This window comes from Pristiophorus japonicus, chromosome 8 (assembly GCF_044704955.1).
Source record: "Pristiophorus japonicus isolate sPriJap1 chromosome 8, sPriJap1.hap1, whole genome shotgun sequence".
In the NCBI taxonomy this organism is placed as follows: domain Eukaryota; kingdom Metazoa; phylum Chordata; class Chondrichthyes; family Pristiophoridae; genus Pristiophorus; species Pristiophorus japonicus.
Window position 1 is genome coordinate 122686106 of NC_091984.1, and position 72089 is coordinate 122758194.

General features: G+C 46.1%; 1 protein-coding gene across 1 annotated transcript; it reads left to right on the forward strand.

Moving 5' to 3' along the window:
* Positions 1 to 5490: 5490 nt before the first annotated feature.
* Positions 5491 to 54815, forward strand: prdx6 (peroxiredoxin 6). Its single transcript, XM_070886212.1, has 5 exons — positions 5491 to 5672; positions 17866 to 18022; positions 35471 to 35617; positions 43593 to 43739; positions 54511 to 54815. Exons 1-5 carry the CDS (start codon positions 5584 to 5586, stop codon positions 54637 to 54639), a joined length of 669 nt encoding a protein of 222 aa, XP_070742313.1. The 5' UTR covers positions 5491 to 5583; the 3' UTR covers positions 54640 to 54815.
* The last annotated feature ends 17274 nt before the right edge of the window (positions 54816 to 72089 follow it).

Genomic DNA, 72089 nt, shown 5'->3' on the forward strand with positions numbered 1-72089 from the left:
CATCATGGGCAAAAGGACTTTCGAAAGGTTGTGGTGCAACAAGGCCTCAAGGCCAGTCTTAACTCCAATTCCCACGAGATTAAGAACTTACCTTGAAAGAACTGATTTCTGTAATCGGCAATGCTACCATAAAGGTCTCCTACGATGGAGCGGTGCACAAGCTACCACTCTGGGTGGTACCGGGTGATGGTCCCACGCAATCGGCAGGAGCTGGCTGGGAAAGATACGCTGGAACTGGGACGACGTCCGAGCGCTTTCGCTCGCTGACGACACTTCGTGTGCCCAGGTCTTAAACAAATTTCCTTCGCTGTTCGAACCAGGCATCGGGAAATTCCAAGGAGCAAAAGTGCAGATCCACCTAATTCCGGGGACGCGACCCATCCATCACAAGGCGAGAGCAGTACTGTACATGATGAGCGAAAGGGTAGGGATGGAACTAGACCGGCTGCAACGAGAGGGCATCATTTCACCGATCGAGTTCAGCAAGTGGGCCAGTCCTATTGTCCCAGTTGTCAAGGGAGACGGCACCATCAGAATCTGTAGCGATTACAAAGTAACTATCAATCGTTTCTCCCTGCAGGACCAATACCCACTACCAAAAGCCGACGACCTCTTTGCAACGCTGGCTTGAGGAAAGACATTCACGAAACTGGATCTGACTTCAGCCTACATGAAGCAGGAACTGGAGGAATCATCAAAGGCCCTCACCTGCATCAACACGCACAAAGGTTTTTTTGTTTATAACAGATGCCCGTTTGGAATCCGATCGGCGGCGGCAATATTCCAGAGAAACATGGAAAGCTTACTGAAGTCGGTCCCGCACACCGTGGTCTTCCAGGATGACACCTTGGTCACAGGTCGGAACACAGTCGAGCACCTGCAGAACCTGGAGGAGGTTCTTAGTCGACTCAACCGCGTGGGGCTCAGGTTAAAACGGTCAAAGTGCATTTTCCTGGCGTCTGAAGTGGAGTTCCTGGGAAGGAGGATTGTGGTGGACGGCATCAGGCCCACCAACGTGAAGAGGGAGGCAATCAATGCACCGAGGCCACAGAACGTGACAGAGCTGCGGTTGTTTCTTGAATTACTTTGATAACTTCTTACAGGATCTCAGCACCCTTCTAGAACCACTACATGTCTTACTACGAAAAGTAAGACATGTAGTGGTTCTAGAAGGGTGCTGAGAACCCATGTAAGCGTTTGGTACTAGCATGTGATGCATCGCCATATGGCATCGGGTGTGTATTGCAACAAGCTAATGATTTCAGGAAACTGCAACCGGTTGCTTATGCATCCAGGAGTTTGTCTAAGGCCGAGAGAGCCTATAGCATGATTGAAAAAGAAGCATTAGCGTGTGTCTGTGGGATAAAGAAAATGCATCAATACCTGTTCGGGCTAAAATTCGAATTGGAAACTGACCATAAGCCACTTACATCCCTGTTTTCTGAGAGTAAAGGGATAAATACCAATGCATCGGCCCGCATCCAGAGATGGGTGCTCACGTTGTCCACATAGAACTACACCATCTGCCACAGGCCAGGCACAGAAACCTGCGCCAATGCTCTCAGTAGGCTGCCATTGCCCACCACTGGGGGGGGGGGGGGGAAATGGCGCAGCCCGCAGATCTGACCATGGTTATGGAAGCATTTGAGAGTGAGCAATCACCCATCACTACCCGGCAGATCAAAACCTGGACAAGCCAGGACTCCTTATTATCTCTAGTCAAAAACTGTGTGCTTCAAGGGAGCTGGTCCAGTGTCCCAGTGGAAATGCAGGCAGAGATAAAGCCATTCCAGCAGTACAAAGATGAAATGTCTATACAGGCAGACTGCCTTCTGTGGGGCAATCAAGTAGTGGTCCCCAAGGAGGAGAGAGACACCTTCATTAATGACCTCCACAGTCATCGTAGTGATGAAAGTGATTGCCAGATGCCACGTGTGGTGGCCCGGTATCGATGCGGTCTTAGAGTCCTGCGTTCACAGATGGAATACATGCTTGCAGTTAAGCAATGTACCCAGGGACGCGCCACTAAGTTTATGGTCTTGGCCATCCAAACCGTGGTCTAGGGTACACGTCGACTATGCAGGCCCGTTCTTGATAAAATGTTCCTTGTGGTTGTAGGCGTGTACTCCAAGAGGATTGAATGTGAGATAATGGTCGGCTAGCACATCCGCTGTCACCACTGAAAGCCTGCTGGCCATATTTTCACACATGGCTTACCCGATGTCCAGGTGAGCGACAATGGGCCATGTTTTACTAGTGCTGAGTTCAAAGAATTCATGACCCGTAACGGGATCAAACATGTCACATCTGTCCCATTTAAACCAGCGTCCAATGGTCAGGCAGAGAAAGCAGTGCAAACCATCAAGCAAGGCTTGAAGAGGGTAACTGAAGCCTCACTGCAGACTCGCCTATCCCGAGTCCTGCTTAGCTACCGCACGAGACCCCACTCACTCACTGGGATCCCACCTGCTGAACTGCTCATGAAAAGAGCACTGAAGACAAGGCTCTCGTTAGTTCACCCTGATCTACATGAACAGGTAGAGAGCAGGCGGCTTCAACAAAGTGCATACCATGATAGCGCAAATGTGTCACGCGAGATTGAAGTCAATGATCCTGTATTTGTATTAAATTATGGACAAGGTCCCAAGTCGTGGCCAAAGAGGGGAGCAGGGTGTTTCGGTTCAAACTTTCAAATGGACTCATTCACCGGAAACACTTGGACCAAATCAAACTCAGATTCATGGACTACCCTGAGCAACCCACCTTGGACCCTACCTTTTTTGATCCCCCAACACACACACCAGTGACAACCGACACCACGTTGACCACGAAGCAGAACCCATCATCCACAGCAGCCCTGCAGGGCCCAACACACCAGCCAACACACCAGCAAGGCCAGCTGCACAGCTGCCCAGCTGTGGCCCAACAAATGATTCAACAGCACCAGCTTTCACACCGAGACGATCAACCAGGGCAAGAAGGGCCCCAGATTGACTCACATTGTAAATAGTTACAATATTGACTTTGGCGGGGGATGTTGTTATACATGTGGACTTGTATATGCTCTGTACATCCACCAGAGGGCACATTCCCCAGAGTCCCAAGGGATCCCATAATCCTTGGGAGACCTGCAATAAAAGACTAAGGTCACACTTTACTTTGAGCTCACAGTGTTCAGTCCGACTCTTTCTCCATACACAATACTTCTGAACTCCAGTGAGTTTCAGCCCAACCTACTCAACTTATCTTCAAAAGTCAATCTGCTCATCTCCGGAATCAACCTAGTGAACCTTCTCTGAACAGCCTCCAATGCAAGTATATCCTTCTTTAAATACGGAGACCAAAACTGTACACAGTACTCCAGCTGTGGCCTTACCAATACCCTGTACAGTTAAATACTGTTTTATACTCTATCCCCCTTGCAATAAAGGCGAACATTCCATTTGCCTTCCTGATTACTTGCTATACCTGCATACTAACTTTTTGTGTTTCATGCACAAAGACTCCGAAATCCCTCTGTACTGCAGCACTTTGCAATTTTTCTCCATTTAAATTATAATTTGCTTTTCTATTATTTCTGCCAAAGTGGATAACATCACATTTTCCCACATTATACTCCATCTGCCAAATTTTTGCCCAGTCAGGTAGCCTGTCTATCTCCCTTTGCAGATTTTTGTGTCCTCCTCACAATTTGCTTTCCCACCCATCTTTGTATCATCAGCAAACTTGGCTACATCACACTCGGTCCCTTCATCCAAGTCATTAATATAGATTGTAAATAGTTGAGGACCCAGCACCGATCCCTGCAACACCCCATTAGTTACTGTTTACTAACTGGAAAATGAACCATTTATCACAACTCTCTGTTTTCTGTTAGTTAGCCAATTCTCTATCTATGTTCATATATTACCCCCAACCCCATGAACTTTTATCTTGTACAGGCAGCTTATCAAATGCCTTCTGGAAATCCAAATACACCCCATCCACTGGTTCCCCCTTATCCACCCAGCTCGTTACATCCTCAAAGAACTCTAGCAAATTTGTCAAACATGATTTCCCTTTCATAAAACCATGCTGACTCTGCTTGATTGAATCATGCTGTTCCAAATATCCCGCTACTGCTTCCTTAATAATGGACTCCAGCATTTTCCCAACGACAGATGTTAGGTGAACTGGTCTATAGTTTCCTGCATTTTGTCTGCCTCCTTTTTTAAATAGGGGTGTTACAGTTGCGGTTTTCCAATCCGCTGGGACCGCCCTAGAATCCAGGGAATTTTGGTAGATTACAACCAATGCATCCACTATCTCTGCAACCACTTCTTTTAAGACCCTAGGATGTAAGCCATCAGTCCAGGGACTTGTCTGCTTTTAGTCCCATTATTTTACCAAATAATACTTCATTAGTGATAGTGATTGTATTAAGTTCCTCCTTCTCTATAGTTCCTTGATTATCCACTATTGGGATGTTTTTAGTGTCTTCGACTGTGAAGACCGATACAAAATATTTGTTCAATGTCTCTGCCATTTCCGTTCTCCATTATTAATTCCCCAGTCTCATCCTCGAGTGGACCAACATTTACTTTAGCCACTCTTTTCCTTTTTATGTACCTGTAGAAACTGTAGATTGATTCCTGGGATGAGAGGGTGGTCCTATGAGGAGAGATTGAGTTGAATAGGCCTATATTCTCTGGAGTATTGCAGTTTTCGTCAACATAATTGGACGGAATTGCAGAACGCAATGCCCCCGCCCCACCATTCCAGAATTACCAGAAAGTCCCATGTAACTGAAACAGAATTTGACTTGTCCAGTCAGCGTCAGAGGTTCTGCGAACATAAACTAAGACGGGTTGTCCCACCTTAGTGCAGAGAAGGTTAAGGGGAGATTTAATAGAGGGGTTCAAAATTATGAGGGGTTTTGGCTGAGTAAATAAGGAGAAACTGTTTTCCCTGGAGGGTGGGTTGGTAAACAGAGGACACAGATTTAACATAATTGGCAAAAGAACCAGAAGGGAGATGAGGAGAAATCTATCTTACTCAGCAAGATGTGAGCTGGAATGCACTGCCTGATGGGGTGGTGCAAGCAGATTCAGTAATAACTTTCAAAAGGAATTCGGATAATTCCTGAAGGGGAGGGGGGGGGGGGGGGAATTGCAGGGCTGTGGGGAAAGAACGGAGTGTGGGATTGGATAGGTCTCTCAAACAGCCGGCCACGCTTTCCTGCCAATCAACGTGGCGTTAATAATACTGCAAAGCCCTGAATAATTTTAATGCATGCCTCTTGCCAATCTAGCTGCAAACGAGCTTGGTGACATATTTAAAAATGTCTAGCTGCAATCGAGCTTGACATATTAAAAAATTTTACACCGTGACATATTTTACATTTGTTACATCGCTAACCTACTATTTTGCCTCGACTGCTGGGGGTTTTGCAGGCAACGTCAAACTGCGATCAGGAACACGTGTTCCCACTTAACCTATTGGTGCAGACTCCGCATTCTCCGCCCCCTTTTGTGTGCAGTATCTGTCTGCCCGTTGCGCTACTGATCTGTACTCTTTGCAAAAGCAAATCCATATTAAACAGCGATGGGAATCAATCTCGGCGACACCTTCCCAAATTTTGTAGCGGACACAACGGAGGGAACGATAAAATTCCACGATTGGCTGGGAGACTCGTAAGTTGTGAAACTGAATGCGTCCGTCAGCTTGTGAGTTTCAGGCGTGTAGAACGCGGCGACATGCTACGCCTGCGCAGAACCCGCAGTGTTGCAACATGCATGCTTTCGATAAATAATGTAGCAAACTCCCTCGGCAGGATCCTTTCTCTGTTTTAAACTGCAATTTTTTTTTGTGGAGGAGCGTCTATCTAATCTCCTTTCAGGAGGCTTAGAAATGTTGCTAGCACGGTCCTGGATTTTAATAAACAAGCACAGAAAGACAACCTGGACAAACCATGCTCGTGTGTGTGTGTGTGTGTGTGTGTGTGTGATTATGTGACATTATTCAATGACCAACGTAAATGAAAATGTAATAGTTTAGAAAATACAGTGTCAGACTGTTGGAACGGAGACTTGGTGCGCTGTGCTGGGAAAGTTGGCACACTGTGCCGTTGCAATGACCTTGTTTGTATTGGTGTGCGTGGTTATGGAGAGGTAAAGTTTTCGAAATGTGGGTTGAAAAGAAAACGACAGGATTCGAGCTGGGAATCTGTTTTACACGTAACCCAGTACTCCGGCGTGGATCCCGAGTCTCCAGAGATCTTTTAGCTCTGTGTCAGATTGTGCGCCGTCACTCCACTCCCTGAGAGAACAAAGGTCAAGATGACTTGGCCATTTCCCTTCCAACCTCTGTACCCTGATTAAATTAGGAAAAAAAATGAAAGATTTGCATTTGTATAGCGTCTTTCACGACCTCGGGAGTTCCCAGAGCGCTTTACAGCCAGTGAAGTACTTTTGGACTGTTATCATCATAGGCAGTCCCTCGGAAGACTTGCTTCCACTCTAAAAATGAGTCCTTAGGTGGCTGAACAGTCCAATACGAGAGCCACAGTCTCTGTCACAGGTGGGACAGATAGTTGTTGAGGGAAAGGGTGGGTTGAGTAAGTTTGCCGCGCGCTCTTTCCGCTGCCTGCATTTGATTTCTGCATGCTCTCAGCGTTGAGACTTGAGGTGCTCAGCGCCCTCCCGGATGCACTTCCTCCACTTAGGGCGGTCTTTGGCCAGGGATTCCCAGGTGTCAGTGGGGATGTCCCACTTTTTCAGGGAGGCTTTGAGAGTGTCCCTGTAACGTTCCGGTGTCCCTGACGACTACGTGTGCGGGAAGTGTATCCGCCTCCAGCTCCTGACGGTCCGCGTTGCAGAATTGGAGCTGAGGGTGGATTCACTCTGGAGCATCCACAATGCTGAGAATGACGTGAGTAGCAGGTGTAGCGAGTTGGTCTTACTGCAGGTGAAGGGTCCACAGCCAGATAGGGAATGGAAGACCAGCAGGAAGAACAGTGCAAGGAAAGTAGTGCAGGGGTCCCCTGCGGTCATCCCCCTGCAAAACAGATACACTGCTTTGAGTACTGTTGAGGGGATGACTCATCAGGGGAGGGCAGCAGCAGCCAAGTTCATGGCACCGTGGCTGGCTCTGCTGCACAGGAGGGCAGGAAAAAGAGTGGGAGAGCGATAGTGATAGGGGATTCAGTTGTAAGGGGAATAGATAGACGTTTCTGCGGCTGCAACCGAGACTTCTCGGAATGAGTGATCACAGTATTGTTGAATTTGTAATACAGATTGAGGATGAGGAAGTAGTGTCTCAAACGAGTGTACTATGCTTAAACAAAGGAGACTACAGTGGGATGAGGGCAGAGTTGGCTAAAGTAGACTGGAAACACAGACTAAACAGTGGCACAATTGAGGAACAGTGGAGGACATTTAAGGAGCTGTTTCATAGTGCTCAACAAAAATATATTCCAGTGAAAAAGAAGGGCAGTAAGAGAAGGGATAACCAGCCGTGGATAAACCAGGATATAAAGGAGAGTATCAAATTAAAAACCAATGTGTATAAGGTGGCCAAGGTTAGTGGGGAAACTAGAAGATTGGGAAAATTTTAAACGACAGCAAAGAATGACTAAGAAAGCAATAAAGAAAGGAAAGATAGATTACGAAAGTAAACTTGCACAAAACATAAAAACACATAGTAAAAGCTTTTACCGATTATTTCAAACAGAAAAGAGTGACTAAAGTAAATGTTGGTCCCTTAGAAGATGAGAAGGGGGATTTAATAATGGGAAATGTAGAAATGGCTGAGAGCTTAAACAATTATTTTGCTTCGGTCTTCACAGTGGAAAACACACAAACCATGCCAAAAATTGCTGGTCACGGGAATGTGGGAAGGGAGGACCTTGAGATAATCACTATCACTAGGGGGGTAGTGCTGGACAGGCTAATGGGACTCAAGGTAGACAAGTCCCCTGATCCTGATGAAATGCATCCCAGGGTATTAAAAGAGATGGTGGAAGTTATAGCAGATGCATTCGTTATAATCTACCACTTTGGCAGAAATAATAGAAAAGCAAATTATAATTTAAATGGAGAAAAATTGCAAAGTGCTGCAGTACAGAGGTCTTTGTGCATGAAACACAAAAAGTTAGTATGCAGGTACAGCAAGTAATCAGGAAGGCAAATGGAATGTTGGCTTTTATTGCAAGGGGGATAGAGTATAAAAGCAGAGAAGTCCTGCTACAACTGTACAGGGTATTGGCGAGGCCACACCTGGAGTACTGCGTGGAGTTTTAGTCTCCGTATTTAAGGAAGGATATACTTGTATTGGAGGCTGTTCAGAGAAGTTTCACAAGGTTGATTCCAGAGATGAATGGGTTGACTGAAAAGGATAGATCGAGTAGGTTGGGCCGACTCATTTGCCGTGAAGGAGTGCCGAGTAGCACCCTTGCTTTGGCAGTCTTGTGTCTGGCATGCGAACGATGTGGCCCGCCCAACGGAGCTGATCAAGTGTGGTCAGTGCTTCAATGCTGGGGATGTTGGCTTGATCGAGGATGCTAATGTTGGTGCGTATGTCCTCCCAGGGGATTTGTAGCACCTTGCGGAGGCATTGTTGGTGGTATTTCTCCAGCAACTTGAGGTGTCTACTGTACATGGTCCATGCCTCTGAGTTATACAGGAGGGCGATTATTACTATAGCCCGGTAGACCATGAGCTTGGTGGCAGTTTTCAGGGCCTTGTCTTCAAACACTCTTCCTCAGGCGGCCGAAGGCTGCACTGGGGCACTGGAGGCAGTGTTGAATCTCTTCCATCAATATCTGCTCTTGTTGATCAAAGGCTCCCAAGGTATGGGAAATGGTCCATGTTGTCGAGGGCCGCGCCATGGATCTTGATGACTGGGGGCAGTGCTGTGCGGCGAGGACAGGCTGGTGGAGCACCTTTGTCTTACGGATGTTTGGCGTAAGGCCTATGCTTTCGTACCCCTCAGTAAATACATCGAATGTGTCCTGGAGTTCAGCCTCTTTATGACTCTCTTGTAATGCAGGAAACACGGCAGCCAATTTGCGCACAAGCAAACTCCCACAAACAACAATCTGTTACTTGTTAATTGAAAACGGGAGCACCTCCCAGGTTGGCTGCAGTACTTAAGGTTGTTCATGAAAACTTCAAACAATTTCTTGAAACCGTTTAGCAACCCTTTGAAAACAAACGTACCTCCTTCTCCTCTTCCGCAACCCCTCCTGAAAACATTGGAATGCTGGGTTAACATTAGCACCTGAAAGTGCACAATGTGATGAGTTAAGCCATCACAGTATCTTGCTTCTGTATTAGCCTTATTTAAATTGACATTTCTGGAAGATACCAGCTTCCAGCGTTTACACGACCAAATCCAGCTCTCCTGTCCTGGTGGCAGAGTAGATCCCAGAACATCTTGGTCTGTTAAAGCTGTATTTTGCAGTGTAAATGGGGAGAGGTGCCAGTCTCCCAAAATCTAAATTTAAACAAGGCCAATGTAAAAGCAGCTTACACATAAGCAGAATACCAAGGATGCTGGAATCTGAAATAAAAACAAAAAATGCTGGAAATCTCAGCAGGTCAGGCAGCATCTGTGGAGAGAAACAGAGTTAACGTTTGAGGTCTGTGACCCTTCGTCAGAACTGGATAAGTTAGAGATGGAACAGGATCTTAAGGAAGTGCAGGGGCAAGGAAAGTGGGAGGGGAGAAAAAAACAAAAGGGAAGGTCAGTGATGGGGTGGAAGGCAGGAGAGATTAAGAAACAAAAGGGATGTGACTCAGTTGGTAACACACTCACTTCTGAGCCAGAAGGTTCTGGGTTCAAGTTCCACTCCAAGACTTCAGCACAAAATCTAGGCTGACACTTCAATGCTGCGGTGTTGGAGGTGCCGTCTTTTGGATGAGATATTACACCGAGGCCCCGTCTGCCCCCTCAGGTCGATGTAAAAGATCCGACAGCACTGTTTGAAGGAGAGCCGGGGAATTTTCCCAGTGTCTTGGCCAATATTTATCCCTTCAACCAACATCACTAAAACAGATGATCTGATTGTTGTCTGTGGGATCTTGTTACGTGCAAATTGACGGCTGTGTTTCCCTACATTGCAACAGCTTCCAAGGCTGTGAATTGTTTAGGATGCTCTGAGGTTGTGAAAAGTGCTATCAAATTCTTGCTTAAACGATGTGATGGTGTTTACAGTCTTTCTTCAACTAATGTACCAAGGTTGGATGGGAAAGCAAAGTGTGAGGAGGAGCCAAAAATCTGCAAAGGGACATAGACAGTCTCAGTGAGTGGGCAAAAATTTGGTAGATGGAGTATAATGTTGGAAAATGTGAGGTTATCCACTTTGGCAGAAATAATAGAAAAGCAAATTATAATTTAAATGGAGAAAAATTGCAAAGTGCTGCAGTACAGAGGTCTTTGTGCATGAAACACAAAAAGTTAGTATGCAGGTACAGCAAGTAATCAGGAAGGCAAATGGAATGTTGGCTTTTATTGCAAGGGGGATAGAGTATAAAAGCAGAGAAGTCCTGCTACAACTGTACAGTGTATTGGCGAGGCCACACCTTGAGTACTGCGTGGAGTTTTAGTCTCCGTATTTAAGGAAGGATATACTTGCATTGGAGGCTGTTCAGAGAAGTTTCACAAGGTTGATTCCAGAGATGAATGGGTTGACTGAAAAGGATAGATCGAGTAGGTTGGGCCGACTCAATCTAAGCTGGTTTTCAACGCACAATGCGCATGCGCTGAAAACCGACTTATCTGATTTGTCAAGCTCCAGCTTAACAGACCCGCCGCGTCGCAGGAGCCAGGACATTTGCAAGGGCAAGATTGTGGTATTTACCCGCTTCTTGCCCCGCGGAAGTCCTGAAAACTTTTGCGCCTGATAGAGTTTTAAAACACACAAAAACATAATAAAATAATATTTTAAAAACACATTTTATTGTTTAAAAACCCTGCCCACTATGGTAAGTTTATTTTAAACCATAATTTAAAAAACTTTTTTAAAAATTAGGTTTTTTTTCTTAGGCATTTATTAATTTTAATTTCAATTCATTTTAATTGTGAGGTTTTTTATTTTTTTATTATGGTGTTTAGTGTGTTTTTTTTCCCATTGATAGCAATGAGAACTCGTAGATATGGAGTTCTCATTGCTATTAATGAGAAAGCTGTGGCATAGGTTGCATCTTCTGAGTCTGAACCTCGAGGATGGGATCGCACTTCGCAGTGCGGGAAGAGAAGGCCTCCCCACTGCAATCGCAGGCTCCTCTGGGACCACCAGGTAAATTCGTAAAAATTCTCCGGTCGGAGGCGTTCGTCCAAAAGAAGCCCTCAACTGAAACTTCAGGGCCATTATATGATAAAAGAAGTTTAAATGATTAAAATGATGCGTCATGCTCTTCCTGCTATCACCAGAAAGTTTTTCAACATCCAATCTGAACATGCTATTTGCCCTTCAAATATTATGTTGCAGTACTTGAGATCTTTGTATGTATCTGCTTTAAGTTTTATCTTTCGAGCTAGCTGTGCAAATAATGAATATTTGCAATAATGGTAGCAAAATTTGTTGCATATCACATGACTAGATAATAAACCATGACACGCTTTTTCAGCTTGTTCAGAACAGTAGAAGCAGAGAACAAGGTCTGCACTTGAAGGAAGGTAAATTCAAAACTAATATGCGGAAATATTATTTCCTTTAGCGAGTGGTTAATCTATGGAACAGGCTTCCTCATCATCATCATAGGCGGTCCCTCGAACGAGGATGACTTGCATCCACGTGGGTTCACAGATGTTTCAATGAAGGACCCGATATTCCAGTCCTGAACTCCAATCGAAGGGGTGGGAGATGCCTGTGCATGGATTTTTGAACATTTGGTGACCGTTACACATCAGCCACCACACGGGCTTGACCGAGCTAGGCCTTTATCCAGTGGCAAAGGTTAACCAGGCCTGCTCTGCTGTACGGAACTAGTGCGCACACATATCGTGGTGTGGGCAGCACGGGCCCTCGGCTCTTCTGGGCCCCGTACCCTCATTTGCTGCACCTCCGCCACATCTCTTATTAGTGGTTAGATCAATAGCAGAAGGTCTGGAACCAGAATGTTCATCTGTCTAGCTGCTTACTTGTCTGTCTGCTGTCTACCCTGCCTGTCTGGCTGCTTTCCAGTCTGTCGATTTGCCTTCCTGTCTGTAAATCAACAGGCTCCCTAGGGAGATGGTGAAAGCAGAACAGTATTGATTAATTGAAATGTAAATTAGAGAGATTTCTTTCAGAAAATAACATTTTGGGATACACTGAATGAGTAATTTGAAATATGACATATGGTAAATGTAACGTGCTTGGGAGGAACGGGTGATATTGAACCTTTGGTTTACAAAGCTCTCCACGAGTGGGGTTTCTCATTTCGTGTCTGAGTCTGCTGCAGACTAATTGATAAAGGTTGGTTGCTGTGATAGGTCAATAACTCCATTATCATTGTATCATGTGACTACTGGGATGGTAGTTGGTGAACTAGATGGACCGTGGGTCTTTTTTGTCCAGCAATTCCTATGTTCCAGGTTAAATAATGATAGTGAGGTAATGGTAGCATAGTGGTAATATTACTGTACTAGTAATTCAGAGGCTGGATTAATGATCTGGAGACAAGAGTTCAAATCCAAGCACGGCAGTTGGGGAATTTAAATTTAGTTAAATAAATCATGAATAAAAAGCTAGTATGTAACCATGAAACTAGTTGTAAGAACCCACCTGGTTCACTCATGTCCTTTAGGGAAGGAAATCTTCTGCCCTTACCCAGTTTGGCCTATATGTGACTCCAGACCTACAGCAATGTGGTTGACTCTTAACTGCCCTCTGAAATGGCCTAGCAAGCCACGCACGTCCTTACTGTCTGAGAACTAGCCATTTTTCAACTGCATTTTACCAAGAATTATATATTTTCTTCCTTTCAACTTACTGTTTTGCTGTGCTTTGAAGCATAATTCTGCACTGAACTTTAGATTCTCACATACAGAAAAAGGGTTGACAAGATTGATGCCCAAAAGCTCAGCAAGTTTATCCAGAAAGTAGGAAGGGAGAGGCACAGCAGGGGATTAGAAAACTGGCCAATGTTTCATTCCTGATTTACTATCCACCATTCTGCTCCCTCCCCAACCAACTTGCTCTGGAAGTGGATGTATATGGATGTCGAGTGACGACACCGTCAGATGTGCTTTTGATGGCCTTTGTTGTTGATTACCCTTCCCAACACTCGCTGCCAAAATTTGCCCCGAATGACTATTGGAGTGAGATGCTGGATGGTGCCTAGCACCTGTAGGACCAATCCCCCAGTAAATAGTAAACATCTTAAGGAGGGAAAAAGATAGCAATGAAATAAGATGGGAGGAGGCTCGTGTAGAACATAAACACCGGCACAGACTAGTTGGGCCGAATGGCCTGTTTCTGTGCTGTAAATTCTATGCAAGCTCTAAAAGGGAAAGTTGTGTGTTTTTGGACAGGTGACAAAGCTTGGAAATAGTATAATTAAATCATCTTCTGCATAAATGCTGATAGAAATAGATGGAATTGTCTTTAATCATTTTTTTTTAGTTTTGAAGAAGCAACACTTGGGCTAATGTTTCAACAGTTGGAATGTTTAAGCAGTAACAATTGGTAGTCTTATTGTGGGTCAAATCTAGTTTAAAAACTATTTTTTTCCCCTCTCCCTCAACTTTATCATCTGTGACTTAGCTGTCAGACTTCATAAGAACATAATAATTAGGAACAGGAGTAGGCCATCTAGCCCCTCGAGCCTGCTCCGCCACTCAAAAAGATCATGGCTGATCTGGCCGTGGACTCAGCTCCACTTACCCGCCCGCTCCCCATAACCCTTAATTCCCCTATTGGTTAAAAATCTATCTATCTGTGACTTGAATACATTCAATGAGCTAGCCTCAACTGCTTCACTGGGCAGAGAATTCCACAGATTCACAACCCTCTGGGAGAAGAAATTCCTTCTCAACTCGGTTTTAAATTGGCTCCCCCGTATTTTGAGGCTGTGCCTCCTAGTTCTAGTCTTCCCGACCTGTGGAAACAACCTCTCAGTCTCTATCTTGTCTATCCCTTTCATTATTTTAAATGTTTCTATAAGATCACCCCTCATCCTTCTGAATTCCAACGAGTAAAGACCCAGTCTACTCAATCTATCATCATAAGGTAACCCCCTCATCTCCGGAATCAGCCTAGTGAATTGTCTCTGTACCCCTTCCAAAGCCAGTATATCCTTCCTTAAGTAAGGTGACCAAAATTGCATGCAATACTGCAGGTGCGGCCTCACCAATACCCTGTACAGTTGCAGCAGGACCTCCTTGCTTTTGTACTCCATCCCTCTCGCAATGAAGGCCAACATTCCATTTGCCTTCCTGATTACCTGCTGCACCTGCAAACTAACTCTCAAACCGTAAACCCATTTTGTCGTGCTACTCTTCCTCACCATCTTCAAATGCCCCTTTAAAACTTTGTACCTCACCAGCATCTTTGGCCAACTTTCCTAAATACCCCCTCCTCCCCCACTTCCTCCTCCCACTCGCTTGCTCAGGCCTCGCCTTGGGAGTAGCCTCAAGACATCGTACTGTGTTAAAGATTCTATATTTGTTGTCGTTGTCATCATTGCCACACTAGAAATACCTTTGTTTAGATTGTTGTAGACGATTATCTTGAGCTGAGTGATGGTGCCTGAACACGTGATAGTGTATGGCCGTGCAGCGCTAGAGATACAGTGGATTTAGTGAGCATAATCTATGCAAAGTCTGCACTGCCCGGTATATCTATTGGTCCACTCTAAATAATCAAAATAACTTGGGAACATAGGAACAGGTGTAGGGCATTCAGCCCCTCAAGCCTGTTCCGCAATTCAATTAGATTATGGCTGATTTGCATCTCAACTCTAATTACCCACCATAATTCTGTATCTCTTGATACCCTTACCTAAAAAATCCACATATCTCCATCTTGCAAGCACCAATTGTCCCGGGATCTACAACCTTTTTAGCATGAAAATTTCAGATTTCTACTATGCTTTGTGTGGAAAAGGTGCTTTCAGATTTCCCTCCTGAATGGCCTGGCTCCAATGTTACGGTTATGTCCCCTCGTTCTGGATTGCCTCATCAGAGGAAATTGTTTCTCTATATCTATCCTATCGAATTCATTTAATATTTTAAACACCTCGATATGATCACCTCTCACTCTTCTTCGCTCAAGGGAAACAAGCCAAGATTATGCAACCTGCCCTCATAATTTAACCCTCTAAGCCCTGGTATCATTCTGGCAAATCTGCGCTGTACTCCCTCCAATGCCAGTATACCCTTCCTGAGATGCAGTGCCCAAAACTGAACGCAGTGCAGGTGGGGTCTGACTGATGCTCCATGCAACAATGCAGGCAGAGAATGCTGACTTGGACCTCCGTTATGGTTCAAAACTCCCTACTATAAATGTCATGAGAATAAAACACTGAATATTCAGTGAGTAATTGGCTTGTTTATAAATATTCTCTGCATTGTACTCCAGGCTGATAGTAAGAAGGTGCTGCACTGTGGGAGGAGCTATTTTTGGATGAGACGTTAAAACTGAGGCCACGTCTGCCCTCTCAGGTGGATGTAAAAAATCTCATGGCACTATTTCAAAGAAAAGCGAGGGTGTTCTCCCCCATGACCCAGCCAATATTTACAGCTGAACCAACATCACTAAAAGCTTTTACTGATATATAAAATGGAAAAGTGACTAAAGTAAATGTTGGTCCCTTAGAAGATGAGAAGGGGGATTTAATCATGGGAAATGTGGAAATGGCTGAGACCGTAAACAATTATTTTGCTTCGGCCTTCACAGTGGAAGACACAAAAACCATGCCAAAAATTGCTGGTCACAGGAATGTGGGAAGGGAGGACCTTGAGATAATCACTATCACTAGAGGGGGTAGTGTTGGACAGGCTAATGGGACTCAAGGTAGATAAGTCCCCCTGGTCCTGCTGAAATGCATCCCAGGGTATTAAAAGAGATGGTGGAAGTTATAGCAGATGAATTCGTTATAATCTACCAAAATTCTCTGGACTCTGGGGAGGTACCAGCCGATTGGAAAGCAGCTAATGTAACGCTTCTGTTTTTTAAAAAAAGGGGGCAGACAAAAGGCAGGTAACTATAGGCCGGTTAGTTTAACATCTGTAGTGGGGAAAATGCTTGAAGCTATCATTAAGGAAGAAATAGCGGGACATCTCGATAGGAATAGTGTAATCAAGCAGACGCAACATGGATTCATGAAGGGGAAATCATGTTTAACTAATTTACTGGAATTCTTTGAGGATATAACGAGCATGGTGGATAGAGGTGTACCAATGGATGTGGTGTATTTAGATTTCCAAAAGGCATTCGATAAGGTGCCACACAAAAGGTTACTGCAGAAGATAAAGGTACGCGGAGTCAGAGGAAATGTATTAGCATGGATCGAGAATTGGCTGGCTAACAGAAAGCAGAGAGTCGGGATAAATTGGGTCCTTTTCGGGTTGGAAATCGGTGGTTAGTGGTGTGCCACAGGGATCGGTGCTGTGACCACAACTGTTTACAATATACATAGATGACCTGAAGAGGGGACAGAGTGTAGTGTAACAAAATTTGCAGATGACACAAAGATTAGTGGGAAAGCGGGTTGTGTAGAGGTCACAGAGAGGCTGCAAAGAGATTTAGATAGGTTAAGCGAATGGGCTAAGGTTTGGCAGATGGAATACAATGTCGGAAAATGTGAGGTCATCCACCTTGGGGGGGAAAAAAAACAGTAAAAGGGAATATTATTTGAATGGGGAGAAATTACAACATGCTGTGGTGCAGAGGGACCTAGGGGTCCTTGTGCATGAATCCCCAAAAGTTAGTTTGCAGGTGCAGCAGGTAATCAGGAAGGCGAATGGAATGTTGGCCTTCATTGCGAGAGGGATGGAGTACAAAAGCAGGGAGGTCCTGCTGCAACTGTACAGGGTATTGGTAAGGCCGCACCTGGAGTACTGCGTGCAGTTTTGGTCACCTTACTTAAGGAACGATATACTAGCTTTGGAGGGGGTACAGAGACGATTCACTAGGCTGATACCGGAGATGAGGGGGTTACCTTATGATGATAGATTGAGTAGACTGGGTCTTTACTTGTTGGAGTTCAGAAGGATGAGGGGTGATCTTATAGAAACATTTAAAATAATGAAAGGGATAGACATGAAAGGGATAGACAAGATAGAGGCAGAGAGGTTGTTTCCACTGGTCGGGGAGACTAGAACGAGGGAGCACAGCCTCAAAATACGGGGGAGCCAATTTAAAACAGAGTTGAGAAGGAATTTCTTCTCCCAGAGGGTTGTGAATCTGTGGAATTCTCTGCCCAGGAAAGCAGTTGAGGCTAGCTCATTGAATGTATTCAAATCACAGATAGATAGATTTTTTAACCAATAAGGGAATTAAGGGTTATGGGGAGCGGGCGGGTAAGTGGAGCTGAGTCCACGGCCAGATCAGCCATAATCTTGTTGAATGGCGGAACAGGCTCGAGGGGCTAGATGGCCTACTCCTGTTCCTAATTCTTATGTTCTTATGTAAAACCCATTGCAGTTTGTGGGAGCTTGCTGTGCGCAAATTGGCTGCTGCGTTTTCTACATTACAGCAGTGACTACTCTTCAAAAGCACTTCATTGACTGTAAAGCGCTTTGTTGCGTCCTGTGTTTGTGAAAGGCTCTGGAGAAATGCAAGTTCGTAATTTCTTTCGATGGGGTAGTTGGACATATGCTTGTCTCTACACCTAATACCTAGTATTTTGTAATGTTTCAAGCTTTGTCAAAATGTGATGGTCCACGTTTGTTCTACAGATGGGGCATCTTATGCTCCCACCCAGCAGACTACACTCCTGTTTGCACCACAGAGCTGGGCTGCATGGCAAAGCTGGTTCCGGAATTTCAAAAGCGCAAAGTGAAAATGATCGCTCTGTCTGTTGACAGTGTTCAGGATCACCATGGATGGTCCCAGGTATGGTCCATTGTATTGAACATAAACCGCTGCCCACTTACTTGCACTGAAATGAATGCTAATTTCATTAGGATCAGTTCAACTTTCTAAGTAGAGGACCATCAGTGAAATGGAAAATTCTTAGTTAGGGCCACGTGTCCTTAGTTTAGAAATGCAAAGTTGTGAAAATAAATTTGTAAGAATGGCAGGCAGTGACTAGTGGGGTGCTGCAGGGCTCAGTGCTGGGACCCCAGCTATTTACAATATACATCAATGATTTAAATTAAGGAATTGAGTGTAATATCTCCAAATTTGCAGATGACACTAAGCTGGGTGGTGGTGTGAGCTGTGAGGAGGATGCTAAGAGGTTGCAGGGTGACTTAGACAGGTTGGGTGAGTGGGCAAATGCATGGCAGATGCAGTATAATGTGGATAAATGTGAGGTTATCCACTTTGGTGGCAAAAACATGAAGGCAGAATATTATCTGAATGGTGGCAGATTAGGAAAAGGGGAGGTGCAATGAGACCTGGATGTCATGGTACATCAGTCATTGAAAGTTGGCATGCAGTTACAGCAGCCGGTGAAGAAGGTAAATGGCACGTTGGCCTTCATAGCTTGGGGATTTGAGTATAGGAGCAGGGAAGTCTTACTGCAGTTGTACAGGGCCTTGGTGAGGCCTCACCTGGAATATTGTGATCAGTTTTGGTCTCCTAATCTGAGAAGGACGTTCTTGTTATTGAGGGAGTGCAGCGAAGATTCACCAGACTGATTCCCGGGATGGCAGGACTGACATATGAGGAGAGACTGGATCGACTGGGCCTTTATTCACTGGAATTTAGAAGAATGAGAGGGAATCTCATAGAAACGTATAAAATTCTGATGGGACTGGACAGGTTAGATGCAGGAAGAATGTTCCCGATGGGGAAGTCCAGAACCAGGGGTCATAGTCTAAGGATAAGGGGTAGGCCATTTAGAATCGAGATGAGGAGAAACTTCTTCACTCAGAGTTGTTAACCTGTGGAATTCTCTACCGCAGAGAGTTGTTGATGCCAGTTTGTTGGATATATTCAAGAGGAAGTTAGATGTGGCCCTTGCGGCTAAAGGGATCAAGGGGTATGGAGAGAAAGCAGGAAAGGGGTACTGAGGTGAATGATCAGCCATGATCTTATTGAATGGTGGTGCAGGCTCGAAGGGCCAAATGGTCTACTCCTGCACCTATTTTCTATGTTTCTATGTAAGGAAGTCACTTATGAGAAATAATTTTGCAATATCGAAGAAATAGTTTCAGTTATATACATATTCTATATTTAATATGGAATGCTGTAGATTATTTATGGGAGGTAAACTTAGCTTCCAAAGTTTGTGTGTGTGTACATTTAAAAGTAGAACAACCGTGTTAGATTTGTTCTTTTGCAACTGCTTAACAGTTGATCATCTATGTAGAGGATGATTTGTTTCCAAAATTTCTGAAAGGAAATGAGCTTCCTGTTTACAATACAGTTTGTGACCAGTAAGTCCACTGCAGTTTATCTAATTGGGTAAAGTGATGTCAACAAATTCAAATGCCAATCCAGTTGCACAATCCACTGCTGGCAGCCATTTTTCCAACCATGAGCAAGATGTGTCTTTCTTTTCCATTGCTGGCCTATATGGTTCTGCACGGACATCAAAGATGGTCATAAGTGTGGCTTTTGATTAATGGCAGATGTGAAGTTCCTGCATGATGTAGCGCTTGGAATTTCTCGCCATTAATAAATATTCTGTTTTTCTATTCTTCCTAACCTCCTGCAGCTCTACAAACCTCCGAGAATTCTGCGTTCTCCAATTCTGGTCTATTGCGCATCCCCGATTTTCTTCCCCCCTCCATTGTTGGCTTTGCCTTCAGCTGCCTCGGCCCTTAACTCTGGAATTCCCTCCAATCTCTCTACTTCTCTGCCCTCCTTAAAATCTACCTCTTTGACCATGTTTTTGGTCACCTGTTCTAATCTAATGTGGCTCGGTGTCAAATTTAGTCTGATAACACTCCTCTGAAGCACCTTGGAACATTTTACTACATTTAAAGGTGCTATATAAATACAAGTTGTTGTTGCTGTCCAACTCCCATTGTCATTCCTAAACTTGTACTGATGCACTCAATGGCATGAGAACGGGACAGACTGAGAATGAATCCAAAATAATAACATTTTAATTGGCTTACTGTCTTAAAACATTTGTATACTAACTTTAACTTGTCATTTGAGCAAATGTGAATTTGGGGTTTTGGTGGCAAGGGATGTCCAGAAGTTTGTTTTTTGAGCATAAAGGACAGCACATCTCCAGCCATCGTGCATGCCGGTTTCAAAATATGGTTGCTACAGTGGCTGTTGTGTAAATTAACAATGGATTCTTGTATGAACCTGTCGGGCTCTGCTAGTGTAATCCCTGCCCTTCCGTTTATAGTCTAAAATATCCAACGTGGATAAAACTTGCTAAATTATTAAATCAACAAAAAATTGTAAAGGGCTTTCAGCGATTATAGCAACTTAAACCCTTTTTATTCTTGTGCGGACATTATAAGCAGCCATTATACCCATTATTACTTCACTTACAATGTGGCATTCTTTAAAGCTGCCTGCTCAGTAGATGCTTTTGTTCACTTTCAGATACATTCCCACTCCCTGACTTAAATAAGATCGTCAAAACGCTGCTGGCAGTGTAACTGAGCTGAAAGTGAAAAAAACAGCCACTGAATAGTTCCTCTGTGTCTGTCCTCTGAAAAGTGCTGGTGTCCAGGTAACTGCAACTGGCCAGTGATCACAGAATGTTTGACTTAACGAAGGGTCATTGACCTGAAACGTTAACTCTGTTTTTCACTCCACTTATGCTGCCTGACCCGCTGAGATATCCAACATTTTCTGTTTTTATTTCGGATTCCAGCATCTGCAATATTTTGCTTTTGCACGTATGTTTGCACTTAATGCTAGATTCACTGAACTTAACGATCAAATTCCCAGGTACACAGTGGCTTTGTAGAACTCCCAGTACCTTACCTTGTTGTGACTGTCCATGTAGTAATAATACATTCATAGAACCATAGAACTGACAGCAGAAAAGATCACCCAGTTGTGTCATTGATCCTGTGCTAGTTTTTTTTTTATTTCAAAATATATTTTATTCATATAAAAATTTGTACAGTACATTCAAAAACAGTTCAGTACATTTAGCTGCGGTCAGCAATCCCATACACTATATTTGGTTGCTGACGGCAGTTCCGTTCGATACATTTCCTTTTCATTTCAAGTACAATTCAGTACAATACGGGATACATTGTAGTACATTCGACAAATTACATTACATGTGTCACTGTACAGTACACGGAATGGGTGACGGTACATTTACACTTTTTTTCTTTTCAATGTGCATTATGAAACAGACCTTGCATTGTACATGGCACTACATAGGTGTTTACAGATCATGGTGCTCCATGTACACAAAAAAGAAGTTACAAGTACGGCCCGAGGGGAGTTTTGTACTGATTCCTGTCCCCGGGTTTACCGTGGCAGAAGGGCTTTAAACTGTGGCCCTTCCCCACGGTGCCTTTGCAGCAGCTGCACCAATTTTAAGTGCGTCCCTCAGCATGTAATCCTGGATCTTGGATTGTGCCAGTCTGCAACACGCAGACGTGGACATCTCCTTGCTCTGGAAGACCAGCAAGTTTCGGCAAGACCAAAGAGCGTCTTTGACCGAGTTGATGGCCCTCCAGCAGCAGGTGATGTCTGTCTCGGTGTGTGTCCCTGGGAACAGCCCGTAGAGCACAGAGTCTTGTGTTACGGAGCTGCTTGGGATGAACCTCGACAGCAACCACTGCATCTCTTTCCAAACCTGCCTTGCGAAGGCGCAATCCTGAAGGAGATGGATGACAGTCTCGTTCACCCCGCAGCCAACTCGGGGGCACTGTGCCGTGCTACTGAGACGTCGGCTGTGCATGAAAGCTCTGACGGGAAAGGCCCTCCTCACCGCCAACCAAGCTACGTCTTGGTGCTTGTGTGACAGCTCTGGCGATGAGATGTTCTGCCAAACGAGTTCGACAGTCTGCTCAGGGAACCACCCGACAGGGTCCACCCTCTCCTTTCGTAGGGCGTCCAGGACCTTACGTGCTGACCACTGTTTTATGGCCTTGTGGTCAAAGGGGTTTTTTGTGAAAAACTTTTCCACGAAGGACAGGTGGGCAGGCATGGTCCAGCTGGTGGGGGCATTTCGCGGCAGCATGGCCAGGCCCATCCTTCACAATACCGGGGACAGGCAGAACCTCAGCACGTAGTGACACTTGGTGTTGGCGTACCGGGGGTCTGTGCACAGCTTGATGCAGCCGCACACAAAGGTGGCCATCAGGATGAGGGCCACGTTCGGAACATCCTTTCCTCCACTATCCAGAGATTTGTACATTGTGTCTCTATGGACACGTTCCATTTTGGACCTCCAGACAAAGTGAAAGACGGCCCGGGTGACTGTCGCGGCACAGGAGCGAGAGATGGGCCAGACCTGTGCCACGTGCAGCAAACCCGAGAGCACCTCACTCCTGATGACCAGGTTCTTTCCTGCCATGGAGAGGAAACGCAGCTTCCACCATCCCAGTTTTTGCTTCACTTTGGCGGTATGCACTTCCCAGTTTTTGGCGCATGCCCCGTCCTCTCCGAACCATATTCCCAACACCTTCAGGTAATCTGGCTTAATGGTGAAGGGAATAAAGGATCAGTCGGCCCAGTTGCCAAAGAACATGGCCTCGCTTTTGCTGCGATTGACCTTCGCTCCTGAGGCCAGTTCAAACTGATCGCAGATTGTGAGCAATCTGCGGACCGACTGCTGATCCGAGCAAAAGATGGCCACATCGTCCACGTACAGGGAGGTCTTGACCCGAGTGCCTCCGCTGCCTGGGATAGTCACCCCTCTAATGCCCACATCCTTCCTGATGGACCCGGCAAAGGGCTCAATACAACACACAAACAAGAGAGACGAGAGAGGACAGCCTTGCCTGACTCCAGATCTGATCGGAAAGCTTTCAGTTTCCCACCCGTTGATTAGAACTGCGCTACAGATGTCTCTGTAGAGCAGTTGGATCCAATTGCGGATACCCTCCCCAAACCTTCCTTGGCCTCCGGAATATATATGAATGACTTGCCACTATTGAAGTTTTTATGCAATGATTAACCTGTTTTAGAAACAACCATTCCTTATCACAATAACGCTAGTTTTTTTTTAAAAAAAGACACAAATTTCTAAATCTGCACTTTTTTAGTATAAAAGCAAAATACTGCAAATGCTGGAGATCTGAAATTACAGAAAATGCTGGAAATACTTATCAGGGCAGGCAGTATCTGTAGAGAGAGAAACAGAGTTAACGTTTCGGGTCAATGACGTTTTGTCAGAATTGGAAAAAGTTAGAGATACAGTAGGTTTTGAGCAAGGACAGAGAAAGGGGGAGGGGAGGGAAGAACAAAAGGGAAGATGGAGGACAGGAGAGATTAAGTGACAAAGGGGATGATTGTACAAAGCAAAAGGAGTTGGTAATGGGACAAGTAAATAAACAGAAGATGAGTCTAGAAGAGGTGAAAATGGGAATACCAGAATCATCAACAGCTGCCGTCCGAAACAGAGATTATGGTCCGAAATTGTTGAACTCGATGTTGAGTTCAGAAGATTGTAAAGTGCCGAATCGAAAGATGAGGTGCTGTTCCTTGAGTTTGCATTGAGCTTCATTGGAACAGTGTAAGAGGACAGAGAGGTCAGAGTGGGAGTGGAGCGGAGAATTAAAGTGACAGGCGACCGGAAGCTCAGGGTCATGCTTACGGACTGAACGAAGGTGTTCTGCAAAGTGGTCACCCAATCTGCTAACTTTGGGGCCAAGTTTTGGCCTGAGTTGCTCCTGTTATTTTGGAGCAACTGGTTTAGAATGGAGTATCTTAGAAATTTGAATTCTCGACATTTAGTTTGCTCCAGTTCTAGTCAGTTAGAACAGTTTCACTTTGGAACAGAATTTTTTTTTCAAAAGGGGGCGTGTCCGGCCACTTACGCCTGTTTGCAAAGTTTAGGCAGTTAAAACTTACTCCAAACTAACTTAGAATGGAGTAAGTGAAGATTTTTGTAAGTTCGAAAAAACCTTGTCTACACTTTAGAAAATCAGGTGTAGGTTACAAATTAGGTGTAGGGAAAGGGGGCGGGGCTAGGGTTTAAAGGGAAGTTTACAAACACTTCAGTTTTACAAATAAAGAGCCATCATCAATAATAAATGATAAATACATCAATAAATCAATCAAAAAAAATTAATAAAAAATAAAATCAATAAATAAAACATTTTCTACTTACCGACTGCAGCACCGGGAGTCCTCCAACAGCATGCTGGGATGGCCCCCCATTGTGTGTCTGTCAGTGTCTCTATCTCGTCGGTCTGTGTGTGTGTCTCTCACTGTCTGTGTTTCTGACAGCGAGGGGGGGGGGGTGGGAGGGGGAGGGGGAGAAGGGGGTGGGAGGGGGAGGGGGAGAAGGGGGGGGTGGGAAGGGGAGAAGGGGGGGTGGGAGGGGGAGGAAGGAAGGAAGACGGGTGGGGTGGGGGTAGAGGGGGGGTGGGGTGGGGGGGTGAGGAGAAGGGGGGTGGGGTGGGGGGTGAGAAGGGGGGTGAGGAGGAGGAGGGAGGTGGGGTGGGGGGTGAGAAGGGGGGTGGGGTGGGGGGTGAGGAGGAGGGGGGGTGGGGGTTAAGGGGAGGGAGGTGGGGGCAGGAGTGAGGAGGGGAGGGCGGGTGGGGTGGGGGGTGAGGAGGGGGGGTGGGGGGTGAGGAGGTGGAGTGGGGGGTGGGGGGGGAGGAGGTGGGGGAGAAAGAGGGAGAAGGGAGTGGGGGGGGAGGGGGGGAAGGAGAGAGGAGGGAGGGGGGGAAAGAGAGAGGAGGGAGGGGGGGAAAGAGAGAGGAGGGAGGGGGGGAAAGAGAGAGGAGGGAGGGGGGGAAAAGAGAGAGGAGGGAGGGGGGGGAAGAGAGAGGAGGGAGGGAGGGAAGGAGGGAAGGAGGCTGAACGGCCGGGCCCAAGGCTTCGGGCTGGATTTACAGGTAGGTGACGTCGGGTCTCGAAGGGGCGTCGCGGAGGTCTGGGGCGGGGGGAGAGTCGCAGAGGTGAGGAGGGAAGGGGGGGGGGGGGGAGGAGAGGTCGGGTGCGAGGAGCCTTATCCACACAGCCCCAGTGAGGCCATTCAGCCAGGGCTAGGGGCTGCGTGCTTCGGGCCCCTCCCATAGTTTTGGGCGCCTGGAGCTACTGCACATGCGCGCTACAGTGGGCGCATGTTTTCAGCGCAGGGACCTGGCTCTGCCCCCTACAGCTCGTGCTGCACCGCGCCCAGCTCCAGAGGACCTGCAGGGAGCTGGAGAATAGGTAAGTTGTTTTTTTAGGCACACTTTCTGGCGCGAAAAACGGGCGTCCAAACGGCGCAGCCCGAAACTTGGGCCCTTTATTAGTATCCCTGTTTTGGACATGTACTGCTGGATCTTTGTGTATCGTCGTCGTCGTCCGCCGCCCCCCCCCCCCCCCCTCGGGATCGAGGAAGACTTGCTTCCACTCTTAGCATGAGTTCTTAGGTGGCTGTACAGTCCAATACAAGAACCACAGTCTCTGTCACAGGTCGGACAAATAGTCGTTGAGGGAAAGGGTGGGCAGGGAGCCTGGTTTGCCGCACGCCCCTTCCACTGCATGCGCTTGATTTCTGCATGCTCTCGGCAACGATACTTGAGGAGCTCAGCGCCCTCCCGAATGCACTTCCTCCACTTAGGGCGGTCTATGGCCAAGGATTCCCAGGTGTCAGTGGGGATGTCGCACTTTATCAGGGAGGCTTTGAGGGTGTCCTTGTAATGTTTCCTCTGCCCGCCTTTGGCTCATTTGCCGTGGACGAGTTCCGAGTAGAGCGCTTGCTTTGGGAGTCACGTGTCTGGCATGCGAACTATGTCGCCTGCCCAGCGGAGCTGATCAAGTGTGGTCAGTGCTTCAATGCTGGGGATGTTGGCCTGGACGAGGACGCTAATGTTTGTGCGTCTGTCCTCCCAGGGGATTTGCAGGATCTTGCGGAGACATCGCTGGTGGTATTTCTCCAACGACTTGAGGTGTCTACTGTACATGGTCCACGTCTCTGAGCCATACAGGAGGACGGGTATTACTACGTCCCTGTCGACCATGAGCTTGGTGACAGTTTTGAGGGACTGATCTTCAAACACTCTTCCTCAGGCGGCCGAAGGCTGCACTAGCGCACTGGAGGAGGTGTTGGATCTCATCATCAATGCCTGCTCTTGTTGATAGGAGGCTCCCGAGATAGGGGAAGTGGTCCACGTTGTCCAGGGCCACATCGTGGATCTTGATGTTTGGGGGGCAGTGCTGTGCGGCGAGGACAGGCTGTTGTAGGACCTTTGTCTTACTAATGTTTAGCGTAAGGCCTATGCTTTCATACACCTGCGTCTGTGCACACAGAGGCTGAACTCCAGGACATAGTCGACGTATTGTGTCTATTATAATATCTCTCACTCTTGCTCTCTGTCTCCCATATTACAGGTTCAACCTCTCTTATCCGGGACTCCCTTATCCGGCACCACCCCTCGTCCGGCACCATTCCCGGCCGTCGGGTTGCGCATGAGCAGACACTTCTTGGGGCCCGCTCGGGCTGCTGACCTCCTCCCCCCCTCACCCTGGGTCGCCTCCCCCTTGAGTCGATGACCTTCCCCCATCCGGCAAAATCCCTCATTCGGCACAGGCCAGGTCTCGAGGGTGCCAGATAAAGGAGGTTCAACCTGTATATCTTTTATTTGGAACTAGCCATTGCAACCCTTCCTAGAAGCCATGGGGTTTAATTTCTGTGGGTTCTTGTAAGAGCACTGGGATTAGTGTGCTGACAAGAGTATTTATCACAGGCAGCAGGCAATTCCTTAAGCCCTACATCGAGACTTCTCATCAGTGACCCATCTGGGGCCCACAACCCAGTTTATGCCCTGATGGAAATTATACTTGAATTTGACTCACTGAACTGTCTTGCACCAATAATTTTGGATTATATTAGCAATTTTACTACCAACCTCCCATCAGAATTCGCACAAGCTACTGACTGCATGAATTCACGCATTCTTACCAAAGAAGTCTGAAAAACAAGTGTCACATTAACAATTATTTATTCACCTTCAAATCAGAGTTAGCAGCACTTAAACATTGAGCAGGCAAATAATTAGCAGATAGGGTTAATTGACGGAATGAGAAAACAAGGTTACAAAGGCAGTTCAGTTACATCACAGTAATTCAGCATCAACTGCTTGCTGATCATAAATTTACTATTGAGATCAGTGTCCGAGATTGATATATATGGTATGATTAGTTTAGAATCGGGTTCCTTAGATAGCTGACAAGCTAACAGAAAAATGCTCAGATCTTAACTTATGGGAGCAACTGAGGCTACTGAACCAGGGAAGTTGTGTATGGCCAATTGAGATTGGTAACAATATATCTGTGGTAACTGTATCTGTGCTGCGCTGTCCGTGCTCCATAACGTCAGGATAGACTGACATTTCCTACAGTATTAAGAATGTCGCCCACCCCTCGGTACTTAAAAATAATCCAAATTAAAAGAAATACAAATCACCTTTTTTTTCCCCCTGCCAATAGTCTGATGCAGAGTGTGCACACATCACATTATGCACACTGTGTACACAGCCTGTGCTGACATCACGCATGCAATGTGTGCATATCTCTAGGCCTGATTCATGATGAGAGAATAAAAGGGAAATTTGGGAAATTTTCTTCAAATTCGGGAACAAATCCATTTTTACCACCACAACTAACAAATTTGGGAACCGTTTGGGTGGAAATCTGATTTTAACGATCCCTAGTTGGTGAACATTTAAATATCTTTGATCGACCACCATCATATCAAAGGGTGGGAAGAATAATTCTATGTTCTATCTGCCTGAGGCTGAACCACACTGTTTGCAACCTAGATGACATATTTGACCCTGAAATGAGCTTCTGGCCTAAAACCACCTATTTCCATCTCCGCAACATCGCCCGTCTCTGCCCCTGTCTCAGCTCATCTGCTGCTGAAACCCTCATCCATGCCTTTGTTATATCTAGACTTGACTATTCCAATACACTCCTGGCTGGCCTCTCGCATTCTACCCTATGTAAACTTGAGGTCATCCAAAACTCAGCAGCTCATGTCCTAACTTGCACCAAGTTTCACTCACCAATCACCCCTGTGCTTGCTGATCCACGTTGGCTCCCGGCTAAGCAACGCTTCGATTTCAAATCCCTCCATGGCCTCGCCTCTCCCTATCTCTGTAATCTCTTTCAGCCCTACAACCCGCCCCCCCCCCCCCCCCCAAGATATCTGCGCTCCTCAAATTCTGCCCTCTTGAGCATCCCTGATTCTAACTGCTCAACCATTGGTGGCCGTGCCTTTAGCTGCCTAGGCCCTAAGCTCTGAAACTCCCTCCCTAAGGGCCCAAGTTTGAACTGGTCATTAGAACGGTGCACCTTTGAGCCTTGCACCTATTATTTAGAATTAAAAATGCGCCTAAAAAGTACCTCGCTATTCTGAAGTGTCTGCAGGCCTCCATTCCAGTCGGCGCAGTGCAGCTTGAGCTCTGGGGGGCGGAGCTATTGACGTGCTGTGTCTACACAGCCGGCATGGGGGCGGGGCTAGGGCCCAGCATGTCTGAGTGCCGGCAGCGTTGTGCATGCGCGTTGGAGCGTGTACGCATGCGCAATAGCACAGAAACATTGGCTGGGTGATCGATTTCCCGCCCCTAGCCCCTGGCCAAACGGTCGAAGATATGCTGCTGCGTGATTTTCTTTGCTGCTGAGTGAACGATTTCCAGCCCTGGCAAATAGGCATTGGGTGCTGCAGTAGGTGAGGTAGGGACTTTTTTTTAATTTAATGATTGATTTTTTTATTTTTTTATTTATTGATTGATTGATTTAATATTGATGATGGTTCTTTATTTTTAAAAGTGAATATGTTTAGTGCGCTCTCTTCCCTTCCCCCCCCTCCCAAAAATCTCATCTCAGGCTAGCTTATTTATAAAGAGAAACAGCTGTCCTCACTCAGCAGATTTAAGGCAAAATATCATCGCAAGAGGTTTTAGGCCATTTTAAATAATGTGTTTAATGCTTTTGTGTTTAATGCTTCCCAGCCCCTGTATCTGGCTGTGCCTGCAATGAACTTAACTCTAGGTAAGGTTTTTCAGAGCTTACAAAAGTGGACACTTACTCCGTTCTAAGTTAGTTTGGAGTAACTTTTCGCAGTTCAAACTCACAAAACAGGCATAAGTGGCTTGACGCATCCCCTTTTGGAAAAAAAACCTCAACTAAAACAAAACAAAACTAACCCACTAGAACTGGAGCAAACTAAATGTGGAGAATTGCAATTTCTAGAATACTCCACCAAAAAAAATAGTTGCCCCCAAAAAAATGGAGCAAATCCAGTTGAAACTTGGGCCCTAAATCTCTCCGCCTCGTTATCTCTCTTTCCTCCTTTAAGATGCTGCTTAAAACCTACCTCTTTGACCAAGCTTCATCTGCTGTCATTTCTTCTTATGTGGCTCGGTGCCAAATTTATTTGTTTTGTCTTATAACACTGCTGTGAAGCACTTTGGGACGTTTTACTACATTAAAGATGCTATATAAATACAAGTTGCTGTTGTAGAAATTAAATTACATTTTTTGTTGTATTCTCCATTCCTTTCCAAAGCTGTGTATCATTGTAATTCAGGACTAGGATAGTTGAAATTTGTAACCTTGTATTCTTGGCAATGCAAAACTGAGACCTATATAGCTTGTCAAAACTAACTGCCATTGATATCTCGACGTAGCATGCTAAAATATTATATGTAGTGACAGAGAATGGAAATCCTGCGCTCTCCCTAATGAGAATAAATGCAGAGCCCTAACTGACTAAACTTCAAGACTGCCTTTAGTTAATCAAATCTATCATGACCGCATTGAAATTGCGAGGATAGCTATTCTCACTTAGTTTTCGGTTTCAATTGGGATTGAGCAACAGCATTTTAGTTCTTGGTTGATTACTCATCCATTTTTAGAATCCCACAGAAGGAGGTAATTCAGGTCATCGTGTCTATGCCGACTCTTTGAAAGAGCTATCCAATTAGTCCCACGCCCCAGCTCTTTCCCCATAGCCCTGCAAATTTCACATTTTCAAGTGTATAATCTAATTCCCTTTCGAAAGTTTGAATCTGCTTCCACCACCCTTTCAAGCACTGCATTCCAGATCACAATGACTCGTGTTTAAAAAGAAATCCTCCTCATTTCACTCTGGATGTTTTTGGCAATTATTTTAAATCTGTGTCCTCTGGTTACTGATCCTCCTGCTAGTGGAAACAGTTTCTCTCTATCTATTCTGCCAAAATCCCTCTTAATTTTTAACATCTCTATTAAATCTCCCCTTAATCTTCTCTGCTCCAAGGAGAACAATCCCAGCTTCTCCAGTCTCGCCACATAACTGAAGTCCCTTATCCCTGATATCATTCTGGTAAATCTCTTCTGTACCCTCCCAAGGTCCTTGACATCTTTTCTAAAGTGAGGGCCCAGAATTGGACTCACTACTCTACCTAAGGCCTAGCCGGTGATTTATAAACTTTTAGCATAATGTCCTTGCTTTTGTACCATATGCCTCTATTAATGAAGCCAAGGATGCTCCTTTTTTTTTAAGCAGTCTTATCAACTTGTCCTGCTACCCTCAACGATTTGTGTATGTGGACCTAGGTCCCTCTGTCCCTGCACCCCCTTTAAAATTGTACAACTGTATTTACATTGCTTCTCCTCATTCTTTCTTCCAATGTGTATCACTTCACACTTGGCACTGTAAGACTTCATACACCCCATTCTCCTCTAGGCTCTAATTTAAAAGTTGTGCATACAAAAATAAAATACAGAATGTTAATGACAAGAGTCCTCCTAAAGCCCTAAAGCAAAATGCAGTCTACAAATCATAGGGGCCGAATTTGGTGCATGTTGTGCCCGCACCCGCCGAGGATCCGCTGGAAATGTATGTATTTAGGGCGATTCCTCTGGAACCGCCCATCTGCCGTCCCGGTTCTGCCTGGCGCGAGATTGGTCGCGGACAGATCCGCCGGTGTGATGTCATGCCGCCCGTCCATGCCGGATTTTGGTGAGGGATGCTGGCCTCAGATCGACCTGCCGCCCACCAGAAGCATCGCTCACAAAAAGCAGGTGTGAGCTGGCCGTGAGTCGGGCGGCAGGGAGAAGGGCTCCGAGTGCTGCAGCGCTGCACATCGCGGCTATGGTGCAGGTGCTGGACCATCCTGACTGGGACTGCTGGGAAAAAGTTAGGTGGATGTTGCTTTATTTTATTGCTGATGGTCAGGTTTAATTTGGATGTGACAAAAGCGACTGAAATGTGTCTAGGCTGATGGAAACTTTCTTCTTTGACTTTGCTGAAAGACCTTCATTGAGAAGCCCAATGGCGAAGGCAAAATAATTATGAATAAGTGAAAAGTCACATTTTCACATTTTGTCCATCCAAGCTGATTAATTAATTCTGTGACACAGTCCTTCAAGAAGTTCTCAGGGAAGCACTACATATCACAGAGAGGGTTAGAATGATCTATTGTAAGCCTGAGACAGCTGCAGACACTTAACAATATTTGCATGGGAGGAAAAGGGTATAAAGTTAGAGCAATTCAACTTTAGGGGCAGCGCGATTACAGACCAAACTGAGGAAGGACTACGGTCAATAGAACACAGCAAGAGACAAGTGCCGTTGTGACTCAGTGGCCTACCGTTGAAGTCTCAACGACTAGACTGTCACTATCGCTTTGTTAATGTGTCTTTCTTTGTACTGCAAGGAAACTACTTCATAAAATCTGTTCTGATTCATCACAAAAGACCTGTACCCAGCGTGCCTTGTGGTGACAGACATAAGTCTATTCTGAGAGATGTAATTAATCTGACACATCGAATAACCCTCACAGCACATAAAGCGTGTTGCGATAGCCAGAGTGCAGTCATATGTGGATGGGAAGATATTCCTGATAAAGCAGATGACCTGAAGGACAGATGTGTGTTTCTCACAAGACACCACACACCGAGAGGGTCAACAATGTGAGTGTATTTACAAGTGCACAATAACAGAGGTTACATAACATTATTACATTTACACCACCAACACCCACCCCTCTACCATGCACCACCATCTCACTTCCCCCCGCCCTTGAAGCGATGCCCAAGCTTCTCTTCCTCGCCCCGCCTAAATCACAGCGTGCCACTCCCCTGCCCCTCACTGCCTCTGGTTGACGAGGTCATGCAGGAGGGCAGCGGGATGTCTGCAGACATGTGCATCTTGGTGAGAAGGCAGGGGGTGTGATCGAAGGCGCCGGGATGTCCTGCTCCTCCAGACCTGTCTGCCTTGAGGGTGTGGGCTCAGGGGCTTGCACTATGCATCCAGAAGCCATCTCTTGCCTCATCGCCTCAATGGTCTCGGTAGTGAGCTCCAACACAGTAATGAGCCGGTCCATCCTGTCATCATGCTGCTGGGTGAAGGTGGCCATGCTGCCAGGGATCCCAGCCATGACCTGGAGCATATTGCGACCTATCTTCACGCTTGTCCATGATAGCTGGACCATCTCCTGAATTGCAGAGAGCCGTGGTGGATCCTCAGGTGGTTGCTCGCCCCTGGTGGGTTCTGGCGCCTTGCTTGCCTTCGCACCACGTCCTCTGCGATTGGTTGAGTTTGCCAGTGTGGAGTCCGTTCCAAACCCCAAGAACTCTGAGCCCGACGCCGAGGTTCTGCTGACACCTGGCTCACATGGCAGGAGGCTGCTGTCATCCTGTTCCTGCTCCTGGAGCTCAAGGGCCACAAAGTCGGGCTCTTCTTCGTGGCTCCAGGTGGCGGAGGTGGGAGCGGTGGTAATGGGTGATCGGGAGGGGGAGGTGGAGGAAGGATCCGCTGTCTTGGGCTGGGGCAACGTTGGGGTGGGAAACATTGGGGCCTGACGGCTTCTCTGAAGGCCAGAGGTTGATGGTGTGTCTTGATCCGTACTGTCCGAGTCATTATCTGCAAGTAGAGGATAACATTTCAGTCTGTGGGGGGTGGGGGGGCAGTGGTGCTGGTCAAGCTGAGATGTGAGCCGTGCCATCTCACATTCTGCCAGCAAGGAGTTCCATCTCTACATGGGCATACCAATATTGGGCAACAAAGTGTGCGGTAAACCGCGAGTGCTTTAACATTGCATGACCTTACATGCCATGAGCGTTGCGCACACTGGAGATTAGTATAACCTTACCATGCTCTAGCACCAGATCTGCATCAACCATTGTGGTTGCAAGGTGGCAGTCACCCACCAATGCCAACACACGCTTCTCCAGTCTGCTCAATTCGACCACCTCTGTTGGTCCCCCTCCAGTCGCACGCAGGCTTGCTGCCTTGGATGCATTTTTCTTCTGCACAAAGAAGCGTTGCAGCCTTTAGCCCCTTTGCTGATGCCCCCCACACACACTCCTACAAACACACACATCTGGCGTACAAACCTTTTGCCGTTGGACAGGAGGGGACGAATACATTTTTACTCACTCTTGCTGCTACCACCAAATCATTACCAACATTTCCAGCATTGCTCCCCATCCCACTCAACATTGCCCATTGCGGACATAATCTCAGCGACCTCCCTCCAAATGCGTCAGTATTGGGGTGGTGGAGGCTTGCCATGACCATCCCGGGTGAGGTCATTGTACCTGCACTCCACCTCCGTCACGAGCTCCTCCAATTCCTGCTCATTAAACCATGGGGCTCTAGGCCTGGTTTTGCCAGTCTTCATTGCTGGTTTCTGACCATTCCTCGTCAATGATGAAACAAATGGATTCTCAATAGTTAGTGTGTCTCAATTTCTCCAACTGCCCACTCTACAACTCAGAATGCCCCCTCTCCGACCTCCAACTGTGTCCTCTCCGACCTCCAACTCGCTCCTCTCCCCTCTCACACTCACAGGTGGTTACAACAATCAGCCTCAAACTGCCCCAAAATGATGACACATGCAAATATGACTAAACATTAGATTGTATCTTTCACCAAAAACAAATTAGAGGAGACGGAGAAAGAAAAGGCACAGACTGCCTTTGAGAGGTAGCAGGATGCAATGTTCAGATGCTGAGCATTGTTCTTTCACGCAAGGCATGTCAGAACTTGGGAGCCGAATTTGGTCGCCGCCCATTTATCAACAACAACAAAAATCGCGAAGTCTCACGCATGCGCATTGGAGGCTCTCCAAAGATCGCCGAGTGGAGAGGCCTCCAACTGATGCCAGCCGCTCATTCCCGCTCCCATCCAGCGACTGCCCACACAACGGAGCCCAAAGTGGCTCCCGGTGGCAGAAGGCGGCAAAAATGTAGGTGCCGCCAAAAAATGGGCGGTGACCAAATTCGGCTCCCAAGTTCTGACATGCCTTGCGTGAAAGAACAATGCTCAGCATCTGAACATTGCAGCCTGCTACGTCTCATAAAGACAGTCTTGTGCCTTTTCTTTCTCTTTCTCCTCTAATTTGTTTTTGGTGAAAGATACAATCCAATGTTTAGTCATATTTGCATTTCACCAGTCTATTTCATGTATCGCCGTTGTTCTAAGGAGATGCGGCATTAAAAGTGAACATCTGGCTATTCAAAGTTCTAGAATGGAATCCTTGCTGCATCCCTGCTTATTTGACCAGAGTTTGTATTAGATGACTAGTTATGCTTGTTGTGGGAGTTGCAAGTTCTTAAAACAAGAACAGGAAAAACATGGTTTTTTTGAGAACCGAGGAGTGTCTGTGTAAAGATCTGAAGTTCTTAAATCCACTCCAAGACCTCTGCAGAAAGCCTATCCTGACTCACCAAGTGCAACATTTAAGGAGGACTGCAGAGTTGGAGCTATTGTTCTTTGAATGAAATGTTACAATTGAGGCCTGTACACCTTTCCATGACAGGATTTCAAAAGAAGAGTAGGGAGTTCTACTGGCCAACATTCCTCCCTCTACCAACGCCGCCCCCCCCACCCCCCACAGATTAACAGCTCACCCATTTTTTTTTTAGATGTTTGTGGTATGCTACTGTTTGCAAAATGGCTGCTGCATATGCCCACATAAGCCATTGTGTTTCAAAGAAATTCATGTAAAAGGCTCTGATTCTCACTTAAGGTAGGTTCTGAGAACGAGGGATGGAATTAAATTGTTGATAAATATCTTGTTGGAGTAAAAATGAGACATAAATGAGTATGTAATATGAAGTTTTCAGCTGAGTTGGTGCATTGTGTATGCCAGGTATGGATTGGTCACCCAACCCTTTGTAATGTTTTTCAGGGGCAGTGCTCAGCTTAGCAAGAGATCTAGTTACAGAATTCAACTCTGAGCAGTTGGTATAGTATGCGATAAAGTATCTATATATGCGCATACTGACTCTGTTTGCCATGTGCAGGATATCAATGCATTCATTGAACAACCGCCTGTTCAAAAGCTGCCATTCCCCATCATTGCTGATGAGAAGAGAGAGCTGGCTGTGCAACTGGGAATGATCGATCCTGCGGAAAGGAACAAGGAGGGCCTACCGCTGACTGCTCGTGCTGTAAGTTCTACTGTGCAAAGACTAATGCAATGTTGCTCAACCTGTTACCTTTGTGGAAAATGCCCTTTAAGGGCTGCAATACTTTGCTAAAGAAGTTAGTTGCATCGTGACCTTTTTTTTTGAATCGGCAACTTACTTGGGGACTCTCGTAATTCTACTTGGGCTCTGGGAAAACAGCACCAAAGCAGACATACCCAACTATTGAACACCCGGTAATGTATTTGCTTCATGGGTTCTTTGCTTAAGCATTCATAGCCACACATTGCTATTAAGAACTAGTTGGTTTAACAATCAAGCTGCACATTACCAGTTCGTCCACTATGCTCACAACCACCTGCCTCATCGTGGATCTCCTAAACCCAATTGGCTGGGGTTTTATTGAGTCTTGTGAACATCACATGACTGGCTAAGCCATTCACAATTCAACAGCTTTACACTATTTTGGTAAAACAATAAATCAAGTGCCCCTTATTAACATGGCACTTAAACCAACAAATTAAACTTTTGACATTAATGCATCAAATTAAAATTTGGTTGCACTCCAGTCCTTCCGGCACCCACCTCTCGTGGAAAGCCACGAGCGTACCGGTGGACACCGCATGCTCCATCTCCAGGGACACCCTGGCTTGAACGTAACCGCGGAAGAGAGGCAGGTTAGTCGGGCTGAACGATCCCCTCGACCGCCCGCTGCCTGGACCGGTTAATGGCCACCTTGGCCATGCCCAGGAGCAGTCCTACGAGGAGGCCCTCTCACCTGTCTGCTCCACTCCGCACAGGATGCCAAAGATCAGGAGTGTGGGACTGAAATGCAACCAGAATTTGAGGTTCAGCCCCTTCAAATAATGGAATAGGGGCTGCAACCTCACACATTGAACATACACATGGAACATAGACTCTTCCAGACCGCAGAAATTGCAGGCGGTCTGGGAGTCTGTGAAACGACTTAAAAGCTTATTGCACGGGACTGCTCCATGCAACACCCTCCAGGCCAAGTCCCCAATAAATAGAGGGAGGACTCCTACATCGAGAGCCCTCCATTGGGGAACCCCGCCTTTTCCGGATGGCAAGATGGTGCACCATGTCGTGTCCGGACAGCAGACGAGGATGGCAAAGTGGAGAGTGTCAACAGTTCTGCAACTATTTTGTTGTGAACAATAAAAAAAACATTAAATCAAAGTCAAGTGCCCCCTAATTAAAGGTGGGGGTGGGGGGAGGGCACTCTAAACATTTTCAAACAAGTGCCCCCTTGGTTTTTTTTTGAGGGCACTAAAAACACAAATTATACAAGTGCCTGGTTAAAAGTCGGCGGGGGGGGGGGGGCAATAAAACCGGCACAATACACAAATTAAACTTTAGACAAAACATCAAATTAAAATTTGGTTGCTGGGGGCGATGATACACTCCAGTCCCTCCGGCGCCCACCTCTCGCGGCAGGGGGCGAGTGTACCAGTGGACACCGCGTGCTCCATCTCCAAGGGCACCCTGGCTCGGATGTAACCGTGGAAGAGAGGCAGACAGTCAGGCTGAACGACCCCCTCGACCGCCCGCTGCCTGGACTGGTTGATGGCCCCCTTGGCCGTGCCCAGGAGCAGTCCTACGAGGAGGCCCTCTGACCTACCCGCTCCCCTCCGCACAGGGTGCCCAAAGATACGGAGTGTGGGACTGAAGCGCAGCCAGAATTTGAGGAGCAGCCCTTTTAAATAATGGAACAGGGGCTGCAACCTCGTACGTTCAATAAAAACGTGGAACACTGACTCCTCCAGACCGCAGAAATTTCAGGCAGCCTGGGAGCCTGTGAACCGACTTAAAAACTTATTGCATGGGACTGCTTCGTGCACCACCCTCCAGGCCAAGTCCCCAATAAATAGTGGGAGGACTCACGCATAGAGTGCACTCCATTGAGGACCCCTGCCTCCTCCGGACGGCAAGATGGTACGCCATGGTGTGTCCCGACAGCAGATGAGGATGGCAAAGTGGAAAGTTTCAACAGCTCTGCAACTCTCTTCGTTGAGAGAACAATGAATAAACATTAAATCAAGTGTCCCCTGATTAAAGGCGGGGGGGGGGCACTAAAACCCGACAATAAAACAAATTAAACTTTAAACATATAAAATCAAATTAAAATTTGGTTGCCGGGGGCAATAATACACTCCAGTCCCTCCGGCGCCCATCTCTCACGGAAGGTCGCGAGCGTACCGGTGGACACCGCGTGCTCCATCTCCAAGGACACCCTGGACCGGATGTAAGAGCGGAAGAGGGGCAGGCAGTCAGGCTGAACGACCCCCTCGACCGCCCGCTGCCTGGACCGGCTGATGGCACCCTTGGCCGTGCCCAGGAGCAGTCCTACAAGGAGGCCCTCGGACCTACCCGCTCCCCTCCGCACAGGGTGTCCAAAGATCAGGAGTGTGGGACTGAAGTGCAACCAGAAATTGAGGAGCAGCCCCTTTAAATAATGAAACAGGGGCTGCAACCTCACACACTCGATAAAAACATGGAACATGGACTCTTCCAGACCGCAGAAATTGCAGGCGGCCTGGGAGCCCGTGAACCGGCTTAAAAATTTGTTGCACAGGACTGCTCAGTGCACCACCCTCCAGGCCAAGTCCCCGATAAATAGTGAGAGGACTCCCGCGTAGAGTGCACTCCATCGGGGACCCCCGTCTCCTCCGGACGGCAAGATGGTGTGCCATGGCGTCTCCGGATGGCAGACGAGGATGGCAAAGTGGAGAGTCAACAGCTCTGCAAACCTGTGAGCATACTTACAGGTGCATTCATTACACACCCCTTTTAACAAGGGATTGAGAGCTATGCCGGGCGGCCAGGAAGGGTGGGAGATTTGTATTCTTGTCCTCGGGATCTGAAAGAAGTTAGGTCAAGTTTTCTGACGGAGGTGCCGCATCCACCTCCTTTATATCCTAGTGCTGTCAGTGTGAGAGTACAATACTGCTTGATATAATGCAGGCTGGTTCTGTTGGTAGCCTATCAAGTACTAGAAGTTGGCTCTTCCATCCTTGAACTTAAATTGTCTCCTATCCCTATTGTTGTAATTATCCATCCAGCTTCAGGGAATAGCTGAACCTTTGTTAAAGTTAGTTAACTCGAGTTCTTCTATAACTGCTTGCTTATATTTCATCTTTCCTCGGTGAACTACAGGTTGCATTCGCTTCTCTCAAATTGCTCACTCTGCTTCTGTGGATGGATTTGAACTGCTGGGGCCAGTTCACTGACTCAAGTTTAAAATACATTTTTTTTAAGGAAAAGTTACTGTGCTAACTACCCTCATTTTAGTTATGAGGAAAGATTGGATAGGCTGGGGTTGCTTTCTATGGAACTGAGGAGATTGAGGGGAGACTTGAAGTGTATAAAATTATGAGGGGCCTAGATAGAGTGGTGAGGAAGCACCTATTTCCCTCAGCAGATAACCAGGGGCATAGATTTAAAGTAATTGGTAGCGGGGAGTTGAGAACTTTTTTCACCCAGAGGGTGGAGGGGTATGGAGTCTGGAACTCACTGCCTGAAAGGGTGGTAGAGGCAGAAATCCTCACCACATTTAAAAAGTGCTTCGATGTGCACTTGAAGTGCCGTAACTTACAGGGCTACGGACTAAGGCCTGGATTTTAGGCTTCTCTGTTTTCGGGGTGAAAACGGCGGCGGGGCGGGAAAGTTACTGGCCGGGAATAGTTTGCGCTTCACTATGTAAGTTTGGGCATCTGGGCCCTACGTCAGGAGGCGCAGTGCTAAGGGAGGTGTTGTACACCTTTTGTGGCGCAAGGATGGGAAACTCCCGAGCTAACGTGCCGGGCCATGTGCACTCCAAAAGAGGCCTGCGGGGTAGGGGGGGAGAACCTTAAAAAAAAACCACACAAACAGTTCGAAAACATTGTCCACGTCGCCACAACACAAATCGCTAAAAAAATTAAAAGAACAAACACTGGCACTTACCTTCGGAGCACTTTATCTTCCTCTCCATTGCCGGCTATGCTGGACCGCTCTGATTTCCCAGGCAGTCATTGCGGCGCACTTCCGGGCGAACGGATCGGGCAAAAGTCAAAACTACTGCCAGTGTCGTGACCAGAGACATAGCACACCCGGCTCAGCTCTTCCCGGCGGTTCTGCTCCACGCCGCCGCAAAACCGGATCGGAGGATCGCGGCGGGGCACAGGAGACCTCAATGCCGCAAAGGACCAGAAAATCCAGCCCTTAGAGCTGAAAGAATGAAAGACTTGGCTTTATATAGTGCCTTTCATGACCATCGGCTGTCCCAAAGTGCTTTGCAGCCAATGAAGTACTTTTGGAGTGCAGTCACTTGTAATGTGGGAAATGCAGCAGCTTCCACAAACAGCAATGTGATAATGGCCAGATAATCTGTGTTTGTTCTGTTGACTGAGGGATAAATATTGGTCAGGAACCAGGGATAATTCCCCTGCTCTTCTTCGAAATAGTGCCATGGGATCGTTTATGTCCACCTGAGAGAGCAGACGGGACCTCGGTTTAACGTCTCATCCGAAAGACAGCACCTCCAACAGTGCAACACTCCCTCAGCACTGCACTGGCGTGTCAGCCTAGATTTTTGTGTTCAAGTCTCTGGATTGGGAGATTTGAGCACAAGAATCTAGGCTTACACTCCAGTGCAATTTTCGGTCGGCACAGAAACAATGGGCCGAATGGCGGCCTCCTGTGCTGTAAACGTCTATGATTCTACATCATTCCCCAACACTTCATTACACTACAACCTTCCTACTCTCATGCCACCGTCCCAGACTTTACTCCATTTTAGACAAGCCTTCAGCTTCACTCTGTGCCTCTTTTGGCATTCTCCGAAGGGCTCACCCTGGCACTTGTCGCTGTCCCCTCACAAGCAGCAACCCAACTGCCCCATCCTACTCTCTCACCGACCTTACTGCCCAGCTTGCCCTGGGAGGGCTAACCTTGCAAATCTTCTCCCCATCCAACTCATCCCACCAAGCACTGACCATGTGTTCGCTGGGAGTAAATCAGCCATCACGGATCCTCTCAAAATCCCCTTGCAGAATGTGTTCACTTGCAAACAAAGCCCTTGCCATCCATAAGCTTATCGTGGATGACTGCATCGACATCATGGCATTAATGGAAACTTGGCTGAGGGATAATGACACACTACCTTTAATCGAAGCCTCCCCTCCCGGCTATACCTTTCACCACTTGCCCCGCCCAGACCGCCATGGTGGCGGTACAGCTCTCATCACCAAATCATGCCTTGGTCTGTTCCCCTACTCCTCCGGCACTTTCTCATCTTTTGGACATCTCACCTTATTCCACCCCTCTAACCTCTCATTCAGAGTTCTCTACCGCCCACCCAAGTATGATAAAAACGTTATCACGGATATATCCTCACTGCTTTCCTCCCTCAATCTATGCACCAAGCGACTTCTCATCCTCGGTGACTTCAACCTCCATCTCAATTCATCATGCTCTCTCTCCTCTAAGTTCACTACCCTCCTGTCCTCCCTTAATCTCTCCCTACATGTAAATTCCTCAACCCATATTCACGGCCACCTCGTGACCTTGCAATCTCTTGTGGCCTTGCTATTCCAACTATTAAAGATAAAGCCATCTCTGACCATTTCCTTGTATCGTTCTCGACCCACATTCCCCTTCCCTAATCCAAACCTACTTTCTTCTGCATCTGCCCCTGGAAAAAAACTCTCTCCAAACTCTATTACAACTGCACTTATCAACTCCAAACTGTCCAACCTTTGGCCCTCTTTTAACAATGACATTTCTGCAGCCACCAATCTGCTCAACCACACCCTCATTACCACCTTTGATGCCCTAGTACCTATTAAAAAGATTACTCTCCCACCCTGGCCAATCCCCCTCGTACAGCCCTTATCTTCGCTCCCTCAAGTCAAAAGGGCGCAGACTTGAACGGATGTGGCAGACAACTGGTTTAGCCATTCACTGCCAGATCTGGCTGGAACACATAAAAACACAATCGGTTCCTACTCTCGTCGACAAAAACTGCTCACTATTCCAGGCTCAAACTGAATTGCAAAAATAACCCCTAGCTACTATTCTCTACTGCTAACCATCTCCTTAAACCACTCTCCCCTGTCTCCACCACATTCAGCTCCTACAACAAGTGTGAGGAGCTCATGGACTTCTTTATCTCAAAGATTGAGACCATCCGATCAGCTGCCTCGGCGAGTTCCCTTCCTTTCCCTAGCCCACAGGGCCAAACTTCATCTGAGGCTCCCACCTGTCCTTGCCCTAAATTCATATCTTTCTCTAGTTTCTCTTTGATCTCTCCTCTTAATCTCTCCAAACTCACCTTATCCATGAGACCCACTTCCTGCTCTCTTGACCCTATTCCCACTAAACTGCTGACCACCCAACTTCCTTTTTTGGCTCCCATTGTTAACGGTTCTCCTCAGGTACTGTCCCCCTCTCCTTCAAATCTGCTGTGATCATCCCTCTCAACAAAAAAAAAACCCTTGACCCCACTTTGCTTGCTAGCTATTGCCCCATCTCCAATCTCTCTTTCCAGTCCAAAGTACTTGAACATGTTGTCACCTCCCAAATCTGTGACCATCTTTCCATGAATTCAATGTTTGAATCCCTTCAATTTGGTTTTCGCCCTGCCACAATACTGAAACGGCTCTCATCAAAGTCACAAATGACATCCTTTGTGAGTTGACAAAGGTAAACTATCCCTCCTCGTCCTTCTGGACCTGTCTACAGCCTTTGACACAGTTGACCACTCCATCCTCCTCCAATGCTTCTCCACCATTGTCCAGCTGGGTGGGACTGCACTCGCCTGGTTCCATTCTTATCTATCTAATCGTAGCCAGAAAATCTTCTGCAATGGCTTCTCTTCCCACTCCCGCATCGTTACCTCTGGTGTCCCCCAAGGATCTGTCCTTGGCCCCCTCTTATTTATCATCTATATGCTGCCACTTGGCGATATCATCTGAAAGCATGGAGTCAGTTTCCACATGTACGCTGACGACACCGAGCTCTACCCCTCCACCACTTCTCTCGACCCCTGCTTGCTATCTAAATTGTCAGATTGCTTGTCCAACATCCAGTACTGAATGAGCAGAAATGTTCTAAAATTAAATATTAGAAAGATCGAAGCCATTATCTTTGGTCCCTGCCACAAACTGCGTCCCCTAACCACTGACTTCATCTCTCTCCCAAGCATCAATCCGAGGGTGAACAAGACTGTTCGCAACCTTGGTGTCATATTTGACCCTGAAATGAGTTTCCAGCCACATATCCGCGGCGTAACTAAAACCGCCTTTTTCCACCTCCGTAACATTGCCTGCCTCTGCCTCAGCTCTTCTGCTGCTGAAACAATCATTTATGCCTTTGTTACCTCTAGACATGACGACTCCAACGCACTCCTGGCTGGCCTCCCACATTCTACACTACATCAACTTGAGGTCATCCAAAACTCAGCAGCCCGTGTCCTAACTCGCACCATGTCGAGCTCACCCATCACCCCTGTGCTTTATGACTTACATAGGCTCCCGGTTAAACAACGCTTTGATTTCAAAATTCTCATCCTTGTTTACAAATCACTCCATGGCCTTGCCCCTTCCTATTGCTAATCTTTTTCAGCCTCACAACCCCACAAGATGTCTGCGCTCCTCAAATTCTTCCCTCTTGAACATCCCTCATTATAACTGCTCAGCCATTGGTGGCCGTGCCTTCAGCTGTTTGGGCCCTAAGCTCTGGAACTCCCTCCCTAAACTTCTCCGCCTCTCTACCTCCCTTACCTCCCTTTCCTCCTTTTAAGACGCTCCTTAAAACCTACCTCTTTAACCAAGCTTTTGGTCATCTGCCTTAATTTCTTCTTTTGTGGCTCAATGTCAAATGTATCTGTTTTGTCCTGTAACACTGCTGTGAAGCGCCTTGGGACGTTATACTACGTTAAAGGTGCTATATAAATAAAAGTTATTATCCTTTAGATGTTTATTTCCTTTTTCTTCAGGTGTTTGTAATTGGCCCTGACAAGAAACTGAAGCTCTCCATCCTGTACCCAGCCACCACTGGGAGGAACTTTAATGAAATTCTAAGAGTTATTGATTCCCTGCAGCTGACGGCTTGCAAGAAGGTGGCCACACCTGTGAACTGGAAGGTGAGGATAATGTCCTGCAGCAAAAAGTTTTATTCATTTGTTGGTTCTAGTGCCCGTTTAATAAGGGGGCACTTGATTTAAAGCTCTACTTTAAATAGTTGTGGAGTAGGTTCACAGCGAAAGTTCACTAGGTTGATTCCGGACTATGAAGGTATGAGAGCAGAATTGGCTAAAGTGGACTGGGAAAGTAGATTAAAGTGTAGGACAGTTGATGAACAGTGGTGTACATTTAAGGAGATATTTCATAACTCTCTCAAAATATATTCCAGTAAGGAGGAAAGGGCGTAAGAGAAAAGATAGCCATCCATGGCTAACTAAAGAAATAAAGGATGGTATCCAATTAAAAACAAGGACATACAAAGTGGCCAGAACTAGTGGGAGGACAGAAGATTGGGAAGTGTTTAAAAGCCAACAAAGAATGACTAAAAAAAATGATTAAGAAAGGGAAGATAGACTATGAAAGTAAACAAACGCGAAATATAAAACCAGATAGCAAGAGTTTCTATAGGTATATAAAAAGGAAAAGAGTGGCTAAAGTAAATGTTGGTCCGTAGACGTTGAGACCGGGAAATTAGTAATGGGGAACATGGAGATGGCAGAAACTCTGAACAAATATTTTGTATGTTTTTATGGTAGAGGGCACTAATAATATTCCAGCAGTGGATAGTCAAGGGGCTATAGGTGGAACTTAACACAATCACAATCACCTAAGGAGGTGGTACTCAGTAAGATAATGAGACTAAAGGCGGATAAATCCCCTGGACCTGACAGCTTGCATCCTAGGGTCTTAAGAGAAGTAGCAGCAGGGATAGTGGATGCATTGGTTGTAATTTACCAAAATTCCCTGGATTCTGGGGAGGTCCCAGCAGATTGGAAAACGGCAAATGTAACGCCCCTATTTAAAAAAGCTGGCAGACAAAAAGCAGGAAACTATAGACCAGTTAGCCTAACATTTGTGGTTGAGAAGATGTTTGAGTCCATTATTGAAGAAGCAGTAGTAGGACATTTGGAAAAGCAAAATTCGGTCAGGCAGAGTCAGCATAGATTTATGAAGGGGAAGTCATGTTTGACACATTTGCTAGAATTCTTTGAGGATGTCGTGTATGTACTTTTGGGATCACTAGCCACTAGATGGCGTCACTGTTGGAGGCCATTGGGCTGCACGCATGCGTGTGCAGCCCAAGTACAAAAGGCCAGCCATTTTGTATATTAGTCACTTTGGGCCTTAATAAAGCAGAGCCAAGGTCATACCTCTTGGAGTTAAACAGTACTCAGTCTAACAGTTATTGCATACACAACATTTGGCGACGAGGCAACAAGAACCTTTGTATGCAAAAATGAGCACAATTGGATTGTTGGAGCAATTTGTGGAAGGAGAAGATTGGGCAGACTTTGTGAGCCGTTTGAGCCAGTTCTTCGTGGCCAACAAAATGGAGGAGATCAGTGACGCAGATCGGTGCCGGGCCGTGTTCCTCACGGTTTGCAGTCCAAAAATTTATGGTCTGATAAAGAATCTACTCCTGCCTGTGAGTTCAACAGAGAAGACGTATGAAGAATTGTGTACACTGGTACAGGACCACCTTAAGCCAGACGAAGGCATCATCATCTCGAGATACAGATTTTACACGCACGTTCGCTCAGAGGGCCAGAATGCGGCGGAATTCGTTGCTGACCTGAGACGTCTAGCGGGACTGTATAAGTTCGGGGCTGTGATAGCAGACATGCTGCGGAACTTCTTTGTAATCGGCATCAACCATGAGGTGATCCTGCATAAACTACTGGCGGTGGAGACGTTGGACTTGAACAGGGCCATTCCGATTGCTCAGTCATGCATGACGACGGATAGAAGTCTAAAGCAGATATCAGTGAAAAATCGAAACTGGGCAAGTACTGTAAATATGATTGGTTCGACAAAGCGGCACATGGCAGGGCCTACCCGACTGTGTACGCGGAACCTGTGGCTGCCCAAAGTCAACCAGCGGGAATGCATCCGATTTCTCCGTGTTGGCGTTGTGGGGGAAATCACTGGCACCAGCAGTGCCGATTTAAGCAATATAGTTGCAAAGCCTGTCTGAGAGTGGGGCATCTCCAGCGCAAGTGTCCGCAGATGTGACACACCACGTGGAGGATGATGGTCAGACTAGCGTGGATCCGATACGCAATCCGAGATACCAGAGAAGGAAGTGTATGGACTGTACTCGTTCCTAACTAAGAGCAAACCGATAATGATCAACGTGAAATTTAATGGGGTGCCGGTACCGATTGAACTGGACACTGGGGCGAGTCAATCGGTAATGAGCCAGAGGGCATTCGACAAGCTGGGATACTAAGGCTGTGAGGCTCAGGCTGAGTCCAGTCAATGCCAAGTTGCACACGTACACCAAAGAACTCATAACCGTGATTGACAATGCCACAATTAAAGTGTCGTATGACGGTGCGGTTCACGGTTCACAAATCTTCTAGAATTTTTTGAGGATGTAACTAGTAGAGTGGACAAGGAAGAACCAGTGGATGTGGTGTATTTGGTCTTTCAAAAGGTTTTGACAAGGTCCCACACAAGATATTAGTGTGCAAAATTAAAGCACATGGTACTGACATGGATAGAGAACTGGTTGGCAGACAGGAAGCAAAGAGTAGGAATAAACAGGTCCTTTTCAGAATGGCAGGCAGTGACTAGTGAGGTACTGCAAGGTTCACTGCTGGGACCCCAGCTATTTATAATGTACATTAATGATTTAGAAGAAGGAATTGAATGTAATATCTCCAAGTTTACAGATGACATTAAGCTGGGTGGCAGTGTGAGCTGTGAGGAGGATGCTAAGAGGCTGCAGGGTGACTTGAACAAGTTAGGTGAGTGGGCGATTGCATGGCAGATGCAGTATAATGTGAGGTTATCCACTTTGGTGGCAAAAGCAGGAAGGCAGAATATTATCTGAATGGTGACAGATTAGGAAAAAGGGAGGTGCAACGAGACCTGGGTGTCATGGTACAACAGTCATTGGCATGCAGGTACAGCAGGCGGTGAAGAAGGCAAATGGCATGATGGCCTTCATAACGAGAGGATTTGAGTATAGGAGCAGGGAGGTCTTACTGCAGTTGTACAGGGCCTTGGTGAGGCCACACCTTGAATATTGTGTAGAGTTTTGGTCTCCTAATCTGAGAAAGAACATTCTTGCTATTGAGGGAGTGCAGCGAAGATTCACCAGACTGATTCCCGGGATGGCAGGACTGACATGAAGAAAGACTGGTCGACTAGGTTATATTCAATGGAATTTAGAAGAACGAGAGGGGATCTCATAGAAATATATAAAATTCTGATGGGACCAGAGAGGTTAGATGCAGAAAGAATGTTCCCGATATTGGGGAAGTCCAAAACCAAGGGTCACTGTCTAAACTATTTAGGACCAAGATGAGGAGAAACTTCTTTGCGAATTGTGAACCTATGGAATTCTCTACCACAAAGTTGTTGAGGCCAGTTCGTTAGATACATTCAAAGGGGAGTTAGATATGGCCCTTACGGCTAAAGGGATCAAGGGGTATGGAGAGAAAGTAGGAATGGGGTACTGAAGTTGCATGATCAGCCATGATCATATTGAATGGTGGTGCAGGCTCAAAGGGCCAAATGGCCTATTCCTGCACCTATTTTCTACGTTTCTATGTACCGCTATAGATTGTCCCAGGCAATGGACCAACGCTGTTCGGCAGGAACTGGCTTGGAAACATAGAAACATAGAAAATAGGTGCAGCAGTAGGCCATTCGGCCCTTCTAGCCTGCACCGCCATTCAATGAGTTCATGGCTGAACATGAAACTTCAGTACCCCATTCTTGCTTTCTCGCCATACCCCTTGATCCCCCGAGTAGTAAGGACTTCATCTAACTCCTTTTTGAATATATTTAGTGAATTGGCCTCAACAACTTTCTGTGGTAGAGAATTCCACAGGTTCACCACTCTCTGGGTGAAGAAGTTCCTCCTCATCTCGGTCCTAAATGGCTTACCCCTTATTCTTAGACTGTGACCCCTGGTTCTGGACTTCACCAACATTGGGAACATTCTTCCTGCATCTAACCTGTCTAACCCCATCAGAATTTTAAATGTTTCTATGAGGTCCCCTCTCATTCTTCTGAACTGCAGTGAATACAAGCCCAGTTGATCCAGTCTTTCTTAATAGGTCAGTCCCGCCATCCCGGGAATCAGTCTGGTGAACCTTCGCTGCACTCCCTCAATAGCAAGAATGTCCTTCCTCAGGTTGGAGACCAAAACTGTACACAATACTCCAGGTGTGGCCTCACCAAGGCCCTGTACAACTGTAGCAACACCTCCCTGCCCCTGTACTCAAATCCCCTCGCTATGAAGGCCAACATGCCATTTGATTTCTTAACCGCCTGCTGTACCTGCATGCCAACCTTCAATGACTGATGTACCATGACACCCAGGTCTCTTTGCACCTCCCCTTTTCCTAATCTGTCACCATTCAGATAATAGTCTGTCTCTCTGTTTTTACCACCAAAGTGGATAACCTCACATTTATCCACATGATACTTCATCTGCCGTGCATTTGCCCAGTCACCTAACCTATCCAAGTCACTCTGCAGCCTCATAGCATCCTCCTCGCAGCTCACACTGCCACCCAACTTAGTGTCATCCGCAAATTTGGAGATTCTACATTTAATCCCCTCGTCTAAATCATTAATGTACAGTGTAAACAGCTGGGGCCCCAGCACAGAACCTTGCGGTACCCCACTAGTCACTGCCTGCCATTCTGAAAAGTACCCATTTACTCCTACTCTTTGCTTCCTGTCTGACAACCAGTTCTCAATCCATGTCAGCACACTACCCCCAATCCCATGTGCTTTAACTTTGCACATTAATCTCTTGTGTGGGACCTTGTCGAAAGCCTTCTGAAAGTCCAAATATACCACATCAACTGGTTCTCCCTTGTCCACTCTACTGGAAACATCCTCAAAAAATTCCAGAAGATTTGTCGAGCATGATTTCCCTTTCACAAAACCATGCTGACTTGGACCTATCATGTCACCTCTTTCCAAATGCACTGCTATGACATCCTTAATAATTGATTCCATCATTTTACCCACTACCGATGTCAGGCTGACCAGTCTATAATTCCCTGTTTTCTCTCTCCCTCCTTTTTTAAAAAGTGGGGTTACATTGGCTACCCTCCACTCCATAGGAACTGATCCAGAGTCAATGGAATGTTGGAAAATGACTGTCAATGCATCCACTATTTCCAAGGCCACCTCCTTAAGTACTCTGGGATGCAGTCCATCAGGCCCTGGGGATTTATCGGTCTTCAATCCCATCAATTTCCCCAACACAATTTCCCGACTAATAAGGATTTCCCTCAGTTCCTCCTCCTTACTAGATCCTCCGACCCATTTTATATCCGGAAGGTTGTTTGTGTCCTCCTTAGTGAATACCAAACCAAAGTACTTGTTCAATTGGTCCGCCATTTCTTTGTTCCCCGTTATGACTTCCCCTCATACTGCAGAGGACCTATGTTTGTCTTTACTAACCTTTTTCTCTTTACATATCTATAGAAACTTTTGCAAAGCGCCTTAATGTTCCCTGCAAACTTCTTCTCGTACTCCATTTTCCCTGCCCTAATCAAACCCTTTGTCCTCCTCTGCTGAGTTCTAAATTTCTCCCAGTCCCTGGGTTCGTTGCTATTTCTGGCCAATTTGTATGCCACTTCCTTGGCTTTAATACTATCCCTGATTTCCCTTGATAGCCACGGTTGAGCCACCTTCCCTTTTTTATTTTTACGCCAGACAGGAATGTACAATTGTTGTAGTTCATCCATGCGACTGGAATGGCATCAAGGCGTTGTCGTCGGAGGAAGACACATGTGCCCAAGTACTGAGCAAGTTCCCCTCGCTGTTCGAACCAGGCATCGGCAACTTCGGGAGCCAAGGTGCAGATTCATGTGGACTCGGATGCAAGACCCGTCCATCGTAAAGCTCGAGCAGTTCCATATACGATGAGGGAGAAGGTCAAAATTGAACTGGACAGACTCTAGCGTGAAGGGATCATATCACCAGTTGAATTTAATAAATGGGCCAGCCCCATTGTTCCTGTGCTGAAAAATGATGGCACAGTCAGAATCTGTGGAGACTACAAGGCTACGATCAACAGGATTTCAAAACAGGATCAATACCCGTTACCGAAGACTGATGACTTGTTTGCAACGCTAGCTGGGGGAAATCGTTCACCAAATTGGACTTGATGTCGGCCTACATGACACGAGAGCTGGTCGAGACGTCGAAGCGACTTACATGCATTAACACACATAAAGGACTGTTTATTTATCACAGGTGCCCTTTTGAAATTCACTCGACTGCAGCAATATTTCAGAGGAACATGGTGAGTCTACTGAAGTCCATTCCCAGAACCGTCGTGTTTCAAGATGACATGCTGATCACAGGTCGTGACTCCGAGGAACATCTGAACAACCTGGAAGAGGTTCTACACCGTCTGGACAAAGTGGGACTCAGACTGAAACGCTCGTAGTGCGTCTTCATGGCACCAGAGGTCGAATTCCTAGGGAAGAAAATTGCTGCTGACGGCATCAGACCCACGGACGCGAAAACCAAGGCCATCAAGAATGCACTCAAAACCGCAGAATGTGACGGAGCTGCGTTCGTTCCCGGGTCTACTCAACTACTTTGGTAACTTCCTACCTAAATTGAGCATCTTATTAGAACCACTGCACATGCTGCTAAGAAAAGGCGACTAGGTGTGGGGTGCGTCTCAAGACAAAGCTTTTGAGAAAGCCACTAATCTGCTTTGCTCTAACAAGTTGCTGGTACATTATGACTCATGTAAACATTTAGTATTGGCCTGTGATGCTTCGTCATATGGAGTTGGTTGTGTACTCCAACAAGCTAATGAGTCGGGTAAACTTCAACCAGTCGCGTATGCTTCAAAAAGTTTGTCTAAAGCGGAAAGAGCCTACAGCATGGTAGACAAAGAAGCACTAGCCTGTGTGTATGGAGTTAAAAAGATGCATCAGTACATGTTTGGTCTTCGGTTTGAACTGGAGACAGATCGCAAGCCGCTCATTTCACTGTTCTCTGAAAATAAAGGTATCAATACCAATGCTTCATCCTGCATCCAGAGGTGGCGCTGACATTATCCGCTTATGATTTATGTCATTCGCCATAGACCCGACACTGAGAATTGTGCCGATGCTTTGAGCCGTCTGCCGTTGCCCACACCGGAGGTGGAAACACCACAACCGGCAGACCTGTTGTTAGTTTATGGATGCTTTTGAGAGTGAAGGAACCCCTGTCATGGCTCAACAAGTTAAGACCTGGACCAGCCAGGACCCGATTTTATCGGTGGTGAAGAGTTGCATCCTCAAAGGTGATTGGTCTGCCATACCCAAGCAAATGTGTGAGGAGACCAAATCTTACATTCGTTGCAAAGTCAAACTGTCTATTCAGTCGGATTGTATACTGTGGGGCAATCGTGTTGTTATGCACAAGAAAGAGAGAGAGAAATTTGAACGTGAGCTACATAGCACACATCCCGGCATTGTAATGATGAAAGCCATTGCTAGGTCTCATGTATGGTGGCCGGGAATTGACTCTGAGCTGGAATCATGTGTGCATCAGTGCAACACTTGCATGCAGCTCAGCAAAGCACCAGCGGAATCGCCGCTGAGTCTGTGGTCGTGGCCGTCGAAACCATGGTCCAGGATCCACATAGACTTTGCAGTTCTCTTCCTGGGGAAGATGTTTTTAGCTGTGGTGGATGCATATTAGAAGTGGATAGAGTGTGTAATCATGTCATCCAGCACATCCACAGCTACCATTGGGAATCTCCGTGTCATGTTCACGACACATGGTCTGCCTGACATCGTTGTTAGCGACAGCGGATCGTGCTTCACCAGTCAGGAGTTTCAAGAGTTCATGAAACTCAATGGTATCAAACATGTAAGGTCAGCACCGTTCAAACCTGCATCCAATGGGCAAGCAGAACGTGCTGTCGAAATCATAAAGCAGAGTATGAAGCGAGTAACCCAAGGGTCACTGCAGATCCGCCTGTCATGCATACTGCTTAGTTACAGGACAAGACCACACACGCTTACTGGGGTCTCACCTGCTGAACTAATGATGGAGAGGTCTTGAGACCAAGCTACCTCTTGTACACCCTGACTTGAATAATCATGTTGAATATAGAAGACAAAGTCAGCAAGGATATCACGATCGCGTAGCTGTGTCACGCGATATTTCTGTAAATGATCCTGTATATGTTCTGAATTATGGTCAGGGTCCCAAGTGGATCATTGGTACTGTCATGGCCAAAGAGGGCAACAGAGTATTTATTGTCAAGCTCAAAAATGGGCAAACATGCAGGAAACATATGGATCAGACAAAGCTGCGGCACACAGACGAACCGGAACAGTCGGAGGAAGAGACAATCGATGACCAACCAACCAACCTACCCCCAGTCATCAGAGGACTCAGTGGTCATCGATGAATCGGGACTTTCAATCCCCGACATGGCAATTGCCACTCCCATCAGGTCAGCCATCCAGCCACCAGTCACAACCGACTCTGAACACTCACCCAAGTTGAGTTGAACTGAGACTGTCAACCTGGGAGCTTAAACACCGGACTGTCTCATGTATGTACTTTTGGGATCACTAGCCACTAGATGGTGTCACTGTTGGAGGCGTGCAGCCCAAGTATAAAAGGCCAACCATTTTGTATATTAGTCACTTTGGGTCTTAATAAAGCAGAGCCAAGGTTATACCTCTTGGAGTTAAACCGTACTCAGTCTTAACAGTTACTGCATACGCAACAGAGGATGTAATGAACATGGTGGATAAAGGGGAACCAGTGTATTTGGACTTCCAGATGGCATTTGACCAGGTGCCACATAAAAGGTTATTGCGCAAGATAAAAGTTCACGGGATTGGGGGTAATATATTAGCATGGATAGAGGATTGGCTAACTAACAGAAAACAGAGAGTCGGGATAAATGGTTCATTCTCGGATTGGCAATCGGTAACCAGTGGGGTGCCGCAGGGATCAGTGCTGGGACCCCAACTATTTACAATCTATATTAACGACTTGGAGGAAGGGACCGAGTGTAATGTAGCCAAGTTTGCCGACAATACAAAGATGGGAGGAAAAGCAATGTGTGAGGAGAACACAAAAAATCTGCAAAAGGTCATAGACAGGCTAATGAGTGGGCAAAAATTTGGCAGATGGCGTATAATGTTGGAAAGTGTGAGGTCATGCACTTTGGCAGAAAAAATCAAAGAGCAAGTTATTATTTAAATGAAGAAAGATTGCAAAGTGCTGCAGTATAGCGGGACCTGGGGGTACTTGTGCATGAAACACACAAGGTTAGTATGCAAGTGCAGCAAGTGATCAGGAAGGCCAATGGAATCTCGGCCTTTATTGCAAAGGGGATGGAGTATAAAAGCAGGGAAGTCTTGCTACAGTTGTACAGGGTATTGGTGAGGCCACACCTGGAATACTGCGTGCAATTTTGGTTTCCATATTTACAAAAGGATATACTTGCTTTGGAGGCAGTTCAGAGAAGGTTCACAAGGTTGATTCCAGAGAAGAGGGGGGTGACTTATGAGGAAAGGTTGAGTAGGTTGGGCCTCTACTCATTGGAATTCAGAAGAATGAGAGGTGATCTTAGCATAACGTATAAGATTATGAGGGGGCTTAACAAGGTGGATGCAGAGAGAATGTTTCCACTGCTAGGGGAGGCTAGAACCAGAGGGAATAATTTTAGAATAAGGGGTCGCCCATTTAAAACTGAGATGAGGAGAAATTTCTTCTCTGAGGGTTGTGGATCTGTGGAATTCGCTGCCTCAGAGCTGTGGAGGCTGGGACATTGAATAAATTTAAGACCAAAATAGACAGTTTCTTAAACGATAAGGGAATAAGGGGTTATGGAGAGCGGGCAGGGAACTGGAAGCGGGCAGAGAACTGAGTCCATGATCGGATCAGCAATGATCTTATTAAATGGCGGAGCAGGCTCGAGGGGCCGTATGGCCTACTCCTGCTCCTATTTCTTATGTTCTTCTGAGGGGGTTGACTTATGAGGAAAGGTTGAGCAGGTTTAAGGGGCCGCCCATTTAAAACTGAAATGAGGAAAAATTTCTTCTCTGACGGTTGTAAATCTATGGAATTCTCTGCCCCAAAGAGCTGTGGAGGCTAGGTCATTGATTATATTTAAGGCGGAGATAGACCAATTTTTGAGCGATAAGGGAATAAAGGGTTATGGGGAGCGGTCAGGGAAGTGGAGCTGAGTCCAAGATCAGATTAGCCATGATCTTACTGAATGGCGGAGCAGGCTCGAGGGGCCAAATGACCTACTCCTGCTCCTATTTCTTATGTCTTAATGTTCTTTTTTCCAGTTAGTCAACAACTAATAAGAGCACAAATTTAAAAGATTTTATCGCCGGGCAGATAAACAGGTGATAGTGCCTCGTTTTACACCTTCCCCCAATTTTTCTTTTTCATAGACTTCGGTGGAAGAGAAAAAGAGGAGAGGTACGAAAGGGGCTGCCAATTCACTATCACGTGTTTTCTTTATGATAAAAGTTACAATTCAAGTTATTTTTCCCCTCTGGGGTAGGAGGGAAAGAACAAACTTTCGGCACCATTCACCAAAATAAGTAAGCCTTGGTCTAATATTAGCCGAGGTTGTTGCGAAGTATTTTTTGTAAAACGGTATTGATGGCAAATTTTATTTTAAAAACAAAACATTTCTTTTCTCCACAGGCTGGTGAGGAGTGCATGGTTCTTCCCAACATTCCTGCAGAGGAGGCAGCCAAGCTCTTCCCAAAGGGAATTCGCACGGAAAAACTCCCATCTTCCAAAAGCTACCTGCGCTTCACACCCCAACCCTGAAACGCAGCAGCAGGCTATTCACGGCTACATTAATCACCACCACTGTGCCTGTCCTGAAATTCAACGGTGACTGAACATGGACAAACGGGAATCATACTCTTAAAGACAAAGGCCTTTCTTTATAATAACATTCGTTAATGTAACAGTTCTATAATAAATAGTCTAATTTACTGGAATGTGGCGTTTCTGAAGTGTATTTGTAAATCCACTCTGCTTAGACAGTAGTGAAGATGATTGTATTGTACTCCGCCGATAGGAATACACTGTAAAACTGATCAGACTGTTGACAGGCCCGAGCATTGTGATGCTGCAGGTAGGTGTTCACCTGCAGCAGTCACTGTGCATTCCAAAAGAGCGCTTTGAGACATTTTGATAGATGTGAACAGAATTTTAAAAAGACCTGCAATTAAATCACACCCTTAAAGCATCACCAGAAATTTTGGTAATTTTAACCCCCAAAAAACAGGTGGGTTGGGGTTGGATAAGATATTAAAATTGTTTAAATCTCAAATCCAACCCCAACCTCTGCCCACTTTTGGGTTTAACGGAGGTGGGACAGGGGACAGGCAGCCACACTGCTCCCGGGAGACAGGTTGGCTATTTAACTATTATGATGAGGATGGGAGCCTCATGTTTAACCTGTTTTACATGTTTAACCCTGGCAGGCCAGGTTTCCCAGGACTCGGGAAACTCGGCAGCTTAAAGGAGATGAGGACAGCTTCGGGGGAATGACAAGTGCCTTTACAACACTGTTTGTGGGCCAGGAGGAGCAGGAGTGCTTCTTCGTGCCCCCACTCCCCCCAAGCTTACCTCCTTCCCTAACATCGGACATCGGACGCCCCCCATTCCATTAGATTGTTATGTGAGCTAAATAAATGCTAATCATTCACTCATGCTCCCCCACCATTTGTGCCATTGGATCACTGGGCAGAATGTGACCCTGATTCGAAATGTGCAGCACTGCAGGTGATCACTTCAATGGACTGTGTGGATAATGCATTGTTGTAAAAAGAAGACTAGTATTTATATAACTCCTTTCACGACCACCGGATGTCACAAAGCGCTTTACAGCCAATGAAGTACTTTTGGAGTGTAGTCACTTGTAATGTGGGAAACACGACAGCCAATTTGCGCACAGCAAACTCCCACAAACAGCAATGTGATAATGACTGGATAATCTTATTAAAAATGTGTTGATTGAGGTATAACTATTGGCCAGGACATTAGGGATAGCTCCCCTGATTTTCTTTGAAATAGTGCCATGGGATCTTTTACGACCACTTGAAAGAGCAGATGGGACCTCAGTTTAACATCCGAAAGACGGCACCTCCGACACTGCAGCACTCCCTCGGTACTGCCCTGGAATGTCAACCTAGATTTTTTTGTGCTCAAGTCTCTGGAGTGAACCCACAACCTTCTGATTCAGAGGCGAGGGTGCTACCCACTGAGCCAAATGTGTGAATCTTCTAAAGGGCCTCTTGCCCAACCCGATCAATACTTTCACAGTAAACTAATTTTTAAATGCTGTCTGCATTCGGCAACTGACCAACATATTCCTGACCAAATAACTATTAAGCGTTGTTCATAAATTGTAACATTTTCAAAGAAGTGGAGGAACAGTGAAATTTAAGGTTGCAAATATACAGATTTTAAAGAGCAGGACTGCAGGTGGAAGAAAGAAGCTATAAAAAGCCAAGGAATTCAAGGTTTTACACAGTGTGACAAAAGTAAAGATGTGACGATGAACACTTCATTGGCTCTAAAGCGTTTTGGGACATCCGGTGGTCGTGAAGAGCAGGCAAGTTCTCCTGGTGACCTGGCCAACTTTTATCCTTCATTTAACATCACTAGAACAAGATTATCTGGTGGTTTATCTTATTGCGGATTGGTTCGTCCGAATGGCCTGTTTCTGTGTTGCAACTTCTATGCATTTCTACACTTTGAAATAGAGTATTGTTCAAAGTTTCATTGATCGCACATATAACATGTCATAAACAGCGCCTTGAATATAAGTAACCCGCAGTGTTTGATCAGAAAACCCACCAAAGAAAAATTTCAAGGGGGCATGCTTTACCTTCTCTTTGACATTATATACAACAAAAAACATTCCAGTTACTTTCACGGCACTAAGAGTGCCTTCCATGGGTTTTCCATTCGCATTAATTTCTATTGATGCCCCGGAGTGAAAGGAGAGCAGAGCTAATAAACAGCATGTGCTGCCATACTCTGTGAATTGCCAATCATAAAAAAGTTCCAGATGTTGTTTACTGCAGACTAGTGAGTTTGAATCTCTTTACCTACAGGATCCGGAAATTTACATGAACTCAAAAGGCTTTTAGGCTAATTAAACACTTTGAGACATCCGGTGGTCGTGAAAGGCGCTATATAAATCCAAGTCTTTAAATAATCCTACTCCTAAGCAGCAATATTGGCTCTAGCTGTTCTGCACATCCACCAGTCTGTTGGATAAAGTAATGATGCTTATTTGCTACGCTGGTACAGCTACATGCAAGTGACACGAGCCTTAATGTAAAAAAAAGACTTGCATTTATAGAGCCCCTTTCATGAACACTGTACATCTCAAAGTGCTTTACAGCCAATGAAGTACTTTTGAACTGTAGTCACTTTTAATATCCCTACAATAAAGTTCTGGATTTAATGTCATATGAAGTGCAGCAAAGTTGCTGTGACCAGGGTTGTCGTGGAACGAGGCACAATTCTAAGATGATTCCTCCGGCTGCCCCTGGCGATCCTCTGCCCCTCTGCCCCCCTCCCCCTCCCCCACCGATCACTGGTCGACCCCCCACCACAATCCCCGATCCCCTCCCTGTGATCCCTAATTCTTGATCCACACCTCATTGCTGACCCCCTCCTGATTGCCAATCTCCTCCCGGTTGCCGACGCTCCCCCCTTCCCAATCCCAAGCCACCTCCTGCCCATCCCAAACCCCTCCCGCCAATCTCCAAACTCCCTCCCGCGATCCCTCTGCCGGACCAACTCCTCCCAACTGAGGCCTATAGCGAGTGGGAAACAGAGGCCTGACATTCAAATTCCCCCCTCCTCGGACTGCCCCCAACCCGTCTCCCTGAACCAAATTTCGGCCTATATGTCCAGCCATGGCCACCGTACTTATGGAAAGATATTTGAGGCAGTGGTATGGGTTGAGAATTGGCAACAGCTGTAATTACAAGTTTTGAATTATGAAGCTATGAGGAGGGATTGAGGAATTCATTCTCACTGGGGGAAAAAGTTAAGATTAAGGGGGATGTGACAGAGTTTGAATTATTTGTATCTCTAAGTGCCATGTTCAAATGTTGTCTCTGATCTAAATACCAGATATCTCACTGATTTAATTCGCAAGGCTTCTTACAACATAGGACAGAGTATAAATCAAGAAACAATGGAGGCTTGTAAGAAAGATACGACAATTATCATGGGTGATTTTAATCTTCATATTGATTGGACAAATCAAATTGGCAAAGGTAACCTTGAGGAAGAGTTCATAGAGTGTATCCAGGATGATTTCTTAGAACAATACATTGTGGAACCAACCAGGGAGCAAACTATTTTAGATTTGGAAATGTGTAATGAGATTGGATTAATTAATGATCTCATAGTAAAGGATCCTCTTGGGAAGAGTGATCATAACATGGTAGAATTTCCAATGTAGATTGAGGGTGAGAAAGCAAGGGCTCAAACTAGTGTCTTGAACTTAAATAAAGGCAATTACAAAGGTATGAAGGCAGAGTTGGCTAAAGTGGACTGGGAAAATAGATTAAAGGGTAAGATGGTAGATGAGTAGGGGCAAACATTTAAGGAGATATTTCATAACTCTCAGCAAAAATATATTCCAGTGAGAAAGAAAGACTCTAAGAGAAGGATGAACCATCCGTGGCTAACTAAGGAAGTAAAGGATGGTATCAAATTGAAAACAAAGGCATACAATGTTGCGAAGAATAGTGGAAGGCCAGAGGAGTGGGAAATTTTCAGAAACCAGCAAAGGACGACTAAAAAAATAATAGAGAAGATAGTTTATGAGAGTAAACTAGCAAGCAATATAAAAACAGACAGTAAGAGCTTCTACAGGTATATAAAAAGGAAGAGAGTAGCTAAAGTAAATGTTGGTCCCTGAGAGGATGAGACTGGGGAATTAATAATGGGAAACAGAGAAATGGCAGCGACTTTGAACAAATATTTTGTATCGGTCTTCACGCTAGAAGACACTAAAAGCTTTCCAATAATTGCTAATCAAGGGATTAATTGGAGGGGGAACTTAAAACAATCACTATCACTAGAATAAAAGTACTTTGCAAACTAATGGGACTAAAGGTGGACAAGTCCCCTGGACCTGATAATCTGCATCCTACGGTCTTAAAAGAAGTGGCTGCAGAGATAGTGGATGTAATCTACCAAAATTCCCTGGATTCTGGAGAGGTTCCAGCAGATTGGAAAACCGTAAATGTAACATCCCTATTTAAGAAAGGAGATAAAAATCAGGAAACTATAGACCAGTTAGCTTAACATCTGTCATTGGGAAAATGCTGGAATCCATTATTAAGGACGTAGCAGCAGGACATCTAGAAAATCATAATACAGTCAAGCAGAATCAGCATGATTTTATAAAAGGAAATCATGTTTGACAAATTTGCTGAAGTTCTTTGAGGATGTAATGAGCAGAGTGGATAAAGGGGAACCAGTGGATGTGGTGTATTTGGATTTCCAGAAGGCATTCGATAAGGTGCCACATAAAAGGTTACTGCACAAGATAAGAGCTCACAGAGTTGGGTAATATATTAGCGTGGATAGAGGATTGGCTAACTAACAGAAAACAGAGAGTCGGGATAAATAGGTCATTTTCAGGTGCGGTGTCACAGGGCTCACTGCTGGGGCTTCAACTATTTACAATCTATATTAATGACTTGGTTGAAGGAACAGAGTGTAATGTAGCCAAATTTTCTGATGATACAAAGATGGGTGGGAAAGCAAGCTGTGAGGAGGACACAAAAAATTTACAAATGGATATAGATATGCTAAGTGAGTGGGCAAAAATTTGGCAGATGGAGTATGATGTGGGAAAATGTAAGGTAGGAAAAATAAAAAAGTAAATTATTATTTAAAAGGGAAGAGATTACAAAATGCTGTGGTACAGAAGGATCTGGGTTCCTTGTACATGAAACAAAAAGCTAGCATGCAGGCACAGCAAGTAATTAAGAAGGCAAATGGAATGTTGGCCTTTATTGCAAGGGGAATGGAGTATAAAAGCAGAGAAATCCCGCTACAACTGTACAGGGTATTGGTGAGACCACACCTAGAGTACTGCGTACAGTTTTGTTCCGCTTATTTAAGGAGGTACATTACTTGCATTAGAAGCTGTTCAGAGTAGGTACACGAGGTTGATTCCTGAGATGAAGGGGTTGTCTTATGAAGAAAGATTGAGCAGGTTGGGCCTATACTCATTGGAATTTAGAAGAATGAAAGATGATCTTATCGAAACATATAGGATTCTGAGGGGGCTTGACAGGGTAGATGCCCTCATGGGGGAATCTAGAACTAAGGGGCATAGTTTCAGAATAAGGGCTCGCCCATTTAAAACGGAAATGAGGAGGAATTTCTTCTCTCAGAGGGTCGTGAATCTGTGGAATTCTCTACCCCAGAGAGCTGTGTCATTGAATATATTGAAGGTGGAGATGGACAGATTTTTGAACGATAAGGGAATAAAGGGTTATGGGGAGCGGGCAAGGGAAGTGGAGTTGAGACCAAGATCAGATCAGCCATAATATTAAATGGCAGAGCAGGCTCAAGGGGCCAAATGGCCTACTCCTGCTCCTATTTCTTATGTTCTTATAAATAATTCATATATTCAATGGTGCAGAAACTGAACCAGTTAACTAACAAATTTGTTGGATCAGTGCAAATGAATTGTTTTTGTCTCCCACAAGATAGATTTCCATATTTCCGACTGGATGCAGTGAGATCTGTCTACGGAATTGATGGGGCATCTGGTATCTTGTCTTACACTCATCAATTGAATTTATGCATGAAGTATTGTTTGATTTGAGTGGCAATCCTATGTTAAAGCATATTCGATTTGATCTGGATTTCCAAGAAGTGTTGGTTTTAACACAGCCGGAGCTATAAGTAGGTCTTGTAGGAAAAGTTGAGAAGTTATTCCCAAAGTTGTCGGTTGGAAGAGACAGTGAATCTGTAAAGAAGCAAAAGGAAAATACTGCGGACGCTTAAAATATTAAATAGAAACAGAAAATGCTGGAAATGCTCAGCAGCTCAGTCAGCATCTGTGAAGAGAGAGAAACAGAGTTAACGTTTCAGATCGACAACCTTTCAGCAGAATTTGTCAGGAAATTTGTGTTATGTCTGTGATGCGCTTATGAATGACTCCACGAGGCAATATGTTGTACTCAAACTGTAGTGACCTTGGTCCTTTATTCGTAACTCCAGAGTGCGGCATAAGCATGGTGGGCAGCCTTTTATACTGTGCCCTGCACACCTATGCAGGTGACACTCAGGTCTCCCACCGCAGTGCCCTCTTGTGGACAGCCTCTGTCACAGGAGCAGGAAACCCTGGTCTCCACCAGTTGCACCGTCTCGTGGTGCCAGCATAGTATGTACACAGTGTAAACCTTAATGATAGTACATCAAGTAACAAGTTTCCATCTTATGTAACTATTCAGTGACTACACAGAGTATATAGTCTGCATATATAACATTACTCTCCCCCACGTCCTTTGTGCCAAATACCTTTGCACTATGTGCTCTGGCTTAGCTCTCCCCAGACTTAAGTGCCAATAGCCCTTGCACCCAGGCTGTGCTTTGGCTTGGCTCTCTCCCTGTTAACCCCCAATCCTTTTGCCACAACGTTGGGTAGTGGTTACCAGTTTGGATGGTTCGATGATGCAGTGGAGGTTCCAGTGGGTTCTGGATGTGATCCGTGTGTGTGTCCATGGCTACATACATCCATTTCCCCCCCCAGTGAGATCATGCAGCAGGCCAGTTACATTAACATACATGATCAGACACAGTGCAATTACAAAGAAAGGAAGTTATAATTTGTATCATGACTTACATTCGTTACGTTTTGCAGTCGTGCACCAGGATTGGGTAGATTGCATTCATGGTTCAGTCATGGTAAGTACTGAGGTAGCAGTACAGGTATGCGAGGACGCAGGTTCCAGAGCAACTGGATGGGGTCCGAGTCGTCTGATAGCGGTGCTGCGCCACCTGCTAGTGGGGTGGGCTTGGTTCGCTCACCTTGCCAGGACTCAGGGCCTTTGCCGTTGCCTCATGGTGGGCAGAGCCACAGATGTGTGTGGCCTCCCTGTCCTCCTTTGAAGGCTGCAGAATCTTTTGCCTGCTCTCTAACTGTGTTGGGAACCTGGCTCTTCCAGGTCCCATTTGGGGAACTCATTGGTTCTGATCTTTCGTTCCCGGACATGGCCGAGGAGCAACTGGGTCTGGGGGCTGTGTCATCTCCACCCGGGTGGTGGGCAACGGTGGCCGACTGCGCATATTGGCGCCGTTTTCGTTTCCAGACCCATGGTGAATAGTGCCATCGGGTGCCTGCAGCTTGGGATAGACCTGAGGCAGTGTATCAGGATCAGTGCCTTCACTCTCCTGAGGTCGCTGGCCTATAACTTGTGGGAACACCTGGGGCAGGACATCAGGATCAGTGCCTTTACCCTCCCAAATTTGCTTGCTTGCTACTTTTGGGGACACTATTCCCGACATCTCGCAACAACATTTTGTTCTTTACATTAGAACTGGTACCGACATCTTGCAACAACATTTTGTTCACAATCTTAATCGGTTCGTTATATTGATTGCCGTGCATACAATGTCTCTAAATTCAGCTGGTTGCAGGTCTCCTTTAAGAGAACCCTGCTGTCTTTACCCCAATCAAATCCTTTGTTAGACACCACGTGTTGGTCCCTCAGCGTGGCACCTCGTGATATGGCCATGGCCATCTTTTTTTTCAGCCACGCTGCATTTCGCTGCAGCAGGGATGCCATCTTGCCTCTGTCCTCGAGTCGACTGCCTTGGTCCTTCTCTCCCGCGATTCTGCCACAAAAGCTGGAAGAGTGCCTGTGAATTCGATCTTCCTCCCCAGGAGTCCTGCCACTGCAGCCAGGAAGGTACTTTTAGGTCATTCCGGTCGGATCATTGCCATGCAGTCATGATAGATGATCTGTGCCTCAGATGCTGTGCTGGTCTGTTCTCTGGTGCCTGGCCCAAGCGAAGGTGAGGTTTTGCTTGCCTCTGAGCAAGGGGACATCGATTGCTGGAGTGAAAAGGTCTTCCCATTTCCACTGGATCTTCCCCATCCACCTTCTTCCGAGTAGCGTTGGACCATCACCTGCAACAATCCACAGAGGTAACTTGTGCACCACGTCATTATGGATTACACTTATATCCGCACTACCAAGGACTGGGATCCGCTCCTTGGTGTAGGTGCGCAACTTTTCCTGTACTGGAGCCAGCTCGGGTCGTTTTTCATTCCATAGCCTCTCAAAGACATCCTGGCTCATCACTGATTGGCTCGCTCCCGTGTCCACTTCCATGAAGACTGGAACGCCGTTTATCTCGACTTCCATCTTCACTGGAGGACAATCGGTGGTGCAGGTATACACTCCATACACTTCTTCTTGGGGCTAAGCTGCCTCTCTGGCTAAATCATCATACTTCCCGCTGGATTCAAAGACATCTACTGATTCCTCTGCTCGACGGTGAGCCGTATTTCTTTTACATATACGCTGGAGATGGCCCTTCATGTTACAGGCTTTGCATACGTACTCAGCAAACCGACACTGGTGAGCCCTATGGTTTCCTCTGCAATGCCAGCATGGTGCTTCTCGATTAGCACCCCTCGGCGGACTCTGAGTTCTGGAACCCTGAGGTCTGTGCTCTCTGCCCTGGGCAGAGCCATGTTCTACAGTCTTGCCTGTGAAAGGCACCATTCTGTGTACAGTACTTGCTGGGTTTGAGTCCACAGGATGAATAATTTGCTTGGTGCTGCAGGTCGAGGTCATGAACGCCTGACTGATGCCAATGGCCTTCTGCAGGTTGACTGTGGTGTCGGTAGATAATAGCTTGTGAAGGAGGCCCTTTGGCCAATTCCTATAACGAAGATGTCTCACAATGCTTCGTTGAGGTGCATGCCGAAATCACATGGTGCCGCAAGTCTCCTGAGGTTGGCAGCATAATTTGCAATCACTTGGCCCTCAGGTCTGTGGTGAGTGTAGAATCTGTGCCTAGCCGTGAGGATGCTCTGTTTTGGTTTTAGTTGGTTGCGAATTAGTTCAATCAGCTCATCGTATGTCTTATCCTTGGTCTTCATGGGTGCCAGCAAGTCCCTGAAGAGGCGGTAGACCTCGGGCCCACAATTGGTCAACAGTATAGCCTTGCGCTTCTCCGCCAATGTGTCCGTCTCACCTGCCAGGTTGTTTGCCACGAAATATTGCTCGAGCCTTTCCATGAAGGCAACCCAATCATCACCCTCTGTGAAGTCTTTTGGTGTGTCAAAGGTAGCCATAATCACGTGAAAGTCCATATTTTCATCGCCAGTTGGTTTGTCTGTAATGCACATGAATGACTCCACGAGGCAATGTATTGTACTCAAACTATAGTGACCGTGGTCCTTTATTCGTAACTCCAGAGTGTGGCACAAGCATGGTGGGCAGCCTTTTATACTGGGCCCTGCACACCTATGCAGGTTACCCTCAAGTCTCCCACCGCAGTGCCCTCTGGTGGACAGCCTCTGCCACAGGGGCAGGAAACCCCGGTCTCCACCTCTAGTGGTGCCAGCATAGTATGTACATAGTGTGAACCTTATTGATAGTAATTCAGGTAACAAGTCCCCACCTTATGCAACTATACAGTGACTACAGAGTATATCTATAGTCTGCATATATAACAATTTGTGCTTAAGTGAAAACAGAGGTTGAATATGCAGTGCAGCAACAAGAACTTGGCTCGACATTTGAACTAAATTAGAAGCCGTGTTCACTTAGGGCAATTAATCCTGGTCATCCATGTCCTCGGGCTAAACAGGAACAGCACACCCAAACTGTTCCTGTCCAGCTCTGGGATCAATAGCAACAATAACAACAACTTATATAGCACCGTTAACATAATAAAATGACCCAGGGTACTTCACAGGAGCGTTCTAAAACACAATTTGACACCGAGCCAGATAAGGAAATGTTAATGCAGAAAGAGGTAGGTTTTAAGGAGAGGAGGAAAGAGGGTCGGAGAGGTTTAGGGAGATCATTCCAGAGCTTCGGGTCTTGATCGCTGGTATATCCTATCCGGGGCCTTTTACACAGGGGTTGCATAAGGCTGACTCTGGCAGGGCTAGAGCCTGAAGCAGCTGTCGGCCCTTCAGGCTCACAGCAGTGAGCTTGGCCACAATGATCAGAGTCATCTGGCTCATAGGCAGAAGGGCCTGATTGGACGTCGGGACCTATGGAAGGTGGGATTGGGGGGTGGCCAAATTAGGCAGCAGGCCTTCCTCTGGGACCTGTGTGGTCCTCCAGTAAGCTGGAGGTTTGGGGGTCAGGTCACAACACCATCTTTTTTGGGTCTCTCTGCCCTCAGGCGCCTAACCAATGTAGGATCTGCGAAATGAGGCAAACAGCTGAGAACACCCCCTCCCACCTCATATGAATAGCTGTTTGGACCTGCTTCCATTACAGGTGAAGGCCAAGCTCCACACCCCAAGAGAATCCCCAGCAATCCTGGGCCTGGGCCTCTTCTTCCTGTCCATTTTGTCTGGGACAAGATCATTTCTTAGGGTCAAGGCTGAGAAAATTGTCCCTGTTTTCTTTGTATTTATGTTATACTGTCCTAGTATCTACCTATTATGGTGCTGGATGCTGCTATTGATTTGTAAATTAAGTTATTAATTCCTTTATAGCAGTCACTCTGCAGAGGATGTGGTAATGTCATTAAAACCCACATAGAATAGGGACTAACTTTGGATAATAGTGGGACAAGCGTCTGTTTATAGAAACAACTCCCGTTCTGATTAAACCGTAAATAATGCTAGAATACAGTCACATTTTAAAATTAAGATAACAGGGTGAACGTAGAAGTATTTTGTACCAAACTAGAACAAGGAGAGATGCAGAGGGATATGGTCATAAACTGAAGAAGTCACAGACTAAATGTGTAGGGGGTGGTGGTTCTGTCAGCTTGCCTTCCTGACCAGAGCGGTTTCGAGTCGCTCCCACTCCCTCGTTCTCGACCTTGGATTTATTAATCAGGGTAAGATAAAGTACAGCAGACAACTGTTTTGTACAAAGAAGGTTTGGGTTTTATTCAAGAAAGCAAATAACACAAATACACTCCAATAAAACTGTAAAATCTTACAAAAAGGTTCTAAACAATGGGGAATACTGAATTATAGGTAATAAACACAACAGAAATACCTCCCACCTCCCACTTACTCTCTAACATGGTCAAACTCTAGGGCTCCAGGGATTTATTAAACATAGAAACATAGAAAGTAGGAGCAGGAGTAGGGCATTCGGCCCTTCGAGCCTGCACCACCATTCAATAAGATCATGGCTGATCATTCACCTCAGTACCCCTTTCCTGCTTTCTCTCCATACCCCTTGATCCCCTTAGCCGTAAGGGCCATATCTAACTCCCTCTTGAATATATCCAACGAACTGGCATCAACAACACTCTGCGGTAGGGAATTCCACAGGTTAACAACTCTCTGAGTGAAGAAGTTTCTCCTCCTCTCAGTCCTAAATGGCTTACCCCTGGTTCTGGACTTCCCCAACATTGGGAACATTTTTCCTGCATCTAACCTGTCCAATTATGTATGTATATGTTATACAACATTGGGCGGGCCACATTGTTTGCATGCCTGACACAAGACTCCCAAAGCAAGCGCTCTACTCAGAACTCTTACACGGCAAGTGAGCCCCAGGCGGACAGAGGAAATGTTTCAAGGACACCCTCAAAGCCTCCTTGATAAAATGCAACATCCCCCCGACACCTGGGAGTCCCTGGCCAGAGACCGCCTAAGGAGAGGAAGAGCATCCGGGAGGGCGCTGAGCACCTCGAGTCTCGACGCTGAGAGCACGCAGAAAGCAAGCACAGGCGTGCGGCAACTCTCTGAGTGAAGAAGTTTCTCCTCATCTCAGTCCTAAATGGCTTACCCCTGGTTCTGGACTTCCCCAACATTGGGAACATTCTTCCTGCATCTAACCTGTCCAATTATGTATGTATATGTTATACAACATTGGGCGGGCCAAATTGTTCACCAAATCCTTCCTTTGACAGCTAGGGCTGTTTTGCGGTTTCGGGGTTCTTTGGTTATAGCCGGTTTGCCTTGCCGTACCCCGGATGTGGTAGAAGACCTCTGCTGCGAATTGAAGCCAGTTGGGGTGAGTCCGCTGATGTGGTTAGACGCGTTTTGGATTTATCTCTGGTGAGTACCCAATTTTCTTTGTTATCAATAGGGTTTTAAGTTCTTTAGGTAATTTTTACCCACTGGATAGTCTAGGCACAAACTGTAGAGTGGAAAATTTGCTTGGACCCCGGTTTTCTTGGTGGTTGATTTTCCTGGTTGGTTTCGTCGGTTGCGGTGGTCCAGTTGATGGCTGTTACCAAGTCAGTTGGTATTGATGTTCTACTGATTGGTTTTTTTGAAGTTCTTTTCTCCGATGTCGTGATGTTTCTTCCTGTGTTTTCTCGCCGTATGCTCTCGATCGTGATCTTATTGTTCCGAAGTGATGGTCAGATAGTTCTTTTTTTTCTTGGTACAATAAGCCCTCAGTTATACTCTGAGAGGCTGCTTAATCTTCGCGCCAAATCTAACGTTTCTTTTGTTTAAATTTTGCTGCCCATTGATTTTAAGTGATCTTCTTTGTTTAAGTTTTGGCGGGCTAGCTAACTGAAACTTGATTAAATGTTTTAATCTGGCGTTGATAGACTTTGAGATCGCGGTACTCCTTATTTATGAGCTGATGAGCTCTTGTTCATTGTAATAGCACTGCTTTGGCTTCAGGAAGTCTGGGCCGAGCCAGATATTTCTATGCATGTCGAATAGGTGTTGGAATATTTGGCTCCTGTGGGTGGGGTGGATAATGTTTCTTCCGTGGTCGATTGTTCAAATGCTAATGTTTTCTGGGAGCCTGACTATGGTTAAACAGCTCCCCTAGACAAACTGATTAGCTACAATATCCAAATTCTAAAGGTAAAGGTTGATCCCACCCCTCTGTTTCTGCAGCTTTTCCCCACAGGCCCAAACATGCCTTTTAAAATCCCAAACCTGGTCAAGACTCGTAGCTTTCTTCCATATGCATTTTAGGATCCCAAATGTTCTGTTTAATAGGCCCAAATCAAATTTCCTTTTCAGTGAGTCCAAACACCGAGACTCCAGGATACAAGGGTCAAGGATGTCTCGGAGTGGGTGCAGGGCATTCTAAAAATGGAGGGTGAACAGCCAGTTGTCGTGGTGCATATAGATACTAACGATATAGGTAAAAAAAAGGGATGAGGTCCTACAAGACGAATTTAGGGAGCTAGGAGCTAAATTAAAAAGTACGACCTCAAAAGTAGTAATCTCAGGATTGCTACCAGTGCCACGTGCTAATCAGAGTAGGAATAGCAGGATAGCTCAGATGAATACGTGGCTTGAGGAGTGGTGCAGCAGGGAGGGATTCAAATTCCTGGGACATTGGAACCGGTTCTGGGGGAGGTGGAACCAGTACAAACCAGATGGTCTGCACCTGGGCAGGACGGGAACCAATGTCCTAGGGGGAATGTTTGCTAGTGCTGTTGGGGAGGAGTTAAACTAATATGGCAGGGGGATGGGAACCAATGCAGGGAGATAGAGGGAAACACAATGGAGACAGAAGTAGAATGGGGGCAGAAGCAAAAGATAGAAAGAAGAAAAGTAATCGCGGAGGGCAGAGAAACCTAAGGCAAAAAGCAAAAAGGGCCACATTACAGCAAAATTCTAAAGGGGCAAAGTGTGTTAGAAAGACAAGCCTGAGGGCTCTGTGCCTCAATGCGAGGAGTATTCGGAATAAGGTGGACGAGTTAACTGCGCAGATAGCAGTTAACGGGTATGATGTAATTGGCATTACGGAGACATGGCTCCAGGGTGACCAAGGCTGGGAACTCAACATCCAGGGGTATTCAACATTTAGGAAGGATAGACAGAAAGGAAAAGGAGGCAGGGTGGCATTGCTGGTTAAAGAGGAAATTAATGCAATAGTAAGAAAGGACATTAGCTTGGATGATGTGGAATCGGTATGGTTGGAGCTGCAGAATACCAAGGGGCAGAAAATGCTAGTGTAAGTTGTGTACAGACCACCAAACAGTATTAGTAAGGTTGGGGACAGCATCAAACAAGAAATAAGGGATGCGTGCAATAAAGGTACAGCAGTTATCATGGGTGACTTTAATCTACATATTGATTGGGCTACCAAACTGGTAGCAGTGCGGTGGAGGAGGATTTCCTGGAGTGTATTAAGGATGGTTTTCTCGACCAATATGTCGAGGAACCAACCAGGGAGCTGGCCATCCTAGACTGGGTGATATGTAATGAGAAAGGACTAATTAGCAATCTTGTTGTGCAAGACCTCTTGGGGAAGAGTGACCATAACATGGTAGAATTCTTTATTAGGATGGAGAGTGACACAGTTAATTCAGAAACTAGGGTCCTGAACTTAAGGAAAGGTAACTCCGATAGTTTGAGGCATGAATTGGCTAGAATAGACTAACAAATGATACTTAAAGGCTTGATGGTAGATAGGCAGTGGCAAACATTTAAAGATCACATGGATGAACTTCAACAATTGTACATCCCTGTCTGGAGTAAAAATAAAACGGGGAAGGTGGTTCAACCGTGGCTAACAAGGGAAATTAAGGATAGTGTTAAATCCAAGGAAGAGGCATATAAATTGGGCAGAAAAGCAGCAAACCTGAGGACTGGGAGAAATTTAGAATTCAGCAGAGGAAGACAAAGGGTTTAATTAAGAGGGGGAAAATAGAGTACGAGAAGAAGCTTGCCAGGAACATAAAAACTGACTGCAAAAGCTTCTATAGATATGTGAAGAGAAAAAGATTAGTGAAGACAAACGTAGGTCCCTTGCAGTCGGATTCAGGTGAATTCATAATGGGGAACAAAGAAATGGCCGACCAGTTGAACAAATACTTTGGTTCTGTCTTCACGAAGAGAGACACAAATAACCTTCCGAAAGTACAAGGGGACCTAGGGTCTAGTGAGAAGAAGGAACTGAAGGATATCATTATTAGGCGGGAAACTGTGTTAGGGAAATTGATGGGATTGAAGGCTGATAAATCCCCGGGGCCTGATAGTCTGCATCCCAGAGTACTTAAGGAAGTGGCCCTAGAAATAGTGGATGTATTGGTGATCATTTTCCAACAGTCTATCGACTCGCGATCAGTTCCTATGGACTGGAGGGTAACTAATGTAACACCACTTTTTAAAAAGGGAGGGAGAGAGAAAGCGGGTAATTATAGACCGGTTAGCCTGACATCGGTGGTGGGGAAAATGTTGGAATCAATTATTAAGGATGAATAGCAGTTTGGAAAGAATGACAGGATCAGTCCAAGTCAGCAAGGATTTATAAAGGAGAAATCATGCTTGACAAATCTTCTGGAATTTTTTGAGGATGTAACTAGTAGAGTGGACAAGGGAGAACCTGTGGATGTTGTGTACTTGGACTTTCAACAGGCTTTTGACAAGGTCCCACACAAGAGATTGGTGTGCAAACTCAAAGCACATAGTATTGGGGGTAATATACTGACGTGGATAGAGAACTGGTTGGCAGACAGGAAGCAGAGAGTCGGGATAAACGGGTCCTTTTCAGAATGGCAGACAGTGACTAGTGGAGTGCCGCAGGACTCAGTGCTGGGACCCCAGCTCTTTACAATATACATCAATGATTTGGATGGAGGAATTGAGTGTAATATCTCCAAGTTTGCAGATGACACTAAACTGGGTGGCCGTGTGAGCTGTGAAGGGGATGCTAAGAGGCTGCAGGGTGACTTAGTGGGGCTAGATGGCCTACTCCTGTTCCTAATTCTTATGTTCTTATGTCCTCCCCAAGAACTCCACTCCAGGCACCAGGAAAATGCACTTCGAACATTTTAACCTGAGCCCCACGCGGTTGAGTCGACTAAGAACCTCCTCCAGGTTCTGCAGATGCTCGATTGTGTCCCGACCTGTGACTAAGATGTCATTCTGGAAAACCACGATGCGCAGCACCAACTTCAGTAAGCTTTCCATGTTTCTCTGGAATATCGCCCCTGCTGATTGGATTCCAAAGGGGCACCTGTTATAAATGAAAAGACCTTTGTGCGTGTTGATGCAGGTGAGGACTTTGATGATTCCTCCATCATGTAGGCTGAAGTCAAATCCAGCTTTGTGAACATCTTTCCTCCTGCCAGCGTTGCAAAGAGGTTGTCGGCCTTTGGTAGTGGATATTGGTTCTGCAGGGAGAAATGATTGATAGTTACTTTATAATCGCCACAGATTCTGACGGTGCCGTCTCCCTTGAGGATAGGAACGATCGGACTGGCCCACTCGTTGAACTCGATCAGTGAAATGATGCCCTCTCATTGCAGCCGGTCTAGCTCGATCTCTACCTTTTCTCTCATCATGCATGGCACTGCTCTTGCCTTGTGATGGATGGGTCGCGCCCCTGGAATTAGGTGGATCTGTACTTCTGCTCCTTGGAATTTCCCGATGCCTGTTTCGAACAGCGAAGGAAACTTGTTTAAGACCTGGGCACACGAAGTGTCGTCAGCGGGCGATAGCACTCGGACATCGTCCCAGTTCCAGCTTATCTTTCCCAGCCAGCTCCTGCCGAGCAGCATGGGACCATCGCCCAGTACCACCCAGAGTGGTAGCTTGTGCACTGCTCCATCATAGGACACCTTTACGGTAGCACTACCGATTATGGGAATCAGTTCTTTTGTGTAAGTTCTTAGTTTTGTATGAATTGGAGTTAAGACTGACCTTGAGGCCTTGTTGCACCACAATCTTTTGAAAGTCTTTTTGCCCCTGATAGACTGGCTCGTGCCATGTCCAGCTCCATTGACATACATAAGAACATAAGAACATAAGAATTAGGAACAGGAGTAGGCCATCTAGCCCCTCGAGCCTGCTCCGCCATTCAACAAAATCATGGCTGATCTGGCCGTGGACTCAGCTCCACTTACCCGCCCGCTCCCCGTAACCCTTAATTCCCTTATTGGTTAAAAATCTATCTATCTGTGATTTGAATACATTCAAAGAGCTAGCCTCAACTGCTTCCTTGGGCAGAGAATTCCACAGATTCACAATCCTCTGGGAGAAGAAATTCCTTCTCAACTCGGTTTTAAATTGGCTCCCCCGTATTTTGAGGCTGTGCCCCCTACTTCTAGTCTCCCCGACCAGTGGAAACAAC

Coding starts and splice junctions, on each gene's coding strand:
- prdx6 (XM_070886212.1), top strand. CDS start 5,584: ATGGGAATCAATCTCGGCGACACCTTCCCAAATTTTGTAGCGGACACA. Junction 18,023..35,470: donor ATCACCATGGATGGTCCCAG/GTATGGTCCATT, acceptor TGCCATGTGCAG/GATATCAATGCATTCATTGA. Junction 43,740..54,510: donor CCACACCTGTGAACTGGAAG/GTGAGGATAATG, acceptor TTTTCTCCACAG/GCTGGTGAGGAGTGCATGGT.